Below are 71,871 nucleotides of genomic sequence, written 5' to 3'. Positions count from 1 at the left end.
GATACTCACCGACAGCTAAAAAAGGGCCTGCAGTTGAACCCTGGAATGCTGTCTTTCTGCGTTCGGAACACCAAGAACCGGGCACATTCCAACAATCTCATGTCTTGGCGAATGTGACCTCGCAATTCGACCCGAACCGATCGGGGCAAACCACAACCGGCGTGGAGATGCTGGGAAAAAAGGGAAAACCCAAACCCACCCACGGGAATGGGAAAAGTTTAAGTTTGATGAGCCGATTTTTCCGAAGCCTCGTAGCGATTCTCGCCAGCTCGCAGCTCGCAGCTTAAGTTTCGCACAAAACTTCGTCTGTCTCTGGAACCCCTTTTTTGTATGCCCTGGCAAAATTTTAATTTGACTTCGGACGCAAAACGCCCCCAGGCCGCTTGTGGTTCGCTTTTGCTTTGATAGCCCGGTGATTACGGCCACTGGCTCTCTGGTGTGTGTGTATGTGTGTTTTAGCATGTGATTTCCATACATTCTGGGAGGCTTGCTGCCAGCCGGAAAAACCCACCCACCGAAAAACAAGCGCCCGACCCAGCGGCCGAAATCTAAATAACTCTTTTTACATAGCGCGGATCGATTCGCCAAATCCCTGCACGCTGGCTCGAGGGGTTGTTGTTTCATTTTTTCTTCATTTCTTTGCATCATGTTTCTGTTCACGTGTACATGTGATTGTGTGTGTTGTTGATTCATTCACATTCGTACATAATTTCCCCCTGGGCGGAATGGAAACTCACCCGATTCGAATTGGGGGGAGAATAAAAGAGAGCGATCGATCCGCACCGTTCGAAAGGTTTAGGAAAACGCACGGAACGCGACGGGGAAACGATTTATGATTTCCACGATTTTCCCACGAGACGAGAGGCCAGCCTCGGACTCGGATGGAAAAAAAAGGCTTCCATCAAGTGAAGCATGAGCTGGTGAAGTTGAAAAAAATAGCGGACCCAGACAAAATAGGAAAAGCAAGCAGGAAAAACATTCTCATTTCTTCCCGCGTGGGGTGGTAGGTTTTCTTGACGTTCGATTTTCCCACCAACTCCAGCTCCCGTAGATCGCCGGAACGAGAAACATCTGCTCACGGTCCAACGTCCCCGGAAGGCCGCTCCAAGGCCGGGCTGCAGTAATTAGTGTTAAAAGCGTTAAATTAATTTTAATTGTCACTTGACTCCTGCCGGGACCCATGTTCCGGCCCCGTTGGCCAGGTGAAACCCCTCGATACTACCACCGGGACCGGTAATTGCCGTGGGCGTGTGTGTATGTGTGTTCGGGTCCTTACATTTTGGTCCTTGCGCGGTTTCATTCAAACGGTACGGCTCCCGCGGGAGTGATTAAACTATTTCTAATTGAGCACGTCGGGGGTCGTCCTTCGACGGCGAGCGTGCATTATGGCCAGTTTGGGTGTTGAGTTGTGTTTTCGCACGTGCCGAACAGGATGCCGGACCGGAATTCTCGCACATTAGTACCACTGGTGAGCCTTTTGGGGAGGCACGCATCGAAGGATGACGCTCTGGCCGGTTTTATGCCAGATTACAGCTCGATTCCGGTGACGAAAGTTGAGTGTTTAATTTTTACGCACGAAGCACGCAAAACTGGAACGGTGAAACTTTCCCCATTACCGAGACGTCGGCATTGAATGGAAGAGTCCGCCCCACAATCGACACAAATTTTAATGAAGTGTCCTTTTTGTGTGGCGTGAAAGCATTCCTTCCCAAAGCGGCCCGTTTCCGAACGACACCCGGGGACGTGGTTAATGGTGGCAAACGCGCGCTTCGAATGGTGCGTCCGAAATGAGGCGGCCAACAAAGACAAACCCACAATGCGCCACAATTGCGCTTTCGGGCACGCTGGGCGGGATTATTTGAACATTAAACAGCTTAAAGACACCACCATCGCATCCGCCAATGTTTCGGGCGAGTTGTGCGAGACACATCATTATCCGAGCACTTAATTAACTAATCAATTATTCCGGCTCACGGAGCGAGAACCACCGACGGGTGGACTCGAATAGGATGCACGGTGCGACCAAATGGAGCCAATAAATGGCCACCGTTGTTATGGGGGAGGGACTGGTGATGACCGCGAGCCCACAAACCTATTCAAACAGTGGTCCCACCTCGCCGGAACTGTGGCATCCTTTCGATTTAATAGCCCGAATGCACTCGAAAGCTTTGACAAGCTGACTGGGCTTCTTTCGAGCCGAGCTTTCAACTCGCTGTTCAGGCGCTGTCCGCCGACACAAAATATCAACCGGCGGTTTCGGGCGTTTGCAATTGATTTTGTGCAGCTGTGACTGTGGGTGTGTGTGCGTTTTTTCTTTCTTTCTCAACCACTCGTTTTCTACTTCGGCCTTCTTTTTTGTTTGTGCGCCGCTTCATCCACTCTCAATAGAATTATGCGGTTCTGTCAATTAGGCCACGAGATGAAAGTGAATTTTCAGCCCTTTCGTTCGAACCAGAAGAAGTTGTTTTTGCACTCCCGGTTTGGGAGCAAAAAACTGGCCCACCCACACATACTCATTTCCTTCTTCCAGCACATACAGCGATGCCTTGTGGCTGGGAAAAGCTGAGAATGCGAAACATAATTATCGGTGCGTGGTTTGGTTGGGATGATTTCGCCTATTTTTTGTTTTTGCTCGCAGCCTTTTCGCACATAAAACACCCATTACATAAGCCTTCTGGCTGTGTGCGCTTCATTTAGCGACGAAAATGGCACCGGTCTGCACTCTTAAGATGCTGGACACCACAAGCGAGCGGACCCGTGTCCGAGTGGTACGGTTGATTGGCAAACGAGGGGCACTTTCGGGGTTTTTTTGGTCCGGGAAGCGAATAAAGCCATCTTTCGGGGGAGAAAAAACCAATGGCCAGAGAACGAACGGCGAGAGAGAGAGAGAGAAAGAGAGAGGAAGGAAAGTAAAAAAACAATCCTGAAGCAGTTTCAAGCTCGTAGTAAAATTGACCCTTTTCAACACTTCCAGCGATGGTTTTATTTTCCACCGATGTCGGATACCTTTGTGTGACCATCGTCGCTTCTAATACTGCTGCTGCTGGTGCTGCTGATGGACAATAGCATCCGGGTTGCGAAGGGAGTTCAGTGGGAAAATAATTGGAGCGTGAATTATTTCCCGCTCGGTTCGGTGGTCCCATGGTGTTGCCAAGCGTGCGGTGCGAGTTGTTTGGGATCCTTCTTTTCCTCGGGGGTGGAAAAAGCGAAACAGGAAGAAAAAAAGCACACACACAGAACGAAAGAATAAAGCTAATGGAACTCGCTTTCCGTGGTGTGGGCGGCAAGTTGCTCCATCTTGTCGTTTGTCGGGATGGGCGAAACATAGTGAAATTCCTGCCAGTTCGAGTAATTTCCGCAAATAGAAGCATTGCTAACGGACCATTCGTCCTTGGACGTTGGTCGAATGCCGGACGGTGCGTGTGACAGGACGAACTGATGCGACCCAGACAAGATCAATCAGAACCGGCACTGGGAGTCGGTGTGCTGTTGGGCATTCAGTTTGGTTTCGTTTGGTTGGAAGCCTTGAGACCAAAGCTTTCGATTGAAGTGGTGCCGGCGTATTTGCGCCCAATCAGCAAAGCAAACAAGTGTCAATCCACAACACCACAGAGCGCACTAAAACACATTAATTGCTTCACTAAATGACTTCGATCTGTCCGGAACATCGCCGAGGGATCGCTGGATGGGAGGAAGGAAGCGCTTTGAGGAACACAACAAAACGGCATCATAAACGGTGCCAACGATTATTTTGGGTGCAAGCGATCCCAGGGAAAGCCCAGCCAGAGAGGGTTACATCGAACGTGTTCATGAAGGTCTGTGGTGTTTGTGGCGCGTTCGGAAGAGACGTACCATCCATCCGGTAAAATACAGAGGAAAACCTGAGCGACAGAGATTTCTGCGAATATTCCATCCAAGAGGCAACGAGGCTTTAAATGCCACATTTAGTGAGAATTGTTTTCGCTTCGGGTTTGAAATTGATTCTAAAACGCGTTGAGAGAGAAATTTCCATCGAACTTTCCATAATGCACTGCAAGAAGCGCGAAGAGCGTGATAAACCGATAAGCTGATGTTGAGCATCGTTGCTAAAAAAAAACAACCTTTTTTTTACATTCAACCGCCATGAAGAGACACGGCTTTGTCGCAAGAGTAAAAAGTAAATGTATCAGCTCCAGGTTGTAGAGATCGTTTTCAACTGGGGGAGATTCTCGATAAGCGAATGGTGATGGTTTTATTTATTTATTTATTTTTCGCTATATGTTCGCCTTAAAGGAGATACATAGTAAAGGACAAACCCATACAAAATGAACGCAACAACATTTCCCAACGTAACAGATAATGATAACATGATATTTGAGACGAACGAGAAAGATTAATGGAAAAAATGGAAACGAATATAAAAAATATTAAGTATATAAATAAACAAATAACAGAGAGTAAGCGGGAAAGCTAGAATCGATAGCATCAAGCATTGCGTGACGAAAGTTTAATAGAGGAATGTTGAAATAAAAGTGAACATAGTTTTCATTAAAACTACGAAAACAGCACAGAAAAAGGTCAAGAGAACCCTAGCGAGTACGACGAGACGAAATCGCTAAGAGGGAACCTGCGACAAAATTCGCCTTTGCCAAACTGCGTCGATCCTCGAGTGACACTAAACTCTAAAAATGGTATCGTAGCAGATAAAACGGCAGAACTGTTCCAGTACGGCCGAGGAAACGATGCATAGCTAACCTCGTGAAATATCGCTGAACTCACCCAATTTTTGCATTCATTATTCCACCCGAGAGGCTCCAAACCACACTAGCGTACTCAAGCGAAGATTGAACTAAACAACAAAACGGTGCTGTGAGACAAAAAGGATCACGAAATGTCCTGAGTAAGGCTACTGATCATTCCCATAGTTTTATTCGCCCGACTGACCGCTGAAATTATATGCTCGTTACAGGTTAATTTATCGTTCAAAATTATAGCTAGGTCCTTAAACGAGGCAACACGATTTAGAACCAATGAGTTGATTGATTTTCTTAACTGACCTGAAGAAGGACAAAACAACGCGTTTCTCTACGCGATGCAAGAGATAATTTGTCGAACACCATTCGGTAAAGGAATCTAGTGTAGTTTGGAAGGATAACGCAATCGTTATACCCAGATACAGGAAACACTTCCGTTGTGCAGTTGAAGACCAAACAAAAAAGCTAAAACAGTTTTCGGAGATCGTATTTAGGTCCAAATCAACGGCAATGTTGAAACGCAGAAAAAAAAACGCACTCGTGACTCACAAGCAGAAAGTCGTTCTCCCAACGAGTTCCCTACGCTAAACACGGATGCAGATGCAACCGCACATTGCACTTGCCCTGCTCTCTTGAGTATATTTTAAAAACAACACAAACCGAACGTAAAGAACTCAACGATGCAGTCGACCGTTGGTGCAAGGTCGCGATGCAACCGGAGAACTAGGAAGGTTTTTCTTTTTTTGCGTGTGTGTTAAACCCACCTCGTACGTGTTTCACATCGATCATACGGCACCAGTTGTGTTTATGTTGCGCTTTTCCAGCTGCCCGGACGGTTGGCACGTTCGTAGGTACGTCGGTACGTTTAGAAATTGAACGAAATTAAATTCATACGCGCGCTAACTGCCCTCGCAGTACTGACCACTTATGGTGCTGCTACTGATGCTGGTTGCCTTCAGGTCGAAGAAATGGCCGAAAGCCCAAAACCGTGCTGGAGGAAAATTCAATGTGTGTGTGTGTCGAGTATCTTCTACGCGGTCCCAACGGACACGCGGTGGCGCAATGCTCGAGGGCTGACCACACGGTGCTACCGGTCGTACATTATTATTCCGCTCGCATCGTCCGATAATCATTTCCTTGGTGGTTTTCATTTTTCTCTCTCTCTCTCTGTTTCTCTCTCTCTCTCTCTCTCTCTCTCTCTCTCTCTCTGTTTCTCTCTCCCGTCGCTGGTGTGTAGGAGTGGGGAAAAATACCACAGCAAAAAAAAGGGCTTACCCAAAACCCACTCGGAGAATACACCCGAGGACGCACACACATACACACATTGGTGAGGGAATTTTCCCGGCCTGCTATGTTTATGCGTTCGTTCGCATGTGACAGAAAAGCGACAGTGCCGCACAAACGTGTCTCTTTCGGTGCTGCAGTGCCAATCGATTCGTCATTGTGGGGTTTTTTTTTATCCTCTCCAACAAACAAAAAAGCACATAAAAATCCAACCCGCGCCGATAGTTTTCATCCCCCCCACCCTCTGCAAAAACAAATCGATAAGCACCGACTTCCCAGAGGGTTTGTGTTTAAACCTACGCCATCGAACCGAAATGAAGCCACGTGATCTCGCCGCACAACTCGGTACGTGCCATCGTTCTGCAGCTTCCCATATTTCAGCAGCACTTCGGTGCGACCTTCCGAGAACAATTCCAAGCGAGATGTCCTGCCATTTGATGATCTCACAGTCGGCACTGTAGCGGCCAAAGGGAAAACCCCGTTGGGATAACATGTTGTGTGGTGTGTCCGGGCGAACCGGAAAAACCGAACCGGATCCTGAGTCCTGTGCCCGTCACACGACAGACACCGGGCGGTATAATCTCCAATTGACTACCCGAACGGGCGACTGCACAGTTCCCTTGTGGCGTGACGTTGTCATGGCCATGAAAATGCAATAAAGAAGCATAACTATAATATCGTACGATATGAGTTTAATTCTGTTAAGCAGAGTTTATTCCGGCGAGCGCCGGGTTTTTGCCCATTTTCCCGAAGGGCACGTAACGATCCGTCCGATGTGTTACGGAGAAGCAAAATCGCCGGCAACAAAATCGACGATGGTGATCATCCGAAAGGACATCTCCCGTCCCGACGGGCAGCTGTCGCTGACAGATGGGCCGAGAAGCGAGCATCTTTTGCGCATCCGACCCGGAGTAGTTCGTGTTTCCATAATCGTTTAATTGCAGCCATAACAATGGCCATCAATGTATGAACTATGCCGAAAGTGGCCGATCGGAGTCGGGGTCGCTCTATTACTAGCAGGAATGGCTGGCTGGCTGGCTGGCTAAAAGCTCGGACCATCATCATCGTCCGGATCGGAAACGGGGAAAAGTTTGCCGTTCCGCGAAAAAGGACTCCGATTGGCTGGTGTGCGTGCCTTATGCTGCGGCACATCGATAATGGGCACGCGTCGATGTTGGGATCGGTGGACAAATGATAGTTTTATTGCTGCCCGCGTCCCAATCGCCATGATACGCCCGTTTCGAAAATTAACAGTAATGCGAATTTGATTGCACTGGTGGCCTGGTTTGGGGGAAAAACGTTCGCTACGTGTTGATGCTTCTTCCCGGGGCGCTGCTTTTGGGGTGGTTTTGTAGAATTTTCCTTTTTTTGTTTTGTGTGCCAATTCTTTTTTGTTTTTTTGCTACCAAAACCTCCGTGAGTGCATTTTCATGCGAGTGTTTGTTCCGCTAAATGGCGTCATGATAAATGATGCGTGGATCAGTTGTCACGAGTGCGGGTTGCGAGTAAAGTGACCGGTCCATTATGCAACGTGATTAATTTATAATAAAACACTCGTGCAAAATGCCACCCGTTATTTGGGGTGGGCGCAAAAAAAAGCAAAAAAAAGTATAAACGCGACCCCAAATAATCCCACAAAAGCGGCACGATGCAAGTGACAATCGAGCAGCGGTTACTGAAACTGGCATGAATATTCCATGCGGGGGCTTTGATCCTTTTTGCTGCCCCGTGTATCGGTTGTTGATAAAACAGCATCCTCTCGCAATACTTATGGTGTGTATTTTTTGATTCCCTCCCATCGAAACCAGCGCAATTTCAATCAGCAATTTAAATGAACCAGCGGGAGAGCGCTTGTTTGAGCGTTGAACAAAAAAAAACCGTCATTAAAACTGTGAATGTTGATTTCACCAGTGTAGCATTTTTGAGTATCAATTCGTGAGCGCAAGTTCTTTTTTTGCAATGAAAAAAACGCAACCGTTAAATAAAAAGAATAGAAGCTAATCTTACCCACCGATGCAGTCTCAGCCCATTCTAGCGGCCAAAAAACCACTTAGCTTAGGGCCCGTAATTTGGTTACGCTCAGTTTCTTACGTTCCCAGGTTCTTTTCTGCTAGTCTTCTCTCTGCACCGTCGTTACTCATCGCGGTAACATAAAACTAAGTGTACGTCCGCTACCCACGCCACCCATCCTTCTGACGGAGTGCAAATTGTGACATTCCCAATCGCAAGCATCCGAATCCTTCGACGAGCTGTGTCCTTCGTATCTCCCGCGACTGGGCGGAAATTTGGTACATTTTTACCTTCCCTCGGTGAGGTTCATTAAACGACTGCCGGGGTGGAGGGAGGTGTGCGAAGGTAGGCTGGTTTCGGTCGCTTTTCCAACCTTCTCCCTCGAATTTCCCACGACGGTGGTCCCTCGACGGTGGCAGCCGGAAAGGCAAAAGAAAAAGAACGACGCCTCTTCACGATCGATTAGCGGTCGCAACTTTTCGCACGCAACAATTCCCGGTGGAAAAAAGGGCGGAAGGAATCACGGGATGGAAGGGGGGGATGGAAAACGATCTAGTTTTTCCGTTTCACACGTACACACCCACGCACCCGTGGCGGCGGCGCGGGATCTCGTAATTAGTCTTTATGGTCTTTATTGTTAACTTTCTTTGCCATTCCGTGAGCTGCATGTTTTCTTGCTGTTTTTTTCTTTTTCGTGGATCTCTCTCTCTCTCTCTCACTCCTCCTCGTCTCGTTTCAATTACTTTGATGAATTTGATTAGTTTTCTTTGCGGATCTTTTCGTCCTTCTTCTACATGCGTTCCTTTGTTGCTGTTTGTCGTTGCGCGCATTGTTTCGGCACAATGAAAAGCGCAGTTGGTGGCGCTCGGGCGGTTCGTTTTTCCTGACATTCGATATGGCCCTGGTAGGCCATGGAACGCACACACACGCACGCGCGCATGCACAACAGAAATGCTAACATTTTCGGCAATTTGTCATGGCATGCTCCTCTGGGGGAGAGGCATATATTCCACGGGGTGGCGGTTTTATTTTACATTCAGCCGTGCGAGCAAAACAACTGCGAAAAGTAGAAAGTGCTTCTGCCTCGGGGCATTATCTCACCGCGAGCCGGCTCTCGGGAACTGTGGCGTGATAAAAACCGCATCTAAATTTTTCAGCCCCAGCAGGATCGAGAGTGGGGTTTTTCTTTTTCTTCAGCCTTTTTCCGGGGCCCTTGTCTTGTTGGTTGAATGAAATGCTTTTTAAAAATTATGCGCTCCCGGGTGCGCGTTTTCCTTTGTCTTTGGCACGGATGGAAGGGGCGAGGATGGCCACCCGAGGGACGACGTTTTGCAAATCGAAACACCACCCCCGCTTCGGTTCTCGGAAATTCGGCTCTCGAATTCTCACCCCAGATCGGTTAGGATCCCCGGGATGTTCTTCGGGGATCCTCCAGGGCGGCGGATAACTCATGAATAATCTATTTCACGGAGCCAAACCCGCACCAAATGCGACCGCAACGATGCGAATGGGCCTTGTAAGGGGGTGTGCGAAAGAGCTGGAGGAGAATCGGCCAAGTTCGGGAGGTGGGACAAATTTGCGAGAACGCTAGAAGCGATGATGAATTTCGCGCACCAAACGCACCGATATCACGCCGCACGGTGGCAAACCTAATTACGGCCGCGAGGAAAAAGGACGTGCAAAAGGAGAAGGGACGATAGAAATGAAGAACGAAAAAAAGAGAGAAGAAAACACCGACGAGTGATGGGGCAAATTTGATGACCGCCTCCATCACCAAGTGGTCGTGCCGATCTGTCGATCTGACGGAAAGGTGTCGAAAATGTGCCACCATCCATCACCGACCGTCGGCCAGTGCCGATAATTGGAGACTGTCCTGCTGAGCTTCGTGCTCGCGAAAAACTTGCGAAAAACGCCAAAAACCCAACCGTCCACTAAGAGCGGCTAAGTTCGTTATCTCCTCGGTGGCAAAGGAGAACGAACAGGACCTCCGCGGGTGCCATACATCATTTTATTTGCCGCGCGTGACGTGATTTGCACAAGCCCCGTAGTCTGTGGGCCTGTGGGTGGTTCCTTTTTCCGGGGCGGCTATTTACCGGTGACAGATGAGACGCCGCAAGTGACGTACGTAAAGGACTTCGTCACTGGCGTTTTGTGGTCGGTGGTGGTTGGATCCTCCGAATGGTGGACGTGTTTTCCAGGGAAGAAACACTCGCACTCACACGCAATGGGGTTGTGTTGCTTTTCCCTGGATGGGAAGAATCCGGATTGAGGCCATGTGATGGTGGAAACGTGTGACTGAGATTCGAGACCGTCGGATTGGGACGTGCGTGTCGGTCACATTTCGGCAAGATGCACATCATATGTGGGGCTCTCGGTGGGGCTGTTTGAGTCACGTTTCGTTGCCACCGCAAGGTCCATCTTACGGGATTTGGGAAAAGCCAATTGCGTGCGCGAGATGACAGATACTGCAATTAATTTAACCTTTATGCCGTTTGCTGACAAATTACGCTGTTTTGTGATAGTTTGTACCAGATACAAGAAGGGCTTTAATGTAAGTGGTGCGAATGCTATTAAAGGCACACGACGATGCTGCAAACCGAATGCGATCAGCTCAATCAAAGGGTGAAAATTGTATTCATCTTCAGTGTTGCACAAAAGTGCAACAGCATGATGGAGATGTTTTGAAAAATGTAAACCCAAATACGCCACCCCATGCGAGAGCGCCAATTCATCACCCAGCCCGGGTGCGCGCAGGATTTCCATCATTAATCCTGATCGCATAACGTGCACGAGGACCTGGTGATTCGTGGTAGTGCGTGTCCTTTCGCTTCCGGTGCGCTATCCATCTTCATCCTCGAAACGGTGGTGCTTCTCGCTTTCACCACCAATCGGGCCTGAAGGGCTGAGACAATCGAATAACACTCAAACGACCGTAAAAAAAACCGGGAAGAAGCCACGGGCGCAACACGGAAAGGGAAAATAGAAAGGGAAAAAAGAAAGGAAAGGAAAACCAACCCCATGCTCTAACATTCTAACGCAACAAGGCCAACCGTGCACGCGCGTGGAAGTGGAAAAAAGCTCCCTCGGGGGCGGTTCGTCGAAGCAAACAGAAGTCTAAAGTGAAGCAACGAGCTGGCGCACGCAAGGGGAGAAGAAAATACACGACCATGTCGGGGGGGTGCTTCCACTTCCGGTTTCGGTTACGCCAAGCCGTGCTCGGGACTGGGTGACACAAGAAAAAAGAAAAGGAGTGCTTATCGCACCGTCTCCCGCACCAGCCTTATCTAATTCCCGGTTTCTCGCGTTTTTCTCGCATTTTCCTTCCAGGGCGGTTCTGCTGACAGCTCAACAGCGATGCATTAGATTCGTGGGGGTGGCCGTGGATGGAACCGGAAGACGCCGGCGGACGAGCAAACAGCGAATTTGGAGATATAATCTTGAGCGCCGCCGGGCCGGAAAAGCGCACCCACTAAACGAGAGAGCGAGAGAGCGAAAGCGAGAGATAGTGCGCGAGTGATGGAAAAGAAAAAACCGTCGGAAAATTGATCATATACAAAAAAATGCATTACAATAAAAAAACTGAAAAAGTTTCTAAAAAAACAATTGCATGAGGTCATATATATGTCATATCACATATATCTCTCACCATATCATCATCCAATCTCTATATATCTCTCTTTTTAGGTATTTAAATTGTATTTTTCTACTTTATATACAAATTCTTAAAAGAAAAGGTGTGCATAGGTTATTATATTACGTACTTTGTCAATGCATTGTATCAAACTCAAGTTTAAGTATTAGATAAAAGCACCTTACAATCGCAATTGTCGTTGAACACAAAACTAAAACCAACATTGATTTAAATGTTAGTTTATAAGTAAAAATTAATCTATTAAAATATGATAATAGCTTCACTCTTAGTAGCTAGACTTCAAATTATTATGTTTCTACTCCGTGAAAACAATTTTGATAGTACAATAACATAATTTCATTTTATGTTTGCTAGTGGAAAAATCATTGCTTTCCTGAAACGTTCACCTTGCCAATATATCTGCTTCCTTCTTATGCAAATTTGATTACTACTAGTCTGTAGTCCGATTTCTTGTAGTTTGATTTATCCTTCTTATGCTTAATGATATCTAGTGTCTGTAACAGCAGAGTAAATATTTAATCATTTACAACAAAAGGGTAGTATATTAGATCTGAAACCATCCCAGATGGGTTACAAAATAGCAAGATATCATATCAATCATATGAATTCATACAGTGGTGTGAGCAATGGAATATACAAAAAGTTTTGTTGCTGATTAAACATGAAATTGTACATTTACATTTCGTTAAACATTATTTAAATGTTAATTAAAAAAGCAAAAGAAAATCATACTTTTCTATCAAGTTAATATTCTCTTTAAGTTGAATTTTTCTGCACCCTACTCTAAAGATCATTGCATTACCGTAGCATAAATGTAAATGTCGTTATTGAAAAATATGGAATAGAAATATTGAAAAATAGTCAATAGAAAGATTGAAAAGTACCTTTTATGAATTAAATAATTTACATTTCAGGCATTGATGCTTATAAAACAGTTCAGTGCTTCGTTGGTACGGCTCTTACTAGTCAATATTGTACAGTCATGTTCGCTATGTTTGGTACTACAGCGCGTATACCAAAAATATCAAATCTATTTTTAACATATTTGCGGTTCGAAGTGGGTCCGAAGCGTTTTACCATTACATTATCATATATTAACATATGTTATAGGAAAAAAATGGAAGTAAACAATTTTAATCATTTTTTTAAAACATTACCGAAGTCGAAAAACATGATTTTTTTTAGTTTTTTATTTGGTTGTAGCCCTAAAACATGTATCTATATAAAATTTATAATTTTTAATTTACTGTAATTCAAAAGAAGACTAATTTATGTTTCTAATGATTTATAATTTACCTATTTTACACCTCAATGTACTATTAAAATACTAAGTTGAATTGTGGGTACTGACTAGCTGAAATTTGAGCTTTTTGGCAAGCTTTTTTTGACTTTGGAGCTTTGTATCTTCGATACAGATATAAATGCTAGAAGTCTACAATTTCGGAATTTTCTTAGTTAATTATCTGACTTTCAATCGGCAATATCAATTTTAGCATAAGCGAATAAAAAAAAATGGAACTTATGACCGCCCTTGCCCCTACGTGGAGTGGTGAAAAGTGGACAGTGGACGACAGCTCGGTGGCCACGACGGCCCAGCAAGGACAACGATGGCAACCGGAGGTGATGGCCGACGATCCGTGACTGGCGTTCGGTGGCTGACGCTGGGCTTCCTGACGACGATGGTGGCATGCCCCGGTGCCAGTGCGTCCTACTCCGATACGGACGATCTAATCAACGAGCTCGATCGACCGAGTAAGTAATGCAACCGCCGCTTAAAAATGGCTGTGCTCGCAGTCAAAAGCGGCCAATTTTCTCCCGTTATGAGGTGACAAATTGTCTCGACCGGTCATTTGCTGGCGCACGAACGAACGGTCTTCCACGCTGACGATATTTTTCACCCTCTAAAAACACACACACCCCGAGAAATGCGGTTACTTAATCGGTCGATTAAGCGGTCCGGTGTGGCGCCAGGGTTTAATTGTGGTACCCCCAGCGCACGAAAGACGGCTGAATTGGCCGTTTAGAGACCGCTCGAGTGCAATCGACCGACCGACCGCGGGGAAAAATTGACCGACGCAATCGGGGTCGGTTAGTCGAGCGGTGGTCCGAAAATAGCAGCCGTAGTTGAGCTCGCGCTGCCGGTGACGAAACCGGTTATTCTGGGAAGGTGCGATCCTTCGTTAGGATAGCGGTCGATAGAAAAGGATTTAGCGTGGAAATGGTGCAATGGAAATGGAGGGAGAGCCAAAAAAAAGCTTACCCAAAATACCTGAAGTAGGTTTCGAATCCTGCCTCAACAACCCAAAAGGGAGTTTTACTCAATCAGCTGGCCGGTAAAGGTCCGGGACAAACATCTTTGGTGAAAGAAAGGAGAGAAAAAACACAAACACACACAGAGCGATAGGAACAGTGCCGGAGAGAATGTTGAGAGAGAAAAATCCGCCCAACTTGAAGCTTGATTTATCGACAGGCGAGTGGGATGATGGCCGAAAAAAGTTCCCGACAAGGTTAGAAGTGAAACACAAACAGAGATAACAGCTTAGAACATCGCCGGAGCCACTGACATCTTTGGGCAATCAGTTGACTTGTTTGTTGGAGCGAGTTTTCCGGGAGGGTGTGTGATAAAAACGGCCGATTGAGAAGCCGTTGATGCCGTTAACAGAACAGCTATCATCGAATAAACGAGTCCCGCATGACAGCATGGTCAACGATGTAAGTCACCGGATCACGCGATGTTGGGGAGAGTTTAATCAAAGCGAAGGGTCTTTTGCGGTTTTAACTTTAAACCTGCATGTTTCTTATTTAGTGCAGGATTCTTATCACGTTCTGCCACGTCCAATAGATCATTGTCTAGACGTTGAACTTCTTTCGACGGCTGGCATAAAGCGATTATACATCAGTTAGTTTGGATTGCAATACTTCTTCAAAGATTGGTGCAAGTTCAAAAGCTGGCAAAGAAAATCGACAAATAAGAGAACGAAACGAAAGAAATAGAGTACGCTTTCACAAACTAACTGGTTCACAAGTAACAACGAAAATGCACGATACTCTCTCGGTGGCGTTGGGTTCTTCGAAATTCCAAACCAATAAACAACGCTCAAATACTTCCCCAACAGGACGGGCTTTGTCTTTGAGCTTCCAGCAGTGCTTGGTTTGCTCTTTATGAGGCATCCGCGTCAGGCATCCAAAAGTTTGCCACTTTTCGTTCGAAAAGTTTGTCAGCGATTCATTTTAATTGAAATCCCCCCACCAATCCGATCTCGACTGCTTCAATCGCGCTAGAAACGAGAACGAACGAAGCATTCCTTATGCCATTCCGGAAGCGTCCCCGACCAAGGTCAGAAGGTGGAAGATCAACGCCAATCTCCTGCTCGAGGATGATGTAAGCGCTCGCTCTTAAGCGGCTTGGCAGCACATCCACGATGCTCGACTGACCTTAAACACCCCTCATCGGCGTTATCGAGGACCCACCGTCGGTCAAATCATGGCGGATGCTATTAGCAATCACTCGTCCATGGACGTGGGAAAATCCCGAGACCCTGATGAAGCCATTAGTAGGCCGAAAACCCCGTCGCACATGTGGGAGATAAACGTGCACTTGTGGTTCGATTTCGTCGTGCTTCGCAATGGAGTTATTACGGCTACGAGAGGCACCATTCGCTGGCCGTGCGGTGGGCATTCGTAATTACGGGCGATTTATCAATAATGTAAGCGGCTCTCATCGAACGGGAACCTCGCTCCAACCGAAGCTCGAAGAAACACGCCCGTTCAGGCGCCATGTTTAATCCGTTATGACACCGAATCGGTCCCAAAAGGGGTGGCAAAGTCCGCAAGTTGATGCAGAGGTTTGCGTGATTTACTCACGCCTACCTGGCCCGAAGGGAGTCACAAAATGCTACGCACACGTACATCAGCGATATCAGCGGGTTGCGATAAAGGACACGCACGCAAACAGACACACACCCACACACCGACATCGAGACACAAGTACGCAAGGACATGCTCACGCCGACGGAAGCCGACGCGAAGCGCGCACGTGTACATAAATCAAGCAGTCGCTGGCAACACGGCTGACATTTAGCTGCTTGTTTTCCGGAAGCTTTCCACTTTGTTGTACCACCCACCGGTTGGGTGGGTTGTAATTTTTTGGCCTCTGGTTTTTCTCCACCTCTTGGCTTCTTGGCCCGGCTGTCTTTGCGAAGGTGACGATCGGAAGCCCGGTGTGTGTTTGCAGGCAGGTTTGGTTCTAGTTATTTCTTCTGCTTTTTTCTGGTGTTTGCTTCGGTGTATTATTATTTACGGCACGTTGGAGCTCGCTGATAGGTGACTCAGTGTAGAGGAAAAAGTCGAGCGTGATGATGCCCGCGACGACGCCAAGGACAACGCACAATGGTTTGGTGGTGGGGTTATTTATGGGAGAGAAATGTTTGATCTCAACCCGCCAGATATGGCCAGACTGGTTGGGTGCCGGTTGGGTGGCCTTTTGATCGTGTTTTCCCGGTGTTTCGTTCTGCTTTTTTTGTTGTTTGTTGCATTGCATCGACCCAGTGCGGGCGTTCTTACGCGTCAAAACACAAGAACAAGGATGGAATCGGGGACAAACTGAACATAAAAAAAGGCACCCAACACTAAGATACCAACAAACAACGCGTGAACTGGGGAAAAGCATGCCAAGAATTCCGTCTCGCGTGTGGGACCTGCTTTTAAATGCCACCATGAGGGGTTTTGATTTCCTCGGGCGACATATTTCGAGAATCCACCGTCGGTTGGCGTGATATTGCAATCACTGGCGCGGAAACTTCACGTTGCCTGGGAAATGCGATGGTGCACCCGGTTACTAAGTGGGAGGGTGTCCTTCCACCGGTGCAGCAGAGATTTCTCCACGCAAAAGGACCAACCACCTGCTGTCCTGTTTGCCGCAAACTGCCAAGGAAACTCACGCTCACCTGGCAACGCTCGTCAAGGGTCGCTAAATTTGATTTTCGGTTCCACCGGTGAAGCGATGTAAATTAGTGCCACACCCGGAACCGTTGCTTTCTCGGTCGGAAAAGAAAACATTTCTAAAACCGCCACGTGGGCAAAGCCGCAGAACTACGCTTTGATTAACGTCACCATGCCGACGCGAACCGGCCGCAAAGTTTTACATCCAAGTGTGCCAGTTTCGAGTCCGTGTCACCCTGTGGATGTACCGAGAGGATAGGACTCGGTTGAAATTCGTATGTTTCTACCTCACTCATTTTCAGAAACTGTTTGATCTCGGTGCCATGAAACCCTTCCGGAAGCGTGGGTGCAGTGTGTGTGTGTGTGTCTGTGTTTTTCGATAGTTTTTTTTCCATGCCCACCAGACACTGTACACCTGCATGGCTTTTTCTCGGACCGGCGCGCTAATGAGCTGTCAAATAGAGTGCACTGGTGACTTTCCCAACAAACACACATACACCACTGTGGTGCTGCGGTTCCACGCGATGCACTTCGCGGAGATAATTCGGTGTTGGTTGGACTTTTCCGTGCACTCGCGCACGGTTATTTCCAATTTAAATTCCAACTCTGCACAGGCTGTAACCCTTTCGTGCGTCATCCGCAGCTATGTTCGCTTGCGCGTTCAGGTTTGTGGTGGTCGCGCGCGTGTCTGTTTGTATACAATTAGGGATTAATTCTCGCACCACGACGGTTGTGTCCTGCGATGGCAAACGGTAAAGTTTACGCGCCCCCAAGGGGTAGAGAAAACTTTCCGAAACGATCCGCGGACGCGTTTGTTTGCGCCGGTAAATAAACGCACACCACGAATGGGTGCTGGGTTTTTGCCATCGACCCACGGACATGCTGAGAAGCGAGACGTCGACGGAGTTCCGGCGAGTTTGCGAACCCTCGAAAGGCCACCCATTTTCCATGCGAGCGCGTGCCGAGACTTTGGATTTTGGATCAATATTTGATGGCCACACGCGCGCCAGGGAATTTATCGCCCGGAAGTATGGCAAATTCGTCGGCCGGCTGGGATTAGACGCTGATTCTCGCCAGTGCCGCAGGGCCAGCTGCCATGAAGGATGTTTATATTACGCGCTGCTTCGCCTGCATTGCCAATCCAATTGCTCGCGGTTGGTGCATGGGTTTTCCAACCAGCGAGAGAGTTTCCACGGGGCAACAATTCCACGGAATCTTCATTACGCCCAACCTAACTGGCGACTGGCTTGGGAAAGGAATGTTTGCAATGAAATCAAACTAAACCATCGGTTTTGCGTGAAATTGGCAGCATTGATTGAAGGCAAAGTGGTTATGCACCTTTTCGCGTGAACTTCTACTGGCGCGCGTTTGATAAATGTTGCGTACGAACGCCAAGCCAAATTGTGCAATATTTCCGAAATGAAATGAAATTCCTACCGCCAGAGGAGAACCGAGAACTCCCGAACGCAAAATCGAACGCGCATGATGCATTTGCTGTCAAATCCACCATCCCATCGGCGCTCTCGGCACCGATCAATCATGAACACCGGAAAAGCCACCCTCGCTCGAAGGCACGCCACTCGTTGCACAATGTCACACGCTCTCAACCCTCAGCTGCACGTTCAGCCGCGTTTGCCATTATTCATTCGGCACCATCCGACCACCTGCCGATCAGGTGGCATCCCGACCGGGTTGGGCTAATGGAGCGATCGAACGTCTTGCCCAGCCGGTTCGGGTGCTTTGGCCGATGAATAATATATCCTAATTCTCTTAACATGTTAATTGCAGACTGCATAATAAATCACCCCATGCTTCGTTTGTTTGTTGCTGCGGCCCCAAACCCGGCGAAAGAAGCGTGTTAAAAGCGTGTTTTGTCTTCCCAGTGGAACTGGCGCTTCTATTTGTCTAGCCAAGCAACGCGAACGCGTGAGGTCCTTGCAATTGGGGTCCACCTTCGGGGTTTCGGACGCACGCCTTTTCGAGCGAAGAGCAGCACAAAAGTGATTCGTTTCGGATGCGTACGGACGGACTGGTACTCCTCTTAATTATGTTTGCGTAGGGTTTCCCTCAGACCGCATGCATCCTTACCACAAGAGCCGGTTTATTGGCCGTATCGTTGTTGTGGCCGTATCGTAACAATGCTCGGATGCTGGGTGGGTGGCGTTTTTCCTTCCGAAACTCCCTCGAGGGGTGGCCTTTGCTACTGCCACTGCAGGGAGAAATCAATTCTTGCCCCACGCCCGGAGAGGATCGTTGTCATTCTCGTTGGCAAAAACGGAACCAACCCAGACACGGGGAACTCAACGATGGAGTTGTTTGACAAGGGTACGTGTCTGGCGTTTGCAACGAGCCGCGTAGGGCGTGCGTCTTGCCGGCAGGAAAAGCCATCGTTTTCCGTCGAATTAAGCCGGGCTCGGGTGAAAACAATACATTCGCCTTGGAGCCAGAGCATAGCGAGATTTGTGAAAAGGGCTGCTTGCTTGCTTGTGCTGAGCGATGCTGAGCGCAGAAAGTTTTTGCAGCCCTCAGCCGAGGAGAATGAACCACGGGCCGACGTCTTCGGAGGTCGGTCGTTTTGCTGATGGCGCACTTTGGCGGTTTATGCTTATGCTGTCGGTTCGGCGCGCGTTCCAACAACTTTGTGACGTTGAAATATTTATCCTGATTTGCATTGCGAGAAAAAGCACTTTTGAACGATTTCCTCCTTTTTCCGATGGTGTGCTTCCGGTAGCGGGCAGCGAGTCGCAGCGAGTTGCCTGTCGATTGCAAATTACTTTCTCCCGGCCAGCGGAACAGCTTGGGCCGTCTTTGGACGATGCATCCTTTTGCGCTGGGTGCTGGTGCGAAGCCAATCTCCGGAGACAGCTGCAATCCGGTGTAGTCGGTGTTCTAATTCGCTTACTCAGCGCCCTTGGGGGCTTTTTTTCACTTTCTTAAGGTGAATTTGGGATAGGAGTTTTTTTTAAGGAGTAGCAAATTTGCTCGATTTCATTCTCGTCGGTGTTCGGTCTTTGCGAATAACTGTAACAAATCTGTCAAGGATAATTAAACATTGCATGGAAACATAAAAGGTTTAAACGGAATCTATCAGTTAGTTTCAACATTCTTCAATTTTGTGGTTTTACTGAACTTTTGTTCTCCTGAATATGAGGTAAAATAAAAATCACGGATGAATTTTACGCTCTTTTTCTAAATTTGAAGGCTCCTATCGTTCTGCTTAGTTTCTATGAATTGAATATTCGAGGTTCATAATAGAGCAAGTTTCTTTAGGAATTAAGAAAAACAGGACCATTTTTCATTCTTAGTGGAAGTTGAAATACCTACTGGTTTGTGTTCGAATGTTGCGAGAGCAAGGCGACAAATTCGTTATACATATATTTACAAACATTCATTTTTCGTTAATGGAAGATTTATATTCCAGCTTACCAGCTAAGCTAGTTCTCACCGACGTGGCTTCTGTTACACACCTGCCTTGGCTTCGAATGCCCTAGAGCAGGATTCAAGTCCTGACGGGCACGAAGGACCCTTGCCACCACGAGACGGGGTAACTTTGACCGGCTTTGTCACCTTCTGACGTCTAGTGTGGTTAAGTTGAGCTTTACTTTTGCTCTCTCTCTCGCTTTCTCTCTCGCACAACCAGCGTGCTTAATGAAGAAAGTAAACCATAAATAAATTAGACTTTATTTCGCCGCCCCATGAATGGGGAGTGATTTATGCGTCTTTTGATTTTCGCGCGACAACGCCCTCTCCATTGGATGGAGGAACGGGATGGATTTGCTTCAGAAATAGCCGGAAATTGCCGACCGGGTGGCGTGACTCTCTCTGGGTCTCCCTGAAGGAGTTCTTAGGAAGGGCTCAGATATAAGCCGGAAGTGACAGTGAAAGGTTTCCGTCGATCATGGGGACGACGACTGTTTTACGATTCTGAAAAGTGTGTTAATTCAAGCGATGGGAACAAACTGTTCGACGGGCTCGATAAAAGGACTTTTTTTGTGAGGAAAAACAACACCAATTTGCTAACTGTATTATCCTTTTTAGTTGCACGTTTACCGTAAAGTGTTTGGTATCATTACACCTAAAGCTCAAGGACTCTTCTTGGGTTTTCTGTTCAAAAACGTTCCTCTTTCCACGTGAATCGTCAAGATGTTGTATGCTCGAGGTAAACCATCCGTGCCTGCTGGGCGATAAAATCCACCGTGCCTTGTTACGCTTTGTAAAAGAAAAGAGGTACATTAAGGACATCCGACAGCATAAGCCCATCAGAAAATTCATTCACGAAAAACTGCATCAAAATAATCACACCGAGATCTCGAAACTTCTGCACATGCAGGTGACAAACCCGCGTGGAAAACTGTCCAAACAACCCCACACACACACAGCAAAAAAGACATCTTCCCGTCACACGTCCACCGAGACCGGACAAACGCATAAGACCAAAGACCAAGCGGACAAAATAAACCATCTCGCGCGCTAGACAATGAGCTAATTGGGCGGTGTTTATGAGCAAGTATGTGCCTTATCGCGGGCTTAGCAACTCCACTTACACACGCGTGGTTCCAGGCAACTAACTTCCGCCAACCGGATTACGACCGAGCGCATCGTATCGAGGCGGTAACATATGCCGACGGCTCGACGAGCGTTACAATTCCGGTGCACAGATAAATCCTGGCCTGGCCCGGGTGGAGTGGACGTTCCGGGTTTTCAGCTCACAAACGGCAAGCAGAAGCTTCCGGTTGCCCTCGAGCTGGCTTTCGAGCGCACGATATGTGTGAGTGTGTGTGCTTTTCTTTTTTTGCAACCCACTTTTCCAGCTCTATCATGTGTGCCTTTTTCGCTTGTATGCTTCACTCTCTCTTTGCTGCTTTACGCCGTTTTATCACCTACACCCAGTGGGCTCATCTTTTCCCATCATCCGATTCCCGGTTCCGAAACGGCCGACCGACTCGCTGTACATGTGTGTGGGAGGATTTTCGTTTCAGTTTTTTTCATTTCTTCTTCTTCCTCTCATGTCCTTTCTCGCTGCTTTGGCCCCTGGCGGTTGCTCGTTCCGATCCTTGTCAGAACGTTCTTTTCCCTTGGGCGGCGACGGTACGAAATGAAGCGGAAAGACACCGAAGAAGACGTACCATAAAACCAGCCACCCAACCACCCACTCGGCGATGGGCGGTCGAGTCATTTTTTCTTTTTGCGTTTGCTTTTGCTTTGCTTTCCACGCCGTGTGAAAACGGAACAAATCAAGCCACCTACCGCAAACGGTTTCGGTCTGGTGGAGCCTGCAAAAGGGCTCGGAAAAACAGAAAGAAAAACAACATCCCCCGGCACATATTCGCACACGTACATGTCGTGTTAAAATGGCGTGTTCTTGAAGAAAAGAAGCAAAAAAAACAACCCATGAACGGGCGCACGATGTGCCATAAATAATAAGAGCGGCGGGTGAGAAATAAAAGCGAATAAAAATTGCAACATATTCGTTGGCGTTGTCACACAGCCGGCGGGTTCGTTTTGGGGGGCCATCGTGGGTCACATTCTGGGCTGGACGCCTCACGGAAGTATAAAAATGTTCACAAAAACCTCCGCCCATTTCAAAGCAACCAAGAGCAGAGGATCGAAAAGCAGAGATGGGTGGCCAAAAACACAACAACTCTCCCGCTCGTTTGTGCGTTCGATAATCGAAAGCGGTTACTTCGGGAAGCGTTGCGAGTGGTTTGACTTTCCTTGGGTCCTTTCCATTGGCTCGAAGGACTCAACACCGCCAAAGACTGGGCCTGGGCTCGCGAGGCGTCGTGGCTCACGGTTACAAAGGTGTAATTACTTATCGGACCGGGCGCATCTTAATTTATGCAGCATTAATTAGCATACCACCCTAAAAAGGGGTCCTAACCCGAAACGGGGGGGCCATCTTCCAATTCTGGTGAAAGATTTTATTGGCCTGCCAACAAAACGCCGTTCCCAAGGGCCACACCATCTGATAAGACACGGCTTAATTGATGGCCGCGAAACGATGATGGGGAGGGCAAAAAAGGTTCCCTGTGTAATGTACTGTGTTTGGGAGGGATGTGTATTTTTTTGCTCCTTCTCCACCATTTTTTTTCTTCTGTTCCCCTTCCGGAGGTCCTTGCGTGGGAACTGCACGAACCTGGCGCTTGTTCGTTGCGAAAGCTCGTTTGCCCAAAGGGTTTGGTTAAGGAACGTTTCCTTATTGTTTATTGCCGCTTCGGTTGCCGGAGGGTTGCCTTCGGTTGTGTGCGTGTGTATGTGTGTGCGTGTATTTTCCCAACGCGTGCTAGATTTGCACGAGTAATTGATTTTCGAACGTGCGAGCGAAAAGCGGCTGAAATGAAAATCCCCCAAAACGGCTGCTCCTTCGTTAAAGCCTGGTGTTCGTTTGCTTTCAACAACCCTAAAGGGGGTTAGCTAAGCCCTTCGTGAGTGGGGTTGAGAAAAAAAATATATGTCCTTCGGCTGCGTGGAAACATAACCTCACCCAACGGGGGTCGCGTAACGGCGTTTGGAAAAAGGAACCGAAATAAGGAGGAAAAAACTGCACTAAATCTCAGGTAACCACCGATGCGTTCGTTAAAGCCAACCCATTAACGTGCCAGGAGGTGCCAGGGAGGGCCAGCATTTCGCCACCCCCTCGATGGATTTATCCTCTCACACTGTAAAGGGGAAAGTGGCCCTCATTGCAAGAATATTCGGGTCGCCGCCGTCATCTGGGGCGGATGGTTTGATGGGAGTTTTGAAGGATGAAAAATTTCCCTTCGATGGAAACCCATTCTAACCACCCCCACGGGTGACTCCTTATCGGTGGCTCTCGATCGGAGACACACTCCGGGCCACTCGACCAAAACACCGGCTCTACCCGCTCGAGCGCCCCAAAGTTGCGAGCAAACAACCCAACGCCGGCAGGCAAAACGAACGAGTGAAACAACGGAGCCCTCACGGAGTGTCCACAACCAGAACCGCATGCACTTCGCTCAGCTAATGAAAAAAAAAAAACGCCTAATTGTAAACATTGCTGCAAACAAGCTGAATGCAGCGAAAAAAACTGTCCCGTAAAGCAGCGGAAAGCCGCCAAGGTTCACCGGACGAATGAGAAAAATCTTATCTCTCTATAAATTGCTGTAATGGATTTTATTAATCATCTTCATAAGCTTTTACGTGCCGAGGGGTTTTGGGTTGGCCCCTCGTCTGCCCAAGGTGGTACTCCCTTCTCTCTCTCTCTCTCTCTCTCTCTCTCTCTCTCTCGCTCTCGCTCACTCACCGGAAATGTGACGGAATGTCGCCGGTGTTGTGGCGAATGAAGCCCGGTTTGGTTGAAAATGCGGCCAACCGTGCTGTCGCGCGGGTCGCTTTTCGCATGTACCTTACTCGCGCCTACGGGCAGGAAGGTATGAAGGGAGGAAGTGGGAGGGAGGAGGGTGGCTTCCGAAGGAGGGGGCTAAAATAAACTTCCGGCGAATTTTTGCCCACCAACCGGCGAGCCAAACACATTCCGGTTTTGTGGCCGCGCTACATGACTTTTATTCATGTCGACGTGTTGAGGTGATCCTTTTTTTTCGTCCTGCTTCTGCTTCTTCTTCTTCTTCTTGTTTTCCTTTTTTCAACCCTCCCTTCCTCTCACCTCTCGCGTCATTTATCCATTTTATTTTTCTCTCATTTTTTCGCTTTTATCGCTGTTGTTCACCGGCGCGCGCGCAAGGTTCATGAGGAGGGTTTTCCCACACTTTTCTTTTTTCGTCCTTTTCCTTGCCAAACTGCGCCACTGGGCTGTTCCGGTGGCTTGTTTGTTTGTGTTTTTTTTTTCGCTTTCGGTAGGCGTGTGCTTCGCGGCGATCCTCTCTTTTCTCTCGGATGCTTTCGCCCCCGAAAAGCCACTGACACCGGCTTGTGTGTGGGTGTATGTGTTTGTGTGCGGTCTCATTTCTGTGCGCCATACCCCCATCAAATGGAGCCCCCCACGGGATGGTGACGGGGGGTGGGGCCGTTGTCGTTTTACGGAAAATTAAAAGCGTCCTTCCCTCACGCTCCCAGCCACCTCCCAACCCACCGAAAAGTGGGACATTTTCCAAAATGTGGTGGTGCGGCACGAGTGGGAGCCGAGGGACACAAAAACTAAACTAAACTTTAGCAGCGGGGTGGTTCGGCGGGCTGGGTGTATTTTTTTGTCCTCCTCCTCCTCCTTCTTCTTCTTCTTCTCTGCTGGTTGTTGTTGTTGTTGTTGGGAAAGCTTTTTAAACGCCCCCATTGCCGCTCCAACCCTTGCAGTCCTTTTGCTTTAGTTTTTCCGACCCGCGGGTAAATGTGTACGGGTGTATTTGTGTGTGTGTGATGCCGTCTTCACCCAAGCCCTTTTGGACCCGGCTCTCTCCAGGGATACGGCCATGCATCTGCCCCCTTCTCCCCTCACTCAAACCCCCCTCTCTTCGCAATGTCCTGTTGCGAAGGAGCAACACGCTCCCATTTTACGGCCGTGCTTATCGTATGCCCTACGGATAGCGCTTGCTGGTCCGCCCTTTTGCTCTGCTTCCCTACACCCACTTCCACCCACACCCTGGTGGATGGTACAGAAATCATGAATACCGCTACCAACCCCCTTGCATGGTCGGAAAAACCATCCCCGCACGCCAGGCCACTCGATTGTTCGCCAGAGATTATGGTTCCGGCTGCACGTCGTGCACCAGTGGGTGTGGAGGGAGGAGGTTGGAGAGTTGTAGTCGCGCCTGAAGGGTGGTTGCATCACGACCGGGCGGTCGATTAATTATTCAAAAGCTCAAATTCATACCCTGCCCGTCGGGAATGGCAATCGGGTGGTGGTGAAGGGAGTCCTTCCAGCCCTTGCTAAAGGGGGTGGTGGGTGGTTTTGGGGATGAATGACTCAAAAACGGACAGGGCAGGTCACAGGACACCAAGGGCGGATGTTCGGCTCACCACCCACCACCCACCACCACTTCTGCCGGGAAAAACGGTACGGCGTGGGTTTGCGAATTGAATGTAAATGGGCTTTCCCCTGGGCTGGCCAGGTACGTGCCGTGTGTGTGTGTTTGTGTGTGTTTTTTTCGTCTACACCCTTCCACCCACCCACTCATTTGCGGAGTGACCCCACCAGGAGGGACTGGGTCAACGTAAAATGACCATAGCACCGCATCAAAACACACGGAGCACTGTTGAAAGTTGGCATTGCTTCCGGTTTTTGTTTGTCTATTAACCCGCAAGCCCCCGGTGGTCGGACTCGATGGAGGGTTTGTGCGTGTGTGTGTGTGTGCGGGGGAGGGTGGTTGCTTTTTTTTTTCAAATTCATCAAATGCTGCCAACTCGTGTGCAGCAAGGGTAAACAATAGATTATTTTTAACTGTTTAACCCCCCTTCGGAGGCTAACTGACCGGTAGGAAGGTGTTATTGTTTGTATGGGACAAAAAAGAAACTAGAACGCTTTGCAGGATATGTGTGCGTGTGTGTGTGTTTGTTGTTGTTAGGATGATTTTCAGCGTTCTGCGTTTGAGTGGAATGCGTAGGGCCAAACAATCGAGCGTAGGGCAGAATGCTCGCATTCATCCGAGGGATTGTGGTTCGTTTTATGAGACCAAAGCAACTATCGAAACGCTTTAAAGAGGATTGGTGGGCTGTGTGTGGGAGAGGGCGTAAACCCGAAGCCAGAATTAATTACATTTGCCTGTTTCGCCGCACATAATGAAGCGCAAATATTGTCGCAGGAAGCGTGATTTTACTAACAAACTATAAGTAGATTTAAAGCATTTTTTTTGTCATGAAATCCGCTTTCATTCAATCGGCATTGCAGCTCAATGTGCTCCACGCTGCTCTTTGTAGGGAGCAAGTGGATAAACCTGTTGGAAGCAAAAGGGTGACGGCAAACGAACGCTTGATCGAACGAAACGAACGAAAACGTTTGATTTTAAAATGCAATTTTGGAATATTTAAAACAGCTAAATATCAAATTTATGACCAAACAGAACACGAATGAACGTAAAGAGAACAAATGAAAGAGAGCAAATGAGAGCGAATGATCGTAAGCATAGCAAAGTAGGCCATGTCATAAAGAAGAAGCAGAAGAAGCAACCGAAGCTATGACGTATAAGCAAGAAACGCTTGAATCGTGGCATTCTGTGGAGTTTGTTTTACAAAAAAACGCTTGGCTCGTAAAGCAACTTGCTGGGCGGCCAATCAAGCGTTCGACGCTCAATCGAGTGCGGTAAAGATCGTATCATGAATGCGAACAAGCTTTACCAAAAAACCTCACGAGCTTATTGCGTGTTTCTGGTGCACATTTTTGGCCAGCAAGTGTTCGGTCAGATCCGCTTCGATTCTCGTGCTGAAACGCTTCACTGACGATCGAATCTCGCCCCCCACAATCAAACCGCAACGCGCGCAACAGTGCGTTGTAAATCGCGATCGCTTGTAACCCGTATCGGGTGTTTTATCCCAACCCGGAAAATTCATCCTCCTCCCACAAAAAGGATACACAATCGCGTACGCGTCCATTGCATTGTGCTGTACAAAAACACCCATGGGTTTCGGTTTCGGTTGCGGCGATTCGCAAATTGTCTCCATCTTGAGTACGTGAGCGAGCTGGCGTCAAGGCCTGTGGGTGGTTCGAGTCCGAGAATCGAGGCGGAGTGGTTTGTCCTGCTTCTTGGCAGGCTGACCCGAGGTTTGTTAGCGCCCGTTTTGGGGTGTTGCGGCTCCTAAATGCGGCCAATCGATCGATTCCGGGCGCAAGGATTCGCTCGCTCGGAGTGGAACAGAAAACGAACCAGAATAGACCGCATCCGGTACGGTGCCCATCGGTCCTCCATCGTCCCGTGGCCATCCCTTCGGAGCGGTTTTACCCACACACACACACTGGCCTCAGCAAGGACCGGAATCCTGCCTTTTAGCGCAGGATATCGATATGGTGCGGCTGCACCCGGAGCAGCTGTAGCAAATCCACTCTTCGTGAAAAACTTGGCGTTGGGTGGAAAAGCCCCCAATTTTCCCGCTTTTCAAACTCACCGCCTCCTAAACCCGAACGAATGACGTGCCAACAGCAACGCCGGTGGCGCTTTTCCGCCGGTCGAGCGAGATTATGTGTCCGCACGATCAATAAATTTTGCACCCCTTCTTTCCCAGCTCCTTGGGCTGGTGGCTTGTGGCAGGAATCTGGACAATGGGGGGTTTTGCTCGGAAATCGTCGACCGTTTCAACGGGCTTGTTCACTCGGACGTCGCTTTTCTTTTCCTCGGGACCTCGGTGCTTCGTGCGCTCTTTGCCCTCGGGAAAGCTATTTTTTCTTTCACTCTCGCTGGGCTGGAGGGAAAACTTTTCGACAGGCTCCCGAAGGGTGGGCTGGGAAAATCGGGGTAAGAGATAAAAAAAATGTATATATCTATATCCAAGGGGTGGCCACGGGCATTTTCACAGGCGCAGACGGAGAAAATCACCGGCAGCTATCGATGTTGGCCGGTTGAACAAAGCTCGCCCCTTTCCGAGCGTCGACGAGTACGAGCCTGTCGGGAGGTTGGGTTCATTTTGGACGAGTTCTTGCCACCACCCACCTCAACCATTTTCCCGTTCCCAGCGTTGAAAAACTCACAGCGAAAGTGCGCTTGATCGGGCAATGGATTAAACTTGATAAAGGTTAAGACATTTGGCGCCGCGGTGAATGGCAAAAAAAACCCGAAACCAAGCTGCCGGGAAAGCGGCCTCGTAGTGGGTTTAATATTTGATCGCCAGCCCCCAACGGCGTGTAGGTTTTAATATTTGACACATTTCGCAACCGCAATGATGGGTCCCCGACCAAACGAGGGACGTTTCTGTCTCACCTCTTTTCGTTCTTTTGTTTTTTTCGCTATTAACGGGCGGAAAAATTCCCATCGCGAATCGCGAAGCATCAAATTAATGACGAATCGAAATCAATCGATTGGTGTGGCCTCTCGATCCGAGGTCGATTGAATCACGGCTGGCCTGGAGTGGGGCATTCTCAATTCGGCAATCGGGCCTGGGTCGATTCGTTCCACGGACAGCGTTCTGTTTGATTTATGGTGACTGTGGAGGAAGTGAAATGAACCACGGGAGGAGAAAAAAAAAACCGAAACGCCACCCGGGTGGGCCCCGAGAAGGGTAAAAGCAGAAAAACCCCCACACTCACACACAAATCATTCGGTCCCATTAATTAAGCGAACCGGCAAACGAGAGCTGAAGAGCCGCCTAAAGAATAAGGGCTCAAGGGAAGGCAAGGTCACCACCGCCCACGACGTCCTCCGGATGGATGGATGGATGGCTGGGGGCCCTATAATCAGGTTCATCGATTCTTCACGCCGTCATCGTTGCTGGTTTGTTTGATTTCTTTTCGCGAATACCGCCCGGTCGCGCAGCCAGCAATTAAAAACGGGCCCGCGGACGTGCTCGGGTTGTTCGATGCCGTTCCGGGAAATACGGGCGTAGTTTTCACCCTTCGGTTCGGTTACGGTGGGTGATGGGTGGGTGACAAAGCGCGCGAGAGTCCAAACACACCGGCAAACGCCGAAAAGGTGGTCAGGCCGTTGTTACCTGCGAATGGGGGGTTTTCCGGCATTTCCTCCGAACAGTTTGCCTTCGCCGGAAGCCCTTTTCTGGGTGGGGCTGGAAAGAGGCCTTGTAAATATTGATTAACGAGCGCACGGTCGAGCGGGCTTACGAGCCAGAAAAAAAGCGCTCGAAGGGAAAATCAAACGGACCCACTATGCTCACGGGAAAGCCGGAAAACTGGTGCCGTTATGATTATTCGTCTAATTGAATTTTGATTTCGGTGCACGGCGAAGAGAGACAAAAAAACACACAACCCCCGTGACCTTATTTCCGTTCGCTTTCCTCCCAACACCGAATGTGGGTGGGAAAATAAAAAAAAACAAGAGAGGCCCACCCACAATGCGTGGCGCATGTTCGCTCGTTCGCCGGGTTTTGGAGCTAGTGTAGTGTGCCTGCTAAACGCCCGACTTTAACGACACACTCAAGTAAAGAATGCACAAAATAGATGATCAATGCAGTAATGGAAAAAATGGCACACTAACCGATCGATAGAGGAAAACAATATATCTGCAAGAACAAGGTAGCCAACCGGAAAAGCAGTCAAGTAACATTTCCAGCTACGAGTAATTCAAAGTCAGGAAAGCCTTTGGCTGAGCATAGCAAAGTAAGCCATGACATTACGACGTGTTCAATTGTGAGCGGGCCAGTTATAAAGAATAAGAAGAAGAAGAAGAAGAAGAAGATACAAAGTCAATCATGTTATTAAATAATGCTTCAAACCAATGTTTAAGTGTAAAAAAACGTCAATCTGGAGCTGAACGAACAGAAGCGCTCCAGAAGGCAAACTTATCACTTTGTGTTTTTAATTCAAGAGCTTTGAATGTCCCTCTGCCAAAGGCAAGGCCTCAAAGTCTGTAACAATCCAGTATGGAAGCTCACTTCTAGTTTTCCAACGATCGCCTGTACCAGGGGGCCTGTACAGTTTTTATCAAAATTGCCGGACAGTTTAAAATTAGCCTGAAACTGTGGGCCATATGAAACAAATCATTAAAGATGTGAATAAGACGAGGCAGAATGAAAAATACAGCACAACTACAAATTAACACTTTGACTGGTTTATATTTCAACAAAATGTGGTTTTTATTTCTGCTTTGAAATAATGTAGTCGAAACGAGGTTCAAATTGCGTACAATCAGCAATGTTAATAGATACAGAAAATAATCTTAAATCGTTATAATTGGTTCTTCATAAGGCCTACACAAATTATATCTCGGGTCCGCGGGACGGACTGTGCCGACCCCTTTCGATCAAAACCTTCTGCCGTAAGTAATAACCCTTTCTATTACACCAGGTTTCCGTTGCAAAACGTTCCGAGCGGAAAATGCAAACGTTTTTGTTTACACCCATTCACGGGAAGTTGTATTGGAAGTTAAAATTGGCCCTTCCTATTCCGGAGAGCACTTGGCGCGCATGGGGGTGGCTTATTTTCCATGTGCATTTTTGCAGCGCGAAACTGACGAATCTTTCGACATGAGCGAAACACCGATCGAAACGATCGAGCGCGTGCGCGCACACTAATTGCTTTTCCGGAAAGGGCGCAAAATGTTCCCCACTTCTAGAAAGAGCGAATCAACGCCATCAGCTGTTGCCGAGCCACGCTCGAGTGGTGTTTTCTGCCGGAATTTCCATCGATCAATAACCTAGTCCCGGAAGCAAAAACGCAAAAAAACGGGTCCTTTTTCTTGCTGCAAGCCACCACCGCATTTGCGTCGGGTCAACAGCATCCGTGGTGAGCTCGTCGAGTTTGTCGCATGGAGGTGCAGAAACCGGAAAGGGGATGTAAAATTGCAACCACCCCACCCTCATCCCTTCGCACCACCAGCTGGAAAAGGGTCATCGGTTGGGAATAAATAAATAAACGAACTCCCAGTCTCGGTACGGATCGAAGGACGCTTGCAGCAGCAGCACCACCACCATCGTTTGGCACAGGTGGCGTTTATGAATTGATGATGGTCGCTTTATCAGCGGCTGGACGTGTGGGTGGATTGAAAAGGGGCTGGGCCGGTGCAATGACGTGAGGGCGCCATAGCAATAACAATGAAGTGTAATAAAATAAAGTTCAAACGGTTGGAAACGCAATCCGTGCAATCTGCTCCTGGTCGGTCGGTGGGGGAGGAAAAATGGATGAAAATCATCTGCTCGAAAGCGTACACCCCATCCCGAAAGGGGTTGCGGGAAAAACAAAAAAACATCGACACCGTCGAGTCGGGTAGAAGCGTGTAGAAATTAGTCACCCAAATGAGCCTTTCGGCCGTGAGGGAAAATTCGTTTCATGTGCAGCCATTTTCACGAAGCCTTTCTCTACTTTCACCCCCTTTTCTCGGAGGGTTACCCCATCTGGTCTTAAGCCACAAACACACATACATAGATAGCTATCGGCTTATCAGGTGCAGGCTGAATAGCTCGACCGGTGATAGGCTCCCGGAGTCCTTTCAAACCCGGAACCGAAGCAGTGGGTTAGTGGCCGGAAAAGCCATCAACCGGCCTCCAGATTCACCGAGCTTCACCGGTTTTGGAGTTTCCTGGCCCATGACGCTTGCCGTCCTTTTAATGGCCAGCACATCGTGGGGGTCCGTAAATCGTGGCGCACTTTCGAGGCGATAAAATAACCGTACGGGAAATTAAAGTTATTGACACAACGCTGATAAGCGGACGTAGGGACGTTGTCTAGTTGCCAGGAACAGGACACGTATCACGGCTCGATCGACGATCCGGGTTGCCCCCGAGTCGCTTTGTGTCGCTCAATCAAATTAACCACTTTATGGACCCCGAATAACCCGTTCCACTCTTTTCTCGCTTTCAGTTCCCATCACGACCGTCAGTGGAGTGCTGGGCAAGCAGGCCAGCCTGCCCTGCGACATAACGCCGCTCGAGCGGGACGATGCCGTGTACATGGTGCTGTGGTTCAAGGAGGACGACAACGAACCGCTCTACAACTTCGACGTGCGCGGCCGCCAGGTGGCCCAGGCTCGGCTTTCCTCCTCCGAGAAGTACTTCGGCAAGCGGGCCTTCTTTCGGGCCACCACCCACCCGGCACAGCTGCTGGTCGACGAGATTAAGCTGTCGGATGAGGGCATGTACCGGTGCCGGGTGGACTTTCGCAACTCGCCCACGAGGAATCTCAAAATTAACTTCACCGTCATAGGTACGTGCGGGTTACTGGGCGTCTCCATCGGGCTGGGCGGACCATCCGTTTTGGGGTGGGAAAAATGCGACGTCCGGACAGAAACGGGTTGTCCGTTGTTACGTTAATCACGTGCTTATGAACTTATGAGCGCATTGTTTCCCTGTGATGTTGCGACGAGAAGTGAATGAAGCGTGCCACGTGTTTCCCGTTATGCTGCAAGCGCGTAATTGAAGTAATTGGACGTGGATGGTGCTTTGGTATTTTGCATTGCAACTTGCAACGTTCGGTTTTGTGAAAGATGCCTGCTTTTGTTAATTTACTTAGGCCCCAACTTAGGCTCTTTCAACGAGCCGATGGATGGCTCGTCTCTATCTTTTCTTGTTTTGTTTTCTTTGTTATCTGGTATATATGTTTTCTAAAGGAAAGTTGAGGCTTTTTTTCGTTTTCCTATAATCAAAATCATGGAAATATGTTCAATCGTTATAAACCTATAGAAAATGCTAAGCTCAATGGGGGCTTTGTTTTGAGAAGCTTTCCATGTCAACTCGAGGTCCATATCCTGCATGGTGATTATTTCAAACAAAACTGCACAAAAGCTTCTTAAACCCCTTGACCAACACGTTTTTTATGCTCAAATTTTGTCCATCAAATCTCTTAACCTGCATCATCCGAGCATCGTAACACCGTTGCGCTTTAAATTAAATTCGTGATTAACGTACGGCAGGAATAGCAAAAACAGAACGAAACCTTCCCGGCCGGTTCCTTTCGCGCATCTCGCTAATTATCTTTTCCACCCCCACAACGGGAGGTTATGGCATTAAATCAAACCAATGGGACCCACGGCCCGTTTCGCTGCCATCACCGGTTTTATTGCTTGCCATAAACTCGAACCAAACCCTCCCACGAGCACGGTGTTTCCCCGGTTTTCCACCCGAAAAAGGGAAACCTGGAACCCAATAAAGGCCCTTCCGGTCGCAGGATCGCAGGTGGTCACAGGACGCCAAACGGGGCCACGAATCTCATCCCATCCATCCCATCCGTTGTTCGTTTCACAGTGCTACCGGATTGGCCCATTATCTATGATTCGCGACGCCGGGAAAAGGCCAACACGGTCGAACCGTACAGCGAGGGCAGCGATATCGCACTGATATGCGAGGTGAAAGGAGGTAAGTCACACGGTGATGGGTTTGATCGATCGTTCACCACCCAAAGCGGGGTGATCAATGTTTCCCAATGTCCTCTTTGCCACAGGACGACCGCGACCGAACGTTACCTGGTACCTGGACAACAGCGTCATCGATGAATCGTTTGAAACGCGCCCGGACGGAACGACGGTCAATCATCTGTCCTACCCAAACATTGGTCGGCAGCATCTGGACGCACGGCTCATGTGTGTCGCGAGTAATACCAACCTGACGCCGCCCAACAACAAAGTGGTTGTGCTGGACGTTAACCGTAAGTATGGCACACGATGGGATGCACTCGGCGTGTTGGCCAACTAACGCTCTGGTTCATCTTCTTTCACCGTCCGAAACCGCAGTCAAACCGGTGGCCGTACACATCATGGCCAAGGAGAAGTTTGTCTCCGCGGACAAGCGGTACGAGATCGAGTGCAAGAGTTCCGGGTCACGGCCGGAGGCGGTCATTTCGTGGTGGAAAGGCACTCGGATGTTGAAGCGGATGACGAAGAATGTAAGTATGACGGTGGGTTTACAGTGTGAACGATCGGGTTTTTGGTTAGCAAACGGTACGATTTCGAATCAGAAAGACCAAAGAGTGAACTTTTGAGGGCACACGAACATGTCCACCATTCGACCAGCAGCTCCCTTAGTTGGTGCAGTGTTTTGAGGGAATTGCTTTTTGAAGAACATTTCGTACGAAACCGCACTACAACGTTGACCATGGCTCGGTTTTCGAGCGTGCCTTTGATGTGATAATTGAAGGAAAAACGCACCCCAGGATGCTGGAAAAAGGAACAAACGTCGCACGGGTTTCTGCACCGTGCCGGTAAATAAAAATTGGTAAATATTAATTTTAAATCAAACCCCACAACGGCCACGCACCAGTGTCGGATGGCATTTTCTTGCACGCGATAATTGCACCCGATAATTACGGACGGCGCGTGATTTCGAAACCGCCCAGCGGCCGAGCGGAATCGATGAAATAATTAGCGAAACCAATCGGCAATAATTATTAATCAACAATTTCTCGATAGCCATTATCAGGCGCTGCGAGTTGGTTTGCTGTTTTGGCCGTGGCATCATCGTGCGTTTGGGATGCTGCTTGTTTTTGTGTTTTTGGGGGCCGTCCTGTTGGCCACCCCCTCTTGACAATGTTTCGGTGACGGAACCCGCGGCTGATAATGTTTGCACCGCTGGTGTATGTGTGGGAATGTCGAGTGCGCACGTGATTAAGCATGCGTATATTATTGGGCATCATTATAGCCGCTATTTGCTCGATCCGGTGCCGTGCACGTGAAATAAATCATTGCACAATTTGGTGCGCAGGAAACGCGGTAAATGCAAGGTTGATTATTCCTTTTTATTCGGCTACAAGACCGGCGGCCAATATCCATTATCGCAACAACGCTGGCCGCTGTGAGGTCGGGAAAATGACATTCCACACGCGCGGTTTGACGTTAGGATTTAAATCAAAATAGCCTAGTTTATATCGCTAGTTCAAATGCTCGATGGTGTCATCTGCCACGTGGAGGATAGGTTTTTTTTTCGGGCTCTTACTTGTTCGATGCGTGGTGGGGTTTGATAAAACATTTATTGCAACACACAAAAGAAAAAACCAGCTCTCCTTGGCGTATGCAATTGGCGGAAGTAAATGAATCAGACCGTTCGTTGACAAGCGAATTTATATGCTCATTCGCATTATGACGTAAGCGCACTGCAGCAGAAGCAAGGAAAAACTGCTGACGGTCAAGCCTCTATTGCCACACACGCACACACACACACACACACACACACACACACACACACACACACACACACAGCGTGGCCACGCTTAGTTGCAGCTTGATCCAATACAAAATATAAATAGAGTCGAAGATCGTGTCAGCCCGGTTTTGCAGCAGTAATGGGACCCGAAGTACCCGCCGGAACGTGATTGCAATGTATAATGTTTCTTATATTTTCCCGACTTTCCCGGGCCTCGGCTAGGTGGCTGGGTGGAGAGCGAAACAACACTCGAATGGCCTTACTTTCACGAGCTTTTTCTCCTTCTTCTTCTCTTCCTTCTATCATTCTGTTTCGTTTTTTTTCTCTCTCTTCCATTCGCAGTTTTCCGACAACGGCAACCAATCGCTCAGCGTTATATCGTACACGCCGACGGTGGACGACGATGGCAAATATTTGACTTGCCGGGCCGAGAACCCGCTCATCCCGGACAGCGCAATCGAGGACAAGTGGCGACTGGTGGTGCATTGTAAGTAGCCCTGGACGTACGGTACTCCTTCACGAGTACGGGTGGTGGGAGGATAGCTTTACGAGCGCGGAAGAAAATCCATTCAAACATTTAAATGGAAAATTGCTTCATCCGATGCCCAGAGCCGATGGGCCCATGGGCAGGGATTTTCCGAACCGTTGGAAAACTCCCGTTTATAGCGGGGGTGGGGCTCGTTTCAACCACCCCACTGCACTGCACGCTGAGTGCTCGGGTCTTATTAACGTGCAAGACCCCCTTGCACGTCAAGAAGAGAGAGAGAGAGAGCGAAAAATGAGCAAATCAACAAAAGAAGCGAAAAACAAAAAATTATGTTCATCTCCCCGTGGCCTCTTATTGAGTCGGGCCGAGGTGGAGGAAAGAGGGCACCTTAAAACGCGCGGAAAACAACTCCCTCCCAGAGCCCAGGCCAGAGGAAATAAAATTTCATTTACAGCCCAAGAACAACATCCTATCAGTTTTATTCGCTTTCCGTCGTTTCGATCGCTGGGCCGATAAAAACGGGGCGCTCGTGTGCTGGCGGCAGAAAGCAGAAAACCAACGAAAACCCAAACGAAAAAGACCTTCCTGTGTGCGCTTTTACTGCGGCCAATAGATGCTAAACTCCAACTAAGACGCCATCATCACTATTCGCGGTGCGGTGCCCTTAGAACCCACTCCAATGGGAGGGCCTAACTGAGACGCAACCATATAAATCGGCCATCGGAAACGACCCCCCGGGGCGAACCGTCGACCAAAATCGCGAATGGAAGCCCGAAATCTAATAAATACTGCAGCATAAAGCGGGAAATTAACTTATTTCGCTTGGGCTTCCCACACCCACTCCCACTCGGAAAAGTTGCCATTTCCAACGAAGGAGGAAGCGGCCATTTTTTTTGCAATGTTGCTTTGTTTGCCATCTATCTTTTTTGCCTGTGTGTGTGGGTGGGTGAGGGTCTTTTTTTCTCCCTTTTTCTTTTTTTTATGCCATTCATTCAAGTTCTCCATTTTTATCACTACCCCAGTGCTTGTGTGTGTGTTTGGGTAGGGGTTTTTTTTGTTGTTTTTCTCCCCAAGCATGTTGCTCTGCTATTTATGCTTCGTGCTCGCCGTGTTTATGCAACCGTGAAATGATAAAAAGCAGACACTTGAAATTGTCCTTTCGAGAAGTCTTCTCTCCAGCGTCGAGTATCTTTTTAACTTCCGTTTCGTTCGGCTTCCCGCCACTTAACCAGCGGACTTGCAGAACCAGACTCCTTCTGGACTGGCGATCCTTCCGAAGGTCTTCGGTCTTCGATTGCATGGGTTTGCGACGAGGTGAGAGCTCGCCTACTGAGGTGGGTCGTAAATAAATACGAACGGCAACAGCATCGAAAGAGACTCACACACACATACACAAACACACAACGACAGCCGAACACCGATGCGAGCGCCAACGACAAATAGCCCGTAAAACTTGTCTCCTTATGGCCTGCTAGATCCTGCGGCCAGGATACCCTCGGTACGCGAATGGGCGCCGTAATAAAAGCCATCACCGACATGCTGCGTAGGCTACGGGTTTGAGCAGCAGACTCACTGACTTCGGTGGAAAAAGCGAGCATCCACCATTTGCATCCACTGCGCCCGATCGGTGGTCTCTTTCGTCCGAAAGGAGATTTCAGGCCTTCGAGAGTGAAGTAGCAGGTAAAGCGAGAAGTAGACTTGCTGGTAAGATTGTGCCTTACGAAACAATCTTGGTGCCTTGATTACTGGATGATTTTTACAACAAGCTCGCGAAACAGTGGGGGAGTAGTTTTCTGATGGTGGCGTCGAATTCGAATCTTTGCAGACTCGTGACTTTTGGCTGGACTGAGGTGTTTGTTATGGATGTTTGATTTTTTTCGCTGTGTTTTTGTTTTCCATCATGGCCTCGGGATGGGGGTGAAATGCAACTCTTCGGTGGTTTTATTTTGCCTCCAGCCAAAAGCCATCAAAGACGCACCGTGATTTTGTACCCGTTTTTTTTTTGCTTTCCTTCACAGACATGCCGATAGTGACGCTCAAGATGGGTTCATCCCTTAACCCGGACGACATCAAGGAGGGCGACGACATCTACCTTCGACTGCCACATCCAATCGAACCCGAAACCGTACAAACTGGCCTGGTATCACAACGTAAGTACGATGGTGGTTTTTGTTCCATTTTCCAGGCCCCCAAAAGGCTGCAAGGACTCGCGTATCCATAAAACGGCATCGAAGCCCCATACACGAGTGGGAGCCCGCGGTCCTTTCGAAATCGCACGCTCAGCAGATAAAAAAATGGACTCCCTTGGCCGTTTTTCCGACTATTCGGTGTGCTTGGGTTTCTTTTTCTTTCTTTTGCTCTCAACACCCCCAAGAAGGATGCTTCCGTGGGTGTGTGTGTGTGTGAGAGAACGTGAGTGTAGCGGATGATGGACGTCCGCGACCTGTGGGAACGAGTCCTTGCAACCGCACGAAGGACACGAAGGCGTTGTGGTTTTTTTAATTTGCCTAACCATCAGGAGGATTGATTGTAAATGGAATTTTGCGCACCGGGCGCGTGTTGCAAATGAGACCGGAGAACTATGTAGAAAACTGTTTTATAGCGCCCACGCATTGACAGCCCCTCAGGTTCACGTTCTAGCAATATTGTGGAACGCTTGTTGGTATTTTCAAACCCGACTTATCCGTGTTCATCAGATGATACGCCGAGAACAACAAGGAAATAGTCAATTTGGTTCCATAAACAAAAACTAGACGAAACAATGGAAGGTACGGCGCAATTTATCCCATCTTCGAGAAAGGTAAAATAATTCTGGAATGTTGGCCATTCGATTGGATTAATGCATATAATGATGTTATTCAATAGAGTTGCAGAGGGAACGAAATCTTCCTAAATGATCCCAACCTTCAATTGATGCTGATTTCGAATTACGATTCAAACTGGGAGAGCGATAAACTATTGGAACGAACTCCGTGGATACTGATAAACGAGTCATATGATTTAAGCCACCTACTGAATTAAATTCAATCATGCTTGCATTGCTAAAAATGCTATCTAATTGGTAAAAACAACTTCAAACAATGCCTATTGGAAGGCTGGGATACTCTGAGATGCAGCTCGGCTTATTGAAGTCTATGCTTTGGATTGCTTGTAACATCTAAGCGTTTGTAAGCAGAACGGCTTAACTTCACTGCAATACTTGTAGTTTTTTTGTTTCATTTAATCGCAAGCCTTTTAATGGAAATCTGCATGCGACATGTTTCGCTACGAAGATCATCTTTTCCACCGTAAAAGTGTCGTTTCAGTTGAAAGGACAGCTCAGTAACTCTAGTGCAGTATTGTACATCAACCCGAGACGAGCACTCTCCCGAGACGAGTATGAAAGCAAAGCAAATAATGCCCCTGTAACAATCCAAGTTCATCCATTTAGCTTCGATTTTTTTGCTTTAAGTTTACGCACATTTCTATTCCTGAACTATGCGTTTGCAATGCGACCAACTACCATGTTGGCTTAAGATTCCACTCAATTACGTCGGGCTTTAGTGGCGGAACATTTTTGAAGCACCGCCATGAATCAAACGACGGCTCGCGTCCGCCGGGATGAGGTTTATTGTTTCTCGTCGTTTCAGCGCACGCTCTTGAACTTTCCCAATGCACAAGGCTGCGCCTGCGGCTGTGTGCATTGGGCTTGCATTGGTGCATCACCGTCACTGGGAGGTACACTTTTGCTTTCTTCTCGCATTTTTTTTAATTAGTCAAATGGATGCCATCGAAGCGCTGCCGTGCGACCTACAACCATTCCACACCGGCACTGGCCACCGTTCACGGAACCGGTGGAAAACTTACGGCTCGGGCTCTTCATTTACATTTTAATTTGCTTGATTACGGCGATACTTTATCAGAACGAAGTTTTACTGTGTTTTTTATTTTTGCTACCCGGTGCCTCCTCACCCTGCTTGTTGTTTGCGTTGGCGTTTCCACGGGCAACACTGGGTCCGGTTTTTAGGTGTCAACTTCTGCCAGGCTTCCGGTGCCCCACCAGATGTCGGATGTTCGCGTCCCATGGGCATCTGCTCCGTGCTCGTGGTGGCTGCTCGATCGGTGACGTTGTTATTGTTGTTTCGCTTCAACTTTTCGCACCGCGCTTTCAGCGTTGGTGGATAATTTTAAGTTTTTCCCGCCCATGCTCGGTGCGCGGGACCCTTGTTTTGGAAAGAAGAAACTTTGATTAATGATATTCCAAATTTTTGCATCTCTCCTCGCCCTGGTGGGCTGGCGTAATTAGGCGCTGATAATAAGTTTTAATTTCTTACTCCTGGCCGCGGGCGGTTGGACGGATGCTTCGCCGACCGGAAGCTTGCTTTCTCTAATCAAGCCGATACCGGAAGTGAGGAAACGCAACACTCAGGGGCGGACAATAAAGCGGCATTGGGGCATTGTTTGGTTTAGTAGGTCGTTTCGAAGCCTTCCTAAATGAGCCTTCCCGGGTTTACTGCCCACAATGGCCTCTTGAGGGGAATGGTAATTCGAATTTCAGTTAGGCCTGAAGTGCCCCACAAAAAACAAAGCTCGTAAGGTCCAGCGAGAAGTGAGCGAAAATTAGTTGATCCGTCGTAATGTAGCCAATTAGACCGACGGTTGGATTAGTGGGGCGCTAAAAAAAGGGGTGTTATGTTTGCGATGGAAACACGGAATTAACCATATGAAGAAAACTGCAACTGTTTATTGTGGCTTCAGAAAAGATAACTCAACAATGAAACGATGCTTATTGGATTTTGGATGAAATTCAACAGCATGGAACTCGGTGCGGTGTTACGGCAGGAAGTAGTGCACCGGATCCTTCGCCTTCCAGCAGCTGTTCAACCAGAACGCCTTCTCGCAGGCGGTCTCACCCACCGGGTACAGGCACCGCTTGAACCAGTTGAGCGTGATCAGGTGCATCGACTCGGGCAGAAAGTCCTGTATCTTGACGTAGTGAAACTCGCCCTTATCGTTCACGACGCCCGCCTGCTGGAACAGACAATTCATGTAGCACTTGAGCGCGTCGTCCTCGTGGATGTCCTGATCGCTGAACCGCTTGATAGCGTCTGGTGGAGTTGGAAACAAAAGGGGGAGTTTTTTTAGTTGCCGGTGGGTGGATTTATTCAGTCAGGACACCCGACGCCTTACCCTCGGAGACGCCCGTCTCGGTTACGCACGCATCGTGCATCGGTTTCATCTTTTCCAGCAACTCCGGGGGTGGATACTGAAACGGACCGCATGTGAAGGGCTGCTGGTTCATTGCTCGAATGACAAAAAGACAAAAAGACAAAACACTCACGTTCGCGTCCCGTCTCGGCGTGTCAGCGAGCACGTGCCGGGTGGAAAAATCCTGTCCAACCATCAACAGCAACCCCAGCAACAGTCGGTGTTGCCCTACGCCAAAGGTAGCCATTCCATGGGTGGGGTGGTGAGAAAACACCCTTCGGTTCTGCGTCTGCGGCAACACGTATTTAATTTTCCACCGGCTGGGGTTTCCGCCGAAAAATGGCCACCGACGAACGAACGAACGAACGAACGTTCCCGGGTCGTGCGTTATCAATAATTAAAATGGAGATTTTCACGCTCACCACCGGTGGGCAATGTGCTCGAAATAAAGAGTGGAGGCACAAGAAAAAAGCACTGAGATGCACCCGACGCGACTCGTGAATGTTGGCACGTGATGCAGATGAAAGGACCCTCCTTTCGAGTGGGTGGTACACGAATTTAATTGCTACGACACAGGCTCACAAACGCACAAAGCCACGAGAGCTGCATCCAGCCGGTGTACAAAAAGGGTGTTTTGCAGTCGCGGATGTTTTCGCGCAACCACGCTGGCTTTTGTATAGCTAAGCTAGCTGGCGGACGTTCTCCCTGGAAGGGAAGGAATGAGTTTTCTAAATTGCTGCTGCTGCTGCTGCTACGCGTCAACAATCTGCGGGCACTTGCGGTTGACTTAAGCTGATGCCAGTTCATTCCCGTCAGTGCTTCAAGCTCTGGGCGTGGAAATGCAACCGCCGGGAAAATGCAACCCTATTTTGCGCGTTCGCCATGACGCAGCCATGCACCCTTCGAGTGTGGGTGGGTGGTTGTATCAAATCTTTCACTACGTGACACTCAAAATGAAGGGCTGGCCCACGTTGGAAACAAAATGCGGACCGAGAACTTGCGATTGCGACAACGCAACGTGTCCGTGGGTGGGGACGAATGATGCGAGAAATAATTCGCACACAAAAATCGTTAATTCATCTTTTCTGCGCGAGCAAAGTTTAATTAAAAGCCCCACGTGGCGGAGGGCAGCACTTGTGATGCCGTTGCGGGTGGGTTTGCGGTGGATAATTAACTGGCGCGGATCCGGATTCAATGCAATCGTAATTACCGAACATGATGAAAAGTTTCGCTCGGCGCAAAGACAAAACTCAGCGCTGCCGATGGTGGGATGAACGAAGAGATAATTAGTGGATGTGGGGGAGGGCATTTTTGATAAAAGAGAATATTAGGGCCAGTGGGAAACGCTGGATGGCGTAGAAAGGGTTGGCTCTCTTCTAGAGTGGCCCTTAGGGGGGATAAAAGGGTTCGCCGAAGAGGATGCTTTGAGACGGTGAAAGGACTCCAACGGTAATTCCGAGGAATATCCTGCTCAAACACAATGGGCTGCAGTTTGTTTCGCCACGCTGAACGCGATGAAAGCAATGTAAAAAAAAGAAAACGTTACGCTGTGGGGTTTTTTTAACTGCTACGAGCTCTTCTCTATTGGTTGACTTGTTAAGTGACCAGAAATGCAAGTAATGTTTCCTTTGATAGGCACGGCAGTGGAAATGCAGTGCTAATGACTGGTGCAGTAGGCCATGCGAAGCAGTTTAAAAAAATAATCAACAAACATTTTTCACATGAGTGCGTCGCGTGGAATTCAATTTACCGTGTTTTATCGTATTTTTTTTTGTGGAGAAGAGTATTTAAAAAAAAAAAAACTTTTCGAAACATATTTATTTTATCTTTAATCATCAGCATAGAGGCTGTTTCACCCGGTCAATCTTTCTCTGCACAAAGATATTCAGCTAATCTTACTTGCTGATTTGGTGACTTGATAGTGGGGAGGTATTATTTTATCAGCTTTTTTTTTCCTTAAGTGCGCACTATATTCGATAAAATATGGTAATTAATAGAGCCGAGGACGATTATGAACTCTTTCAACCTTCAGCTCGATTTTTTTGCAGTTTTCAGGATGACAAATAAAATATAATCGTATTATATATTCTCTTTGAACTCTTTCGGCCGTAAGTTTGATTTTATTCACTTCAGGTAAAGACATATTTAAATTATACTCCTGCTATACTTTTTAATCTATAATCTATAATAATCCATGCTTTAATTATAATCCATCAAAAATAGGGTATCAATTTATCCACCATCGAATAGCTACAAAGTAACATAACGACTATTTTCGCTTAACGCCATGCTAATGTATCTTAACGCCCCCGGAACGAACAGCAGATTCTATTCGTAACTGCCACCAGCACTGCACAACAACGTAATCCACGACATTAAAACCTTCTCAATCGTTTAGTGGTTGATACGATTGCGCTATAGATTATTTATTCCCATTTCGCAGACGGATATTGCAAAAAAAAACAGGAAGAATCCCCCCCACTCGCTGGTTTGCTCCTGTTGCAGGACGAGATATGCAGGTGAAAGAAAAGGAACCGCAGCGGAGGAGCATCGAAAGAAGATGGGGTCAGTGAAAAAAAAATGAAAGAAAGAACGAGGAGAAAAATAAACAACTACACAACAGCGTGATGCAACGAGAAGCGAAAGGGAAAGAAGCTGTGCTCGAAGAATGCTTTCATTGCATCGATAAAAATAAATCACATCCTTTATTACACCCGCTCAGGTGCAGACAAAAGATCCCCTCGGTGGCCACCCGCTGGAACCCGGTGGTGGTTCCCAGGTGGAGTTCTTATCGCGAAAGTACCGGTTCGCTGGAAAACCGGTTCGCTGGAAAAGCGGCAGGAAGCGCGTGATTGCGGGCGCAATAATATCCTGCCCACGGAAGTGCGCTGTGGACCGACGGAAGTGAGTTTTCTTTCTGTAAGTGTTGGTGCATGGGGGGAAAGGAAAAAAATAAATAAAATGGAGAAAAAAAATCACCGGCATCTTCGCTTTTGGTGCGTTAAAAAGAAAACATGGTTTGCAGAAAGAAAGAAAGAAAGAAAGAAAGAAAGAAAGAAAGAAAAAAACACCCTCCACTCGAGGTATAAATAAAAATCGAATCCAATCGAACGGAACCGAACGGGTGTGTGGATACAACTCCTGGTGGCAATAAAACGCCACGAGACGTCTTTATCATTCGGTCCCGCACGCTGGATGGGTGGAATGCATCTCTAGCGCCCTCCCAAAAGGGTGGGCCATTAGGGGTTGGATTTGAGTCGAACGCCAATTCCCAGTGGATGGTGGCTTTTCGCTTCTGAAAAACATCCTTGTTGCTCTTGGGCCATTGGTCCATCGGGGCGGATCGCTGTAAGCATGTTTGGGTTGCTTTCCACCCCCCCCAGTAATCACCCTCTTCCCACCCACCCATCCGAGCACCCGTTTCTTACCCCATTTTTTCGCAGCAGCCCTTTTCGCGGTGAATGGCGCACTCCTCCCATTTGTACCGATCCGAATAATTAGTGGTTGTAATTCATCAATCTTTACGCTCAATCCTTTGACCCTTCCTTCCACCCACCCCCCCTCCTTCCCACCCATCGAGCGAGTGACTGCAGAAGCGCACTCGACCGGTCGCGCTTTGCCCACGCTTTTGCTACAAATCGTTGTCAAGATCCCGGCCAACCCTCATTTGTTTGGTGCCGGCACGGGTTGGGATTAGCCCCCCGGGGAGTTGTGGGGGCTGTGTTGGGAAAGCGGGGTGGAAATCCCATGCACCCAAACCCCCGACGCGTGGTGGGATATACTTTTTAATTAATCTAAAACTTCCGACAATGCTCGATTTCGGGCCGGGCATTTCGTTTACTTTCGGATTATTTTATTTGTCTAGGTACCGGCTGGGGATGGGCTCCCTCTCTTTTTTTGTAAGCTTCCATCGGTGCGAGTTTTTCCGGGTATCCCTTTATCTCTCTCTCTCACACACACTCTTTCTCTCTCTCTCTCGCAACCGAGCCACGGAGCAATCGATCGATGCGAAATGGATCTGTAATCAGTGTCGAGAAGTGGAACTGAACCGAAGCGAGAGAAAAAAATGTATGGCACTGGTGAAAGAGAGAGAGAGAGAGAGAAACACACACACAGGCGTGCGGTGACAATCCGTTTAGAAAGGCAGTTTTCCCGACTCGTTAGACCCGCAGCGTGGCGCACAATCCTCGATCGACAATGAATAATTACCACCGATTACCGGACACGGGTTGGCAGGGAAAAGGATTATCCGAAAGACGCTCCGGGTTTTGCTCCATCCGTCCGGATTACCGGAGTTCCGAGGGGTCTCTTTTGATTTTTTTTAAATGCGGGAAGGAATATAAATTAGGATTATAAATAGTACGCTCTCCACCTTCAAGCGGGTTGGGATGGCTCGATTTAGTCGCCACGGAATGGCGAGCGAACGATAATGTGCAATCGCGATGGTGGCGATCGAAATGGTCGTGAGCCATTGGTGAGGATCTTTTGCGGGAAAAGTGCCGCCTTGAAAGTATATGACTAGCAAGCCGAGGATGAAATAAGTTCCAAATGCCTCTCGCCTGATGGGTTCCATGATTTTAGCGCCTTTCTTGATGAATAATCGAACAAATCACATTCTTTTCGAAGCTAAAATTGTCTGTTGATTGATCAACAATTGTGTGGTGTTTGTTCTAACATAAAAACAAAAACGTCTTCAGGTCTGTGTACAGCGCTTATGTTACATTTTTATCATCCGAAAAGCATTTTCCACCAGGACCTTTTGTTTTGTTATTGTATTCCGAAAGGGCATTTACTCCTTTTATTTGCCTTATCCCGGGCATTCTCGGTTAAATTTCGTGATTATGTGTTATAAATGAGGACTGTTTGTACGTTTTGTCTCTTATTGTTGGGTTATTGTTGCGTTGCAGGTGTTGTGTGTGTTGTTTCTTTGTCTGACTATTGAAGAGCGCTTGTTAACAATTGTTGAAAAAGGTAGATTCAGTTCGTGCTGTAGTATGTCGTTAAAATTAAAAAAAATCCATTTTTATAATTCATTTAACGCAATGTCGAATACTTATCCGAATACGTATTAAACCACTGACCGTGAATTATGAATTCCAAGGACAATATTTATCAAGACAAGGACCATTCCGAAATCTTGAGCTTCCAGGACATTTGTGTCTTTTTTTTTTAATTCTACCAGTCCTACCTTATACAGCTTCTCTTGTCAGACTTTCTGAGCTAGGAATGTCCTTAGCGCCATTTGCAACGCTTCAATCTACCTTTCTGGCAGCAAAGGACTTCGCGGCTCATCTCATTACGTTTGATTAGAAACTATGAAAGGATCACCCAATACTGCACTAGGCGTCTTCTGCAATCAATGGGAATCGCCCTTATCTGCCACAAATCACCCAAATTCATTCCGATGGCGTTAAGCGCATTTTTTGCGCAAATCTAACGCGCAAATGACTTCATTCAACAAGCGACCTGCAGCACGCCCAACACCGATCAAACACGTTATTAAAGTGCATTAATTGCGTGTAAGTGTATGTGTGTCTGTGTGTGTACACACGCGCGAACGCAACCAAAGACAACACCGACAAGCGGAGCGTGGAGCAAAAATTAAAACACCATTTAAAAACTTTATCTCCGGCGCAACCCCCGACCGGAGGGTTAATTTGCCACACACACATACACACACTGGCGGTGGGCTAAAGGGCCACTCTCCCCCAACGAAACCCGTCGACCAGTCCCCGCATAGCCATGAAAGTTGATAATGACGCAAAACAAGTGAAAAGGTGCGATGTTGCTGAACGCGTTGCGGTTGGCGTTTTGGCGTTGGAAAAGTTTTGCGCTTAGCAGGCAGTTTTTCCCCGTGCATCTTGCATCGTCTTGCATCGTCTTGCAGCTTAGCCGGTTTCGGGCTGGCCAGTTTGGCTCGGTTGGCCTCCAGTTCTGTCCCAGTTTTGCCCAGTTTTGCCCAGTTCTGCCCGGTGCCAGCCAGGACGTTATCACGCAACAACACGAACCGGGCGGAACCCCTTTCGGTGGCGTATGGCAAGTGTGCATGTGCATGTGCATGTGTGGGGCGTGTGGCGTAACAAAATTAAAACTAGCTTGCATCGACCCACCCGAACCCAGGGAGAGGCCACTTCCGATGAAGGGCTGGAAATGGAAGTTTCATAATCTAATTTAAATTAAATGGCAGCTATTTTTTTGTTGTTTGGATTTTACCACGTGTTTCATGGCCACTTTGCATGGCGCTGTTTGCAATCGTTGCCGTCGTTGTTGGTTGGTGTCTACTTGGTGTCTGCTGCCGTCTGAGACCCATTCCACCCACCCTGGGGGTTGTTCAGTTCGGTTGATGGCTTCATCAGGCGGTTCCACGGCTCGAAGAAACGGAAGCCAAAACCGAGCGTCGATCGGCGCCGCCTGCTTCTTGGTTCGTCTCCGGTTTATTATCCTGTCGGGAAACAATTTCCTTTTGCCCTAGCCAGGTCGTCGTCGTCGGCTTTATCGTATGGCTGCTGGGGCCGGATATGGTGCACGAGTGCTCGATGTTATCCTTGCATGCATGCGCATGTACGGCAGCTGCAGTTGCGCTGATGCAGGTCGCGTTCGAGCGTTGAAATCGCTCGCAAGGACCTTCTGCGGGAGTCCTGCGACAGAAACGGGACGAGAGTTGGGAGATTGGGTGGCCGCGCGCTGATAATGCGCTGGAAATTATGCATGCAAAACAAGATTAGACATCGTAAATTGCAATGCAATTACGAAAATAGATTTGATTTGCCTCGCCGCTGTAATGCGAAAGAACTAACTGCGAATTAGGATTTTTCTTTCCCCCATTCACGTGAGTGGGTGTGTTTTTTTCTTCTTCTTCGTTCGCGTCCTAACCCTTTTTAACTTGCGGTGGAATGGCGCTTCCGGGCAGTTTAGGACGGTGGCTTTTGCTAACGGCTGGCGAAGGAGGTAAATCAGGCAGCGTGCACCGTCGGTATCATTTAAGGTGGTTCTATTGATTGGGTTGCTTTTGCTTGTTAACGGGGTGGGAAACTGCAGCGATGTGAGAGAAAGTTCCTTACATTCGTGGGGCATTGCCTTCATTCGGGTGTTTTCGAAGTTTGGAGCAAGTGTACTCACACTGCACACAGTGGGCATCTGAGAGTTTCAATTTAAATGTACAGAACGATGTTCTAGAAGGTTCAATTTAACAAATTAACAAGTTGACAACTTCTCAATTTTGCACTAAATCTGTTCAATGTGCAAGATCTTAACGGAAGGTTTCATGTTGATTGATGAATTATAATACGCATAAATACTTAATCAAATCAATGCCAGATGCAAATTAAGTAATGGTTATACTCTCTTCGTGTACCTTCCGTAAGCAAGTTCTCTACTAAGTTTCAGCTATCTAAAGTTTATATATAGGAATTTGTGCAGCAATTAGTACCATCATGTCTTCAGTAAATGTCTTGGTAGTAATACATTTCCTCAGTTTTGTCGTGCCAGCGACACTACAACTTTACTTCAGCTATGGAGTCGCCCAGTCATTGACACTAGAGCAATGCATTGTTTCAAGTTTGAATAGTTTTCTTTGTCACGGGTGGTCGCACCTTAATCAATCATAAAATCGAAGTGAAATAGTCCCAGAATAGTTTGTGTAAGATGAAACTTTAGGATCTATAAGGACTTTTGTTTGGCACAATGTCAAACACAGAATTTGTATGGTTTTTCACTAATATTTTGAAAATAATTACTTTTTTAAAAAGTTGTTTTGAAGTAAAGTAAACTTTTTTTCTTTCCAACATTCTATCAATTATTAAAATTAACCAATTATCTACCGATTTATAGTAGTTATAAAATGTTAGCTTTTTTTGTTATTTTGTGCTTCATTTTGAGTAAAATCGAACTTTGCGAGCTTGTATTTCAAAAACTAAAATACGTTCGTACATAAATTACACATTTTTCTTAGCTCAATGCTGTAGATTGAGAAACCATTTAAAGTTTTTCGAAAATCCGATTTTCGATGGTTTTTTGACTTTTATCCCGGTAAATGCCCAACATGCACTGGCGGTGCAAAAAAGTAATCATTTTTCAACAAATAAAATAAACATACTCTGTTTCCATTCTTTTTAAAAAGATCGTAGAAATGTATTTTGCTTTTTTACAATATTGAATATTAAAAAATTTATAAACATAATCCATCTCACCAACCGCAAATTCAGAGAGTAAGCTTGTCAATTTTTACTGGGAAAGTTAACATTCTTTTCTCTGTAACGTTAATTTTTATTTTGTATAAATAAAGAGCTTTTTGTGCGGTAGTAAGATCAGATCACCAGCATCATATTACGAGCTTGTGGAATTTGATCAGTACATTGCAAACGATTTACTTTTTGATTAATTTTATGACCGCGTTTCTGCAGAGTTCTGCCACGACAATTTGTATCTCAACCCTGCAGTACTCAATACCTTCTGGAAACTTGCCGGGAAGCGCTGTACAACGCTAATGTAGTTTCCCGCTTGATTAGCTCCCCAACGGTGCGCGCTAGAGTTACGCACAAAGTTTATAATACAAAGTTCGCTTCTTGTCGACTTTCACCTGCATCCGCCGACTGCATTTGGTGAGCGTTGATCCTTTTTGTGGAAAATTCCCTTCACTCGCTGGCCATTCTTGGTGTGGCAAGCAGAATTCAAACACACACAAAAGAAAAATCCACTCACGTTCGGAGTTTTTAAATAAAATCCGAAATAGAATCAGTACCGTCGCGCGGCCACCTCACGGTGGGTATGATATCGGTGGAAAAGCTAGCTGGAAAACTTTCCCACCCCTTCACCACACGCGCCCACAGAACTGTCCAGGTGGAAAAATGGCCCCCCTGTCGCTCGTGCTCCCCAAAAATGCGTCACGAAAAAAAGGAAGCTTCCGAGTTGCGAACTGGAAAACTTTCCATGGCATTTGCAACCCCTTCGGACACCAAAGGAGTGCAGCGATGCGCACGGTACATCGATTGGTCGCGTCATCAATTTCTTATCTTCTCACCTGCGCCTTTTCAGCCCCGGGCTAGGCTGAGGCTGTCTTTTTATGCGGACCGGTACGCTGCCCGGCGGTTTACAGCGGGCGACAATCTTTCGACCGAACGAAGGCCGCCCAAAAATTGGCCGCAGTGCAATAAATCATCTGCGGCAGGATATTAACGACACGGCCATCACCCAACTCCCGTTCGTGTATCCTGCGGACGTATTCCTGGCCTGAGTTCCTAAGAAGACCCTGCCCAAGGCCGCCGATTCGCGCAAGGCTCCCGAAAGGGCCATAAAACAAAAACTTTCACCCGGGTCCATTCCATTGTCTGCCAGGTTGGCGTGGAAGCGTGCCTACTTTGGCGCTCGCGTTTGCGTATGCGTCGCCGTTGGCCTGAACGAGGGAGCGGTTTTTGAAAAAGGGGGTTGCTTTCCCAAACCCCCCACTTCTTCACCTCTGCTTCACGTTCTTCCACAGGGAGGGGGCTCATTGTAAAAGTGCAGAAGTTAAAATGAAATTCACCAAAGTTTAATGAGGTGTACATTTGGGTGGTCGACGCCTGGCACCGGCCCGGTCCGTTTGACAGCATTTCTCGGGCCTGGGAAGCCATTTTGCACACCACTTCTTCCACCATCAACAGTCCCGGGAAAATCCGTGCCCGATTATCACCCAGAGTCAGCGAAAGGCTCGCGCAAATGCGAGAGAAAAGCGAACGCGAACAGCAAGTAATGCATCTCAGACGGATGGTAAGTGGAAGGTGAAGATGGGATGCATCCCTTTGCACTTCCGGTACTTTCCGGTCGACAGCGCGTGCGGAAAATACAATTGGGGTAATGCGGTGGCTCTAATTCATGTGAGCGAATGTGTGCGCTCTCGTGTGCAGCGCCATCTAGCTTGAAAAATGAAAACTACGAATGCCTGCGAATGGGCTCCGAAGCTGACGAAAGGGATTGGCGGGAGGAGAGAAGAAAAGCGCCAAGTTTCCCAACCAACCGGGGGGGAGGAGGGAGAAGGCCCTTATCTGACACTCCTCCACCTCCACCACCACCTTCCATGGGGGGTTTTCACACCCCATCGAAGGGAGGACGATACGAGAAAACGAGAAACTGCCATGGAAATGTGCATAGTTTATCTCGCTGGCACCGCTGGCTCGCTGCCTGACGATGGTGGTGGTGGAGGAATGGCCACAAGAAGAAGGGAGAGGGGACTTTGGGAACTGCGGGAAAGCGCCGGGCTGGCGATGGGAAAATTGCATTGTAAATTGGAAGATTTATATAATTCCATTCAATGGATTCCGCTTCACCGGCACCGGCCTTTGCGAAGTGTATTGCAAGCGACATCATTTTGTTATTCGCCTTTTGCGTTAAAAACACCCACCCACCCCTTGCGGCATGGTTCATGCGTTCCCCCGTCCGTCCCTTCCTTCCCTTTCTTCCCTACCTAACTACCAACCCACGGTCCTTTCCGCGGGCTGCGTCTGAAAACTTTTCCTTCCTTCCGCATGACGGCACCGTTCGGGATGGTAATTGAATAGGTTTAAGCGACATACACATACACACACACATGCCCACACACACATGCCCCCACACACATGCCCACACACACACACACACACACACACACACACACACACACACACACACACGTTTCGGTGTGGGGGGTGGGGGACTGATAAGAAGCGTCGAGCGATGCTTTGCGTGCAGTTTATTTATTTATATATAACACGTTTTTCGCTCTCTCTCTCTCTCTCTCTCTCTCTCTTATCGAAAGCTCGAAAAAGGAGCACGCACGCAGGTGTAGCGCATCCTTGCGTGGACTCGTGTGTGCGCGCGGGGATGGTTGAATCGACGGGAAAGCGCTTGTTAAGGAGTCCATTTTTTACTTGTCGCGTTGCATCCGCCATTTCCATTTCCGCTCCTTGCTTGCTCGCGTGGGTCTCAAATGGGGGCTCGATTTGTGTTGCAGATGCGCTGCACTCGGTTGCATAAGCGCAGCAGTGCGTTTTGTCGCATTTCCGTAATGCTTCCTTCAATCATCATTTCGGGACGGGCGTGCGAAGTGCTCGAATTCGAGGCTCGGACCCGACCGGTCCAGATGCAAAAGCCCCGCGAATGGATGGCGAACGCAATGGATTGTGCGCTCGATATTTTTTGTGCAAATCTCTCTCGGTCCTCGCTGGTGCGCTAACATATATTGTATGAGCATATTTTTTTTGTTTCAAGCGAAAGAAAGCTTGCTATCGATAAGTGTGATAAGCGTGATCGGGTGGAGCTGGTGATCGCTGTAGCATGTTATAACTACAATTCATTTTCCAGAAATCCAGAAAAGAATCCTGTTATCGATAAGGATGATAAACGTTTTCTGGTGAACGTGGTAAAAGCTGCAACTGAAAATGGTTCCAATGCGCAGTAGGACGCTACAGTTTTAATTATTTTTCCATAATATCCAAAAATCCAAAAATCCTGATATCGATAAAGGGTTGATAAGCGTTTTCAGATGAACGTGTTAAAAACTGGAACTGAAAAATTTTCCAATATACAGTTTTCATTATTTTTACAGAAATCCAAGCGTTGTAACAACTCAAACAGATAATTTATCCGATATTGGGTTGGAAGTTATAATTACAATCAGTTTTCCCACAAATCCTGATATCGATAACGGAGATTACGCTTACTAACGCTGATGAGCGTGGTTAAAACTGAAGCAGATAATTTATGCGATATGCAGTTGAATGTTACAATTATAATTATTTTTTTCCCCAAAAAGCCAGAAAGGAATATCGATATGTTTTTTCTTCTCAGACCTTCAATAATTCTCACTTCAATATACGTACCAATTAAAACATTCAAACATTCCTCGATGTTGTTTAATATATTTTTCAACTGATAAATGCGTTAACTCTGTGTTGAAGATCAAATGTAGATCTTCGATGCGTGTAATTAGAATATGGTAATATGATCGTAACAATTACGAAGTGCAGAAAAGAAGGTTTTTGCCTTCTCTATTCATCACCTCTTTGTGCACGAAAAAGAGAGTGACAAAAATGCATCTGGAATCACATGTGATATCGTCACATGTGCTAAAATTATAAGATCAACACGTCGCGTCGTTACATATTATGATTGTTCGGTGGAGGAATGCGCCCAAAAGCAAAGCTCGTTCCTACGAATGTTTAACGAATGCATTACCAGGCTGACATGGCACCAAAAAAATGGCACAATTATATGACGAATGCCAGCACCAACCAACGTATGCGTCTGCGTGCCAAAGTGAAGCGCATTTGAATGCCCAATTGTGCCGCTCGAGCCCATTCTAACGCAAGTTCAAGCGCACAGTTGAGCACGAACTGCTGAAGCCCACATTCACCGCGCGGTCATTTGCAGCTGCCAAAGCAGAGTCCGGTGGAGAAAAAAAAACAAAAAGGAACCACCTGGACGGTAGATTCGTTGTCGCGACCGCAAACCCCAACCGAGTCGAACGCATCGCAAACGGCCCACGAAAAAGCCCACACACCTGGATGTCCGTGTCCAACATCGGCACGGCTTAGCACGCGATAATGGAAAAACGCAGGTGAACACCTCGACAGTGCTGGCCATTTAGGTTTCAATTAAAATTAAAATAATTGAAAATCACGTCGAAGTCCCCACCATTCGGCGCAGAAGTCTCTCCCGGGGGGCCGACTAAGCTTACGTGCGGCCAGAAAAGCGCCCTGGAAAAGCGGTTCTCGCGTACGCAAACGGACGTGTCGCAGAATGGCCAGCCTCATGCGTGGCGTTCTCATGCGCTTTTCCGTTTCCGATCCGAACCTGCCGACAACTTTGAGCGCATATTCAGGACCTCCACCTGCCAGCTGGCGTGTGTGTGTGTATGTGTCGAACGGTTTTTCGAACCCCAACGCAAAAGCCTCTCACTCGAGGGTAGAGACACCGTCGTTTTTCCAGCATCCACAGCCTGAGCGCACACCGGGAACACGACAATCCGCACGCAGCTGTTGTCACATCGATAGAAAATAAATTTAACACTTCAATAAGTCCAATTAAAATAATTTTCAATCAATGCAGCGCACCGTTTGCGTCGGATCGGTGCCCCATTTTCGGACACGAGCATTCATATCGAGCGACACGACATCGAATCAACTCCCGGTGTTGGGCCCGGTTTTTCCGCACAGAGGCCTCCATGTCATCCGGTTGGCATGGATGTGTCGGCTGTCCTATAGCTCTACGCCGTGCTGGGTCAGCTTAGCAAACCCGTTTACACAAGTGTGTGCCACACGACGAATTGTGAACGCGCGATCACCATCAACGGCGAGCAGCAGCTGCATTAGGTGAAGCCGACCGCGAAAGTGTCTGGCCTTTCGTCTGGCCAAGCACACCCGGAACGACGATTTATGAATCAACCGAGCTCTTCACACGTCCTTTCGGCTTTGGCTGGTTCGGCTCGTTTAATTAGAGAAATCAAAAAGTTCGACATCCGGTGTGCGTGGTGGTGACAGCGCGCTGTTGACCATTTCCCTGGTGCGCTTGTGTTTTTCATGCGCGAACGAACGGGGTCCTGGTGGTCACGGTCTTGTCCGAGCGAAAGCCCTGATGGAACAGTTTAATGAGGATGTTGGCGTACGGTCTATCGGACTCGGACGTGGCACTCGGTGGACGTTGGTGAAACAAAACCAAGGTGACGGTGCTGGGTGCAATTCGGGTTTTCGAGTGCGTGCAATATTTGCAAAAGGCACCCCGTTGGTGGTGCCTTTTTTGGCAGCATTTTGGCGGTTGTGTTCGGGTTGGAAAAAGCGAGCGAATTAATCGCAATATTCCGTGACGGACCTCGAGACATCGAGAACGTTGCTCAAGTCGGACTTTAGGTGCACCAAATACGCCGCAAAGGGCTGGTATGATAAGGAAATGCAATGAACGATGTATTCGGCTTCGACTTTAATGAAAATTCCACCATAGCTAGAGATAAGCTTCGTTTTGTGAGCTGAAAAACACCTATGCTAGTGATAAACATTTACATTAAGTCTGTTGAGTCATCAAAAGCAGCCAGTAGGTACCATTAAGCAAATAAACAAATAAATAAATAAGCAGCTCGGGAAAAAAACAGCCACTTTGCAAAAGGTACGCGAGATTTATCAGCACAAAGAACCGCTTGTTCCTGCTTACACCATTGCTCACGTAATGAGTTTTATTTATTTAAACTGCACCCACTTCCGTCTTACGTAATTGGCCCCGTTCGTCTTCGTTTAGGTTGGGTGAATAAGCTTTGATTAAAATTGCACCAAATTGCATCGTCCGTTGCGAGCCTTTTCAACATCCGTTCCCTGGAGTGGTTTCTTTGCATCGCCTGGAAAGCATCAGCATCGCTCGGGGTTGAAGTTTCCATGCATCCTTTACAACCCTTACTGTGGCGTTGATAACGAGAGAAAATTATTTTCACCCCCCTGAAGGTCCAACCGGTGCATCTTTCGCGATCCGGAAGTGCATTCATCGGTCTCTTGCAGTCGAATCTCGAAAAAAGCTCTAAAAAAGCTCGAAAAAAAGCTCGAATATCAAACGCAACCCCGTAATTGATAGCAGCAGTTTGCGTGCTGCGGTCTCCCGGGAAGCCGAACCACCGATAATTCACCACTAATAAACTGCCCCGGCCACTTCTCCAGGGATACCTGGAACCGGAACCGGAATACCGATGCCAAACGGTGCGCCAGTTCTTAACCAGCCGGTGTACCTTTCAAACGCCCTCCTTGGGGTGGTTTTACCGACATCCTTCTTCAACATCATGCCCCCTTCCCCGTGTTTAGTAACCCTCCACACCTTCAAAGGACCTCTCCTGCCACAGGGTGATTCATGTTAATGATGGCATCTCACCCATCGAGATGGATCGAGGCTGATCAATTGAACGTGCGCTCTCTCTCTCTCTCGCCCACCAACTCTCGCTCGCTAATTGACTTTCGAGCTGATATCCGTACGCGTCAAGAAAGGGGTGGCTAATTACCGGCGCAAAGGACGGTGCGCACATCTTGAAAGGTGAAATGAATTTTTAATCAACCATTAAACCGCAACAACAACGCCTGGTGCCGTCGGGTGCAGAAATTGAAAAGTACAACCAAAGTAAACGACCGGCGGCTGCTGTGTGCGGCTGGTGTGGGGGTGTAGTTGGTGGTGAAGAAGAGGGAGGAGGGTCGGGGGAAAGGGTCCTTATCAAAGCCACTCGATCAATCGCCCCGCTGGAGTGGGCAAATTAAAACCGTCTTGGCCGAAAAAACGCACGATCGGCGAACGAAAAAGAAATTGGAAAATGGTCTCTCTCTCTCTCTCTCTCTCTCTCTCTCTCTCTCGCTCGCTCTGGCGGAGAGGAAGTTTGTCACCCGTGTGGGGGAGGATGGAATTTCCATTCACCATTCACCGGAAAAAAAAACCGCGCTCCGATGGAATCATAATTCCCGAATTCAATTACGTATCTGCCGGCGACGGTGAAAAGGAGTGGTTTTTTATGGAATTGGAGAAGATTGCAGCACCGGAGTGGGTTTCGAATGGAAGATTTTGGAGTCTGCCTGCTTCTCAGTGCTTCCTCTTCCGTCCCAGGTCGCTTTCCCTGCCGATCGCTCGCTCGCTTGCTTTTTGGCCAATAATTTTTGCTCCCACCAGCTCACCGTGGTGGCGTGGATGGAAATCACTTCACGAGCAAAACTGCGCCCCTTGAACAAAATGATTGCATCTTGCACCGTGCACCATGCATCCTTGCAATGTCCTTGGCAACCTTTGAAGCTCGATCTGCCGGAAATCGGGCCATCACAGCTTCGATTATGATGAGCTGCGACGTGCGAGCTGAAGTTTTGCTTCCATCCATTGCAAAAGCGGCAAAACCGTTTGAGCGCGTTTGAGTTGTAGTTTTGTTCGTCGTTTTTCGAGCACACACACACACGCACCCGGTCACCCACCCACCCACCCACTCAATCTAAATAGTTATTTCAGCTGCACTCGAGAGCTGGCTGTTCGATTTCGAAGTTGCCTTCGGCGCGTGGGGCGTTTTTTTTGTTGTTATATTTCCTATCGCTTCCTGTTCACTCCACTTTCCGGCGCATTTTTTCGCACGAACATTTCCTTTTCCCAAAGTGGAGTCAATTTTCTTTGAAGCAAGCACACCCCCGCCCCCCTTTATCTCCTTCTTAACCCTCGCGTGAAGGAGGTACGAGCAGCAGCATACTTATCTCATTTCACCTGGAAGCGAGTCGGGATCGGTTTTCGAGAGACGCCACGCAACCGGAGCTGGCCGAGTCAACCGAACCGAAGGCCAAAGACGATGTACAAACATTCCCGGGTGGGGTTGGGTGGGTTTGTTTTTTTGTTTTTCTTTTTCCCCCGTGCTTCCAATTGTTTGCTCGCCGTCGATGGCAATCTTAAGTTTGCGAGCTTTATCCGAAATCGAATCAATATTGAATGAAGCCCTGTGTGTCGTCGAGTTGATCCGGGAAGGCAGGCACTTGGATAAGAAGCGAAAGGGAACACCAGTTTTGACTCCGCCCCCAGCTAAAAGGACTCCCGAGTTCCCGCTTGAGGTGGGGTTATTTAGCCAAACATTGGGTTTCCGGAAAAAGGGAGCTTCCGGACGGCTGTCATGGATGCCACGAAATATGAGCCAGGACGAGCTGTAAAGTTCTTCCGGGAGCTCGATTGATCGTGTCCACTGGCTGCCGATGGGATGATCTGACCGTGGACGAATGGTGCCACTAATCGGTTGCCGAGTGTCCTCAGTTCGGCTGATGAAGCAGCGCTTCTGAGAAGCAAGCCACTCTGGCCCGGTGAATGGTGTTAAACGCCCATCGGAGTCCATCGGAGACCAGTTGTAAGTGGATGTTGGCTGGTTTTTCAAGCAAATTTCGAACGACAACGTGTGCATTTCCGCCCGAAAAAAAGGTAGCGACTAGCCCAAAGGTGACGCACAAAAGCGCAAGCTAATCGCGCTGCAGTGCCCTGGAGATGTGGACCCCTTTTCTTAAGGGGCTGAGACAAAACGGCTTGTGCTTGCGGTGTTTGCTCAGCGTCAACCTTCGTGCAGCGTCTCGGTCACTCGGTGATTTCCTTGCGAAAGGGAAAAGCACCCATCTGGAGCCGCGGTGTAATGTGCATTTGATTGCACGTTCCTGGTTGCGTTTGCATTTTTGCTGCACAGAAAAGGGGGGTTTTCCGGGTTGGTTTGAAATTGACCGGGCGCCAATCTTTCGTGGGTTTTTGCTGCACTTTTCGTTCGTTTGTTTGTTTGTTTGCTTTGCCACCGAAAAAACCCACCTCACCTCGTAGCCTTACACCGGGCAACCTGGGATGCAGCGCTACTGAAAGGGCGAACAAGGGCGAAAAAGAAAGCAAAAGAAAGCAAAAGCAAAAAAAGGCAGGAAAAATAAATAAAAGCGGCAAAAGAGCGCCGTCTTTTCCGGGCGCGTGACGTGTTGACATGTCGAAAGCAGAGCCACCGGGGTCGGAGCATCTGTCGGAGTAAAATAAATCATCCGCTTTTGTGCAAGCGCCGCTCACATTTCGCCATGATTTCGGTGAGCTATCACCCCGCTGTGTGGGTGGGTGGGTGGCGCGCGGGTGGCCAGTTTCACGGACGGAGTGAAACATTTATCATTTCAAAACATTTTGTCATCCATATTTCCCTGCACTTCATCTGCGTGTGAGTGGAAAAGCTGGGTTTAAAAAGAATCCAACCGATCAAACCAGCTCCGTTGGACACATGTCGCGAGTGTGTGTGTGGGTGGGTGTGGGTGTGGGTGGGTGGGTGTGTCCTGTCAGTGAGGGTGTCCTGAAAGATGGTGTCGAGAGAAGCGAAAGGTTCGTCATCGCTCCGCATCGTGTACGGTGCCAAAAATCATATCGCAAGCTTTTCCACCCACACGCACACACACACGAGCACGTGGGGAGCTATGGTGGGGCGGTGGGTGGGATGCCCTTTTTTTCCCGTCTCCCTTCGTTCGCTTGAATGCACTTCCATCCGGGTGCAAGTCGAATGTCCTTCCGATGGGGCGGTGGGTGGTTGGAAAATCGCGATAAGCACGTGGTTGTAAATGCAACAAAAAACAAGTAAAAACAAAACGACAGAAAAAAAAAAGAAAAACGCCAACCCATTTTCAGCATATGCTGCATGACGTGGGCCAGCTTTTGCACCGCTTGTAAATTGTATTTTGATACCAGCTCGGGTCGGTGGCGTGTCAGGGCGAAAAGTGGCGATGATGAATTTGAAAAATATAAATCTCTTTTATTTCGCGTGAAAAATCAGTGCCACCCACGCGGTGCCCGACACAAACATGTGTACTTACTGGCTCCAATCCAATATCGCGGTCCTCCCGATTGGGGGTCAAGCTCTCTCTCTCTCTCTCTCTCTCTCATTCACTCCCATTTTGATCCTGCAAACGTCAAGGATGGCCATGTCCATCCAAATGACGCCCTTCGCGCGTGGATGCTGTAATTAATTCCTGGAAACCGCGCTAGTCCTCGCCCTCGAAAAAAGGACGATAAATCTTCGCGTTATTAATACCTGCGGCAGCTTATGTGGGGTTTTGGAACCATACTTTGACGTCTTTCCAGGCTCACGATTGGGTGGCGCCAGCCTTTGGCGGTGCATTATTTTGACGATTCGTGGCGCTAATCCTATTTTCCTAAAACCTGTGTAATCTGCGTTGCACAATTGCATTGCATCTATTGTGTGCGCGATTAGTTGGAGGCTGCTGGTTGGTGAAAGCCCAAAGGCAAAAAGTTGCTTAAGGGAAGAGGAGGATTTTCGATAATAATGATAACACCCTTTCCCCCTGCGGACAAGGACAAAACACAAACACCCATACACAAACACGCGCACTGCATTAGCGGAAAAGCGGGTGAAATGATTATTCGCATTCGAATTCGAGCACAATGCGAACAAAATGATTTAACGGCCGGCGTAACGTTAATGCGCACACAAACACACACACCGGGGCTCGTAAATCCGGCTTTACGATGCAACTTTTCCTATCAATGTTTTGTGCCCCTCCCACCCCTTCCACCCACACGACACCCCTCCCCGACCAGGTACACGAAAAATCCATACGTTAATGAGCGGCGTTTTGTTGCATTCGTTCGTTCGTCGTTCCACGTGCCATTTTATTAGTGCCTCCCGGTTGTTGGTGTTGGGAGGGCCGGGAGGGAAGCCACCCACCACCCACCACCACCACCCACACGACACCGATAATGAGCTTTCGGTTATAAAGATCCGAGGATGCGTGAGTGGTGTGGGGGAGGCTAACTTTTGCACCGCTGATAGCAAAACCATCCATAAATTGTTAGCGGCAAAAAAGTTTTCTTTCTCTTTCCACGGACACACGCCTAATGTACTTTGCTTGCGGCGGCACAAAATGTGTGGGATGGATGTGGGTAGATTAGAAGGGAGATAGGTAATTTTTTTACATTTCTTTCTCCACCACCGGTATGGGGCGCTTTCACCGAGCTTTTTCCATTCCGCGCACGTTCACAGTGTGTGTGTGGAGGTTTGGGGCCGGAAAAATCGAATAAAACAAAACATAAACCGAAACTTATTGCGCCACGGCCAGGACGCACGAAGAAAACTACGCACTTTCGATATTTCGCCAGTTTTCCTTTTCTGTGTGTTTTTTTTTCTTCATTTCTGGCTTTCCCCGGTACAGCGAGTAGTACATCTCAACCGAGGCAGTAACACACGCGTGGCTTTCGTGGTGTGCGCGCGGATGCATGATTTCTTGTGTATTTTTTGGGTGGGCCTTTTTTTCTCTCCACTGGGAAGAATGTGGGCTTTTTTTGGTTGTTCGCTACTTGCTTCGTTCCGGGAGACTCCGCGCGACGCCACGAGTGGCCCGTAGTTGAGGAGCACTCTTGCGAGGCTCAAAAACTTTTTAATTTGAAAGTTGTTGCCTAACTGGCGCCTGGAAACAGCACTCCCGCTTTTACCCGTCGTGAACGCATGTTCTCTCCCAACGATGGCAAGGAGCTTTCGGAGTTGGGAATGTTCTGCCGGCAGCCCGAAATGGCACTTGTCCGCAGCTCGCGTCGCCGTGGATAGACAGGGCTCGGGAAAGCGCGTTACCATTTTCCCTCACCACGTGTGTGTGGGGGAGTTTTGTCTCGTTACTTCTTTAGTGGTTGTGGGTGTGCTTTTTGGCTTGCTTTTCCTTCATGTCCTTTTTTTTCCTTCCATTCTGCCACCGAAACCACTGCCGGCTAGAGTGGAGCGAAAGATTGCGAGAAAAATTTTCAAGTTTAAATGGAATTTAAATGATGTATGTGATGGGTTTTCTTTTTTTTTTCCTTTTCTTTTCCACCGTACCGTGCTGCCTTGCGGTTTTCCCCCTCGCGATCGCGAGAGTGTCGAAAACAGTTTTGTTAGAACCGATGTTGAAGAGACACTCGCACCGAAAAGATTTACAGAACAAACTCGGTCCGTAACGCATCGTAACCATTTTCCCTGCTAAATCGCTAATGGATCGTTCAATGGATTCCAGCGAAATGGTGTACGCGCAGAGTGGCGTTTGTTTTCTCGTTGCGATTCGCATCGTAGTTTGTGGGAAATAATCCGCACAATGGCAAAAGTTTCCGTCCCGTGAGATTGAGATGTCGTACGGGTACGAGCAATTAGTGCAGCTGCAACACTGCACAGGAGCTATTGAACAGTAGAAAATCCAACAATCGGAACTTTTTCTCAACTTAAAATTCCAACACATGGAACCCTGCAACAGTACCATGGCAACAGAACACTCCATGGGCTACTCTGATGCATTTACGTTTGTCATACGTTTGACAGATTTGAATGCTCACGAGTTTTTCCTATTGAAAATGTGGCTGCTAAGGCGTCGTATTTGAAGGAATTTTCAAAATGGTCACTCGTATAGGTTGACATAGGTTCGCTGGATTTGTTCAACTCCCCATGTGCCGTCCTTCTGAGAAAGCCATCCTGAGAAACTTATGTTGTTAATTTCGAGCTCCAGCAGACCACATCCACACGAACGTCTTGGATTTCTTATCTACAAAACTCGAAACCACACATCTAGCGTGTGCTCGCAAAATTGCAATAAATATAGTCCACAGTTCGCTAACCGAAGCCTTTTTTCCACGCTCCCGATAGGACCCGGACCAACCCGCAAATGTATGCAACCCAACCGTTCGGGATTTTTCCACCAAATCATATTTACCTTCCTCATGTACGTGTTTGACGATTGTTAACCTCGGCACATTCCCACTCTGCTCGCGCGCTTTTTTCCACTCCATTAGACGATGGCTCGGTGGCACCGGATCTGGCTGACTCCGGTGAAATCGGAACCGAAAATCCCTGCCATAAATATAGATACATTTATTTGAATATGTTCGAAAAATAAATTCAAATCCTTTCGATACCGACACTATTGCTAGCTTTCGGATTCGGCGACGTTTGGGCGCACAGTTTCCTTTGCATTCTGGTCCCGGGGTGTTCTCGGTGTCTCGAATTCGCTCCCGCCTAGATCCTTGGTGCAAACGGGTGCCGGATTAGGGCCGGATGTGCCTCTCCGTTCGGGGTCTCGGAAAATCGTTTCTCATAAATTATTTATTCAAACATTATCGTATCCTGACACCGCCTCGTTAGCCATCTTCCACGCGGACCTTCACGACTTCCAGCCTCTCTCTCTCGGTTGGGGTTCGCCTACCAGTGATATGTTTATTCAGGATAAGATAGCCGGATTTCGGCTTGTGTCACACGTCGTTGGGGGGGAAGGTTGGCGTTTGATTGACTTCTGCTAAGTGCAAACAAAAAAAAAGAAGGGCACAATAGTGAAAATGCCGGTGCAAATACCCGACCATGCGGCTGAGTTGCTTTATTTTATGTCTCTTTTGCGAACCGTCGCTTGAGACAAACCGGACGAGAAAATGAAGTTATGATTTTCACCACCAGGTGTACCCTCTCGTTTTCCCGCTGGAAGGTCCTTGCGTAGGCGATAACGTCCTTGCGTCACATTCCACAGCCGGTGCGCCACAGCATTTGCGTGGCGTTATTGAAAAAAAGGTCCGAAACCCGAAACATATGGTATCAATCCTTCGGACCAAACGAGCTTCGATTCAATTTCGTGATTTATTCTGGCCATAAATTTCCCAGCTCCCGCTTCTGCCTCGGCGCTGACCATTTGCTGCGTGATGGTACTTTTTTTTTGTTTCGTTTTTTTACGATCCCCCAACTCTCGGAGGGCTCCGGGGAACGCGATGGGTTCGGCATTAGAGCACAGCTTGCCCCAACGGGGTCTGTCCCTGATTTACTACTCGAAGGGAGGAAGCATTTTCTTAGTACCGCCCGACGAGTGCGCAGGCCGGTGGAAATATTATCAGAAAATTGTGACTCATTCGGGGGTGGATTTACGAGCGGTCGGATTGTGTTGTTGTTCTACTTGCTTTTTTGTTTGCTTCTTCCGATAGAATGATATGTCAATTTCACAACGCGTGATAAAGTGTAACTATGCATCAAAGCCGCCTATGATCTTTAGCCACTCATTAGTGGTCGTTAAGGGCAGGTAGATGTAATGGTTAGTGAGACCAGCGTTACCAGCGTTTTACGATGGTTACATCGTTTCTTTTGTTGGGCCTATTTCCCGCGGTTGGGCGTGCACACTAGTTTATGCAACTTTTGTTCGAATTTCACGATCAATTTGCGTTAGTTTCGATGAACCGTTCTCGTACATACGTACCAATATATGTGTGGGCTTTGTAGCGATTGTAAGGCAACCATCCTAAGGGTTGTTCAGAGGCTCTAAAGCTTGACTGAGTCCTTGCAAAAAAACACACAAAGCTTGTAAGATTTCTAACCAAACTAGTAACCGAGTCAGCCCGGGATAAGGCTCTCTGCGGTTGTTGGGAGGAAATGCCATTCAACTCACAAATAATCATTCAAATCTAAATACGGCCAGGCCGTTTTTAAATAAATAACAATATTAACAACCAAACTATGTATGTAACAAGAGGCTGACATATGACGCCATAAGGTTTGTATAATTGATTTGAAAATATTAGCTCTTTATCGCTCGGTAGCTTAAACTATGAAGTCAAAATAACATAACGGATGGGAAAATGAATAATAGAAAGCGTGCACAGGAACGCAATGTTTGGTATTCGATATGTTATAGATACTTTTGCAAAATGGTCGAAAATTTGAATTAATATAAAATATACACAAAATTAAAATAAAAACCTCAACTCTTAAGAACGACATTTGGGTCTTTCCATATGAGCGTATAATTCATTTCAGAGCCACTGAACGCCCACTTACCCAGGGGTAACGACGTTTGAGCTTATGAGACGGATACATTTTAGTCGTATGCATATCCCTAGGTTAAGTATCAAATTTTATAAAAGGACCGCGCTCCTAAAAGAGTTTTCGTTACGTCGAAAGGAGCATCGCTTATGTGGAATCGACAATCGAAATCCCTCGGGGCGGACACGTGGATGGTTGGGGTTTTTAAAAATATTTATTAAATTTGATATTGTGTTCTGATCGTGGGCACTACAGCATATATCGTTGCAGTATTCATCGTGCTAAGCCGAGCTGCCCATGTTATCGACCAAACGGGTTCCTTCGCGCGTTTTATGTTACCTTTTATGAACACAATAATCTGCCAACGATCTTACAGTGCTTAAGTTATAACACATGTTTCCAAGCTCCAGCGAATGTTTCAAATTGCGAAGCGCACCACCAGCGCAAAGTGTAACGAACATATGCTTGTGGCGCTTCTGTGACCTGCGGGAGTCCGTCTTGGCACGATAAGGCGCGAACGGCGTGGTGGTTGGTTGTTTCCCAGCAAAAAAACCCAAAAATAAACATCCGAAGAAACGAACGCGACGATAAAAACGCCCCACCAAGGAACCTTTGCGCGAAGGTGTTGCGTCTTTTTTTTCGCCACCCTCACACGCAGCTTGTACCCTGAGGGCCGTGTGTTTATTAGAGAGCTATAATGGGAAAATTTCAGCAACTGGCCGCACAAGGCAAGAATTCGGTTCACCGTTTCGAGCGCTACTTCCCCAAAAGCACCGACAGCGAGGGAAGATGATGAAATAGTGAGAATATGCAAAACAGCATCGCTTGTACTTCCGGGACGTGATTGGAATGCGTCCCAACATCGCACCTTCTCTCCAGGTCGTGCACCCAAAGTGGCCGGTTGTGGAAAAATTTGCATCTCACGGCGAAAACACCTAGCAGCGTGTCCTGGGTTGAGTGCAACAGCCGGGTGCCCGGGAAAATGTCCCACTGGATGTACCGAAGTCGATCGAACAGGACCCAGCCCAGCCCAGCCCGGCCATGGCCGGTGAATGCAATGAAAAGTCGATTATTTCTTTGTTCGGCACGGTAATGGAATCATTCCGAGCCCGGGTCCGGGTCTTTGGCATACCGAGACGTGACTTTTTAGCAGCAGCCCAGCGGCCTCGAGTTGCCAATTTCGGGCGGGCCAATCCTTCCGTAAAGAGGTTTATCCTTTCGCAAAGATTCGGCCACCACGGGAAAATGAAAAGGATGGTCGAAAAATGAAAAAGAAAATGAAAAAGGCAGAAGGACTTTGGCAGAACTATAACAAGATCCGTAGAAAACGGAAGCGAATGCCCGACTGCAACTGAGGCTTCCTGGGCAGTGAGCTTTTTCTCGGTCAGTGTGATACGAGAGAGAAAGAGTTCCACGTTCCCGATGCTAGGGTCTGTCAGTGCCGGGTGCGACAGGACGTAACGTCGACGTCTTTCTGCCGCCGTTGCAACACCCGTGTGCTCGAGTAAATGTCGTTCTGCTGAATCGTGACCTGCGATTGAGCAAAAAGGGAAGGAAATTAAAGCCTGATAAATAAATCAGGTCCATCTTTTCATGCCAAGCGAGCCAGCAATTCCGTGCAGAAAGAACATCGTCAGCCAATTCGGCAGGTTCAGGTTCAGGAGGAAATGCATGGCTTTTTGGGGGGGGGATTCTTTTTTTACTTGCTTTCTTTCCACGTGTCACGTACAAGGTTCTGGGATGGTTCTCATGAGCCGAAGTGAGTAGGGTTGATTTTGGAAGGCGGTTCAGCCTCCAGCCGTAAGCGCGTATGAAAAACACAAAAAAGGCAACACGAAGAAGCCACCGTTATGCTCATCTGTTTTAGCGCGTACGGAAAAATTGCTCCAAGCTAACGAAGTGGCATTCACAGGAGCAGCAGAAGAAGGAAAGAGTTGCTTCTACATTTTTGTAGCATTGCATGCAACTCTAAACCGCTTTCGAGAATGTTTTTGAGAATCTGAATGGTGCGGTGAATTGGTGCAGCTGAATGTGTGCATGAGTGATTTAATATTTAACGCATTCTAAGGGTTGCCAGTGCACCCGGGAGGCTGCTATTTTAAAGCCAGGAAAGCGAGTGGAATATTAGCATACGAATTATTCATCGCAAACGATCGGATAAGCTGCTGAAAGAACTATCATCCAAACGTGAAGCAGATTGACCATATTCATTGGATTTTTTATTGCGTTTTATCGCTGGCAGTATTACTAAATATTGAATGATCAAAATTTAATATCAAACCTTTTTTCTAAATTCCTATTTTATAGGCTGCAGGCCGAGTGGAGCCTGAGCATATGAATTATTCAACATTCACGATGCGATAGAACTAATCAATACTACAACAAGAATGATCACATGTATCTAGTGTTATATTCATTTTGCTTAAATCATTTTAAAGTTATATTACTACGTGCGTGGGTGAATAAAATATTATAATGAGTTTTTTTTCCGGTACAAAAAGTTAACACTTCACTGGTATCATTTCTTCTTCGCCTGATCAGTTCTTCTCGAGCCTCCAATGACGTGGTTTGTTTCGATTCCAGCAGCAACTCGTTCTTAACAGCAGTTAAGGACCATTATTAAAGTGGTTAGAATTCATAGCCATTGACCGGATAATGCAATCAATAGAACAGCCTCATCCTTCGCGATTGTAATGGTACTGGCTTCTCGAAAAAGGCTTGAGATAAAACTTCGTCCATCTTCGTCAACAGCCACCCACTCGTTCCGCTTGACGGATCTATAATGACGTCCACCTCCTCAAAGGCCAAAAATAAGGCCACACTCATCGGCCCACCGGGAAAAGCGGGCAAACCATTTCTAGCGGATAATTAACTCCGTCGATTTGGCCCCACGAAAGGTGTACTCTCGATAACCTTTCTGCGCGAGAACGCTCCCTTAGTCGGTGGTGAAAGATCAAAGCCACTTTGCCACGCGCGTCGATAAATAACGACGCGTCTTATCCTTGCCCTCTGTTTCTTTTCCTGCGGTAATTTAAATTACTTCCACGGCTTAACGCTTCCCCCCGAGCCGGTCGGATGTCTCCTTGTCGATTTCCAGCGTGGGAGCGGGTGGGTGAAATTCAAATTCAAGCCCACCCACCATCCCGCAACTCATTTCACGGCAACATTTCGAAAGTGATGGCCAACGGGAAGCATAATCGTGGCCACAGCGCGGCAATTATCGTTGGCCATTCGTTTTCGCGCGCTTTTATAAAGGCGCCCCCTTTTTTCGCCCCCGGAGATGGTATTATTGTTTCGACCTTCCAGCTCACGGGGGGTGTCCTTTTTTCGGGGCTGATGGCTTCGGTCACAAAACGGCCGTTTCTCAGCCGTTTGCGCTTGCTTATCAATATTTCAACAGGGCACGAGTCCTGACAATCCTGAGCCTCGCACATAAAACCGCGAGATGACTGCGGTGACAGGATGAGCGAAAATTCGTTCACTCCACGCCGTCAATAATTAGCCCACTCAGGGTGGGGGTGGCATTCGCGGCATCTACGATATTGCGTGGCCCTTTTTCATTCGCGTAGGTGGCGTTGGAATCGAGCGGATGACTTTTCCCCTCGAACATAATAGGATGGTGGGAGTGTCGGAAGTTAATCAAATTTAATTACAACGATATTCATTTCCAAATAAATACAACCGCCCGCTCACACCCCCCCTGCGGGTGGTTTGCCACCCCCCGAAGCTCCATTATCCGAGCGGCAAGTGTTTGATTTTAGCCTCGCGGATGACAATGGAACCGAGCGTATCGTTTCCTTCTGCGAGCGCGCGCTCGCGCAACAAATGAAATGAGGCTGCCATTCATCTGCCGGGATCTGCCCTTAAGTGATGGGAGAGTGGTTGGGGGTGGTGGTGGTGGGTGGAAAATAAATAAATTAAATTCAAGCGAGAGCACAATAGAATTTAATATTCACACTTCAGCACACGGCGACGTTTGACGCGCGAGCGCGCGCGGGTGCCACGGGCTCGGATCGCTTTCGCGTATTATTTCCTTTTCCTTTTCTTTTGCTTTCTTCTTTCGTTCATTTGCCACGCGCCCCACACACTTTTGGTGGCTTCTTTGCCACCGCGTTTGGCATTTCCCGAGCGCTAAGGGCCGTCCGCCAGGGATTTGGGCGAGCGAAATGACGGCCGCGACACTTGAGAGCACAAACTGACAAAGCTTTTTAATGTTTCGCCTGATCGCAATGATAACGCCGAACCGAACGGTGCCGAACGCAAAGTGCACAACAGCGCGTTTCCGGCGGCAGTTTGCTTGATGGGTTTGCTGTTCGTCCTGAAGCCGCGCGTCCTGGCATTAAAAAAAACCGAAAGACAAACCGACCCTTGCTCCGGATGGCCACCTGAAGCGCGCGCGTGGTGATGGAGAAGTGCGACACGTTTCCTTATCCTTTTGCACATTTTCGAGCACAATGGGAAGCGATTGGTGCTCGTCCTCCACCCGAACGCTAATCAACGCACAATGCCGGCGTCCCTGAGGCGACACCGGCTTAAATGAGCCGCTTCCTGGCGGTGGAAAACGCTCGAAGCATCCGCTATCGCCCGTCTCATTGTTAATTGGGTGGGAGTGGGAGAATATTATTTTCTCAAGCGGCAAACAAAACGCCAGCACTTGCGCCGGCGAGTGCACGCTTTTCCCGGGGGAAGCCACGGTGGAAGCTTTGAAACATTCCGACCTCGAGAGCCCACGAGCCACGAGAACAGTCTCAGCAGCACGCTCGAAGTCGGAGAATGCCTTTTTTGCTTGTAGCGTGGTCGATGAAGCGGAGAAAAATACTTGCGAAAGGTCCATTTATCGTGCTTTATCGAGTGGTCCCTTTCGCTGGGTGGAAATGAGTGCAGGGAATGCGTTTCAATCAGCCAGGTAGGAAATAATGGACCTTACCTTGCATAAAGTTGACGACAAAAGTAAGCAGGAGTGTGTAGGGTATTGATAGTAACTTAAATTATTGCTCTGATTACACTTCGTAAAGGTGTATTTGCAACCAACAACAAACCGCAAAAGCGTAGCCTACTTAGTCAACTTGCGGCGTGTTTACACCGGTGGATTCGTTTCGCAGGCAGCCTACACAGGGCCACGCTTTCGTGAAGGTGCTATTTAACCACCGTTAGAGACCACAAACGGCGTTCGTCAAAATAAATACGCACAACATCACTAAGCCGAGCGATGAGACCGAGCGCAGCATATAAATTATTCCCCAAGTGAACCCCCAAAAGCGATTCGCGATGCCGCCGCCGCCGTTGCCCTTCGCGGGTTACATATTTGTTGAAAAACACGAGCGCCTTTAATCGTTTGAGCGGTCTCGAAGCCGGCACTGTTTATTCGCAGCGTGCTCCAGTTCGCAGCACCAGCATGCCGCCGAGCGGCTCGAGCGGTTCATAATTTATCGTTCGCTTTATTTAAAAGGGCTCGATTCGCTCGAAACAGCGAGGCCGCGAAATTCGGCGAAATGGGTCGGTTTCATTACCAAAAAAAATAAACCCCCTCCAGAACACGAAACACGCAAAAAACACACACGCACACAACAAGAACGCAAACTCACTCCACGCCGGTGGTTGGGGCGTGTTTTTTTTTTTTGGGGGTTTTATTTTCGCGCCTCGCAATCGCGCGTAAGATGGAGCCACGCGGGGATGAGCGTTCGCTTTTTTTTGCAAGCCACCGTGGCTGTAATTATCAAATTATGCGATGCACCCCGCTGGATCGCTGGCGGGAGCCGCGAATGGTGGCGTGGTTATTGCAATTTGTTAATAAATTCACACATAATCAGCGCCTCCGCGGTTCGGGGCTTGGGCGATGATTTGGGCGATCCACGAAAAAATCCACGCCTCTTTGGCCGCGTACCGTTTTATTAACACTTTGCGCGTCTTCTCAAAGAACAAAAAACACATGCGCGATGCATCGCTGGTGCATTGTGCAACGGCACCACGAAAGGGTGCTTTCGATGGGCCGTAATGAACAATCGATGCACAGCCCGATATCGGACGGGTGCGTGGCGAAAGACTCGTGATGAAAAGTGCCAGCAAATGGGGCCACCGAAAGTGTCCGTACGCCGTGGTGTCAGGATCGTTGCGCGCCATGGTGAATGGAAATTGATGATCTTCGCGGTGATCGAAAGTGCATGGGTGCAGTTTTTTATGAGGAGGGTTTCTTTTTTTCAGTTTTCCCTCGCTCGTTCGTTCGTTCGTGCCCATTTGTTGCATTCTGTACAAAACGGGTCCATTTATACGCGTGGTAACTGCACATTTCGCGCGTTTGTCTCGTACGATGACACGGTGGAATATAATAAGCTGAAAATAGTGATTCGAAAAGCTTTAAAAACTGCATGAGGCTGAGAAAAAAACGACCCTTTCATTTCATTATCAACAACTGCAGCCAATGGGTTTTTATTTTCAAATTAAATTATTTTGTAAAATAAATCGCAATATAATGTGAAACACGATTTACTGCTAAACCGGGGGAAGTTTTTTTTTTCATTCATAAGTATGCACGTGCAAACTAAGCATATTCAAACGGGGAATGCATGTTTGATCTTTTGCAATCGCGCCAAGTCGCTTCGGTGCCAAATGGCAAACGGTGAAATTCCCTACTCACGCTGAGAGCATAAATCCAAAGGGAGTGCAATGAAAAATGTATGATCTTAGCTTAACGCGCTTTGCACCGCTGCCGTGAAAGTGGGTGGATAAAAAAAAACGAAAAAATATCTAAGCAAAGTTAACGACCACGCCATCGGGCAGCACTCACGGGTGAAGTAATTTGATTTTTATATGCTTTATAATCCTTTCCAGCGCTTCCGGCGAGCTTGGCACGTTGTTGGCTCCTGCGGCGTATTTAATTTGTGCTGCATTCTCTCCATTTTTAACAAGCGACTCCAACGGCAACGGTCGTCGTTTCACCGCACGATCAGGTCGGGGATTTTTATCGCCTTCTTACTCTCTCTTACTTTCGTTCTCTGTCTCGACTTGCAAACGCCCGGGCGCTGCATTGCCGCGTTCACATCAAGCAGGATGCCCGATGCCGCTTCCGATGAAACATAGTACGCAAATATAATGTGCCGTAGCGGAGTGCCATAAATAGTTCGGGAAATATTGCTCGACCATATATCATTTTTCTAATCGAGTTACATTGTCCCCCGTGTTAGTTAGTTTGCGGGCGCATGGTAAGTTTCGCCAATACAACCCTCCGTGCCCGCGAGTCGTGAGGCTCTTTTCTCTGCTGCTGCTGCTGCTCATGAATATGGTGGTACCGATTGTATTCGTACGCCACCGGGTCCGGAAAAGGGCAACCGCTCGTGGGCCGGTAAGTGGTTGCGCTTGTAGCAGTTAGCGACACATTGTCAAGGCGACACAAGTGACCATAAATAGCACGGGGTGGAGAAAAATATCCTGCAGGATGCGCGATTGCGTTTTGTACGGTGCAGCCGGTAAAGGAGCGTGTGGGATTGTGTTTCCAATAAATGGGGAAAAAAACGAAAGAAGAAGTCACCAGTTTCACACCGTACACCAGCGTTCATGATGTTTGAATGGGATTAATTTGATTTTTAATAAGTTTTCCGTGAAAAAAGCGCTACTTCTGCAGTCGTTCACCGAACACGAGATTGTTTCGTCGATTCATGCATCCATTCGAACGCACGCAGCCCAA

General features: G+C 47.9%; 2 protein-coding genes across 2 annotated transcripts; one reads left to right on the top strand and one right to left on the bottom strand.

Moving 5' to 3' along the window:
• The first annotated feature begins 13,286 nt into the window (after nucleotides 1-13,286).
• Nucleotides 13,287-38,496, top strand: LOC128723245 (synaptogenesis protein syg-2-like). The gene is given in 9 exon segments (XM_053816967.1): nucleotides 13,287-13,431; nucleotides 31,988-32,329; nucleotides 33,367-33,477; nucleotides 33,563-33,766; nucleotides 33,852-34,003; nucleotides 35,599-35,743; nucleotides 37,762-37,835; nucleotides 37,837-37,893; nucleotides 38,440-38,496. Coding segments are annotated over 9 exon segments (1,287 nt in total).
• Nucleotides 38,497-40,555: 2,059 nt separating this feature from the next.
• On the bottom strand, nucleotides 40,556-41,177 carry LOC128723235 (pheromone-binding protein-related protein 6-like). Its single transcript, XM_053816956.1, has 3 exons — nucleotides 41,064-41,177; nucleotides 40,913-40,988; nucleotides 40,556-40,830 (listed from the first exon to the last, which is right to left on the bottom strand). The coding sequence occupies exons 1-3, from the start codon at nucleotides 41,175-41,177 to the stop codon at nucleotides 40,556-40,558; spliced, it is 465 nt and encodes a 154-aa protein (XP_053672931.1).
• Nucleotides 41,178-71,871: the final 30,694 nt, after the last annotated feature.

Source organism: Anopheles nili, chromosome 2 (genome assembly GCF_943737925.1).
Source record: "Anopheles nili chromosome 2, idAnoNiliSN_F5_01, whole genome shotgun sequence".
In the NCBI taxonomy this organism is placed as follows: domain Eukaryota; kingdom Metazoa; phylum Arthropoda; class Insecta; order Diptera; family Culicidae; genus Anopheles; species Anopheles nili.
The sequence above is the reverse complement of the archived record's forward strand: the minus strand, read 5'-3'. Positions and strand labels throughout refer to the sequence as shown.

What these genes read in the sequence shown, in the direction of transcription:
- LOC128723235 (XM_053816956.1), bottom strand. Translation starts at nt 41,177, where the DNA reads ATGGCTACCTTTGGCGTAGGGCAACACCGACTGTTGCTGGGGTTGCTG. An exon ending in CGCCGAGACGGGACGCGAAC is followed by an intron (nt 40,989 to 41,063) that starts GTGAGTGTTTTG and finishes GGTCCGTTTCAG; the next exon opens with TATCCACCCCCGGAGTTGCT. An exon ending in CGAGACGGGCGTCTCCGAGG is followed by an intron (nt 40,831 to 40,912) that starts GTAAGGCGTCGG and finishes CAACTCCACCAG; the next exon opens with ACGCTATCAAGCGGTTCAGC.